The sequence below is a fragment of the Lolium perenne genome, chromosome 4 (assembly GCF_019359855.2).
Source record: "Lolium perenne isolate Kyuss_39 chromosome 4, Kyuss_2.0, whole genome shotgun sequence".
In the NCBI taxonomy this organism is placed as follows: domain Eukaryota; kingdom Viridiplantae; phylum Streptophyta; class Magnoliopsida; order Poales; family Poaceae; genus Lolium; species Lolium perenne.
The window spans coordinates 29,795,563-29,866,500 of NC_067247.2; the positions used below are offsets into that span (position 1 = coordinate 29,795,563).

The following is a 70,938-nucleotide window of genomic DNA, read 5'->3' on the forward strand; positions in this document are numbered from 1 at the left end:
CAATTATATGTTGATGATATTATCTTTGGCTCTACTAACAAAGCTTTCAATGATGAATTCTCAAAGCTTATGACCAATAGGTTCGAGATGTCTATGATGGGAGAGATGAAGTTTTTCCTTGGTTTTGAGATCAAGCAATTGAGAGAAGGAACCTTCATCAACCAAGCAAAATATCTTCAAGACATGCTCAAGAGGTTCAAGATGACCGAGTTGAAGGGTGTGGCCACTCCTATGGTTACCAAATGTCATCTTGCACTTGATCCCAATGGTAAAGAAGTGGATCAAAAGGTATATCGCTCCATGATTGGATCCTTGCTTTACCTTTGCGCATCTAGACCGGACATAGTGTTGAGTGTTGGTGTGTGTGCAAGGTATCAAGCTTCTCCTAAGGAGAGCCACATGATGGCTCTCAAAAGAATCTTTCGATATTTGGTTGATACCCCAAGATATGGTATTTGGTACCCCAAAGGCTCAAGTTTTATTCTCAATGGATATACCGATGCGGATTGGGCGGGTGACAAGGATGATAGGAAATCAACTTCCGGGGCTTGCCAATTCCTTGGTAGATCCTTGGTGTGTTGGTCTTCTAAGAAGCAAAATTGCATATCTCTCTCCACCGCCGAAGCCGAATATGTTGCCGCCGCAAGTGGATGCACTCAATTGTTATGGATGAGGCAAACTTTAAAGGAATACGGTGTCATTTGTGACAAAGTGCCTCTATTATGTGACAATGAAAGTGCTATCAAGATTGCCTATAATCCGGTGCAACATTCAAGAACGAAGCATATTGAGATCCGAATCATTTCATTAGGGATCATGTTGCCCGGGGTGATATTGAGCTTATCTATGTTCCTACCAAGGATCAACTTGCCGATATATTCACAAAGCCTCTTGATGAAGCAAGGTTCACTTATTTGAGGAATGAGCTAAATATCATTGATTCAAGGAGTATAGCTTGACCATCTTGCAAACACACCTTCGTCTCAAAACTTTATTTGGTTTAGATGTGGGCATGGAAATAGGGGGAGTGCGGTTTAAATTATTGAGCTATTCCTCCCCCATAATGCCAACATTAAAGATTTCATTCTCGTTATATCATATTTTGATATGTGAGCTTAAATGATGAGTATTGGTTTGGACCCAAGATATATCTTCGCGGTGCCATACCATAACACTCATATATGGTGGCCTAGGCCACCACACTCTTCTTTGTGAAGAGTTGGAGTTGTTTGGTTTTTCATTGGATTTTATTGACATCTCCATGTTCTTATGGGAAATCACTCTAGTTTGGCCTTATTTGCTCATATCTTGCAAACTTGAGTGACCATGTACCATTAACAGTTTGTATCTTCTAAAACCTAAGCCTACTCTCCCCTATAAGCCATTTCCATCTTGCTCATTTGTCATGTTTGGTAAAAAACTTGGAGTTTGAGGTTTTTCGGTCGGATGATCTAGGGTGCTCCATCTTATTGGTAAATTTGTACCTTATATGTGACGTGATACTTTATTACATCATATATGGGACTTGCAAATAACCAACGAAAGATGGGCTGGATTTCCGTGATTCTGGAATTTTCCAACCCCGGATAATCCGGCCCCAGGCCACCTCGAATATCCGGCCCGGCCGGATTATCCGCCCTAAGCTAGGGCCGGATTATCCGGCCTGGGCAGATCTTGAAAGGGTTGAGTCGAGGGCGCAGGGGGCAAAACGGTTCAGACCTTCCCCCCCACGCGCCTCTCTCCTCTTTCTCCTCTCAAGGCCGCCGGATCTCCTCCTCCTCGCCGGAGACGCTCCATCCGCCCCCTCTCGGAGTTCTTGGGTGGATCGGGTGCACCTCCTCCCTAGCTACCTTCTCCACCAAGCGGTTTCCACAATGGATGTGGGTATGATTCACAATCTCTAACCCTAGATGTTGTGTTTTATATGTGCTATTTTCTTGGTGGAATTGGTGTCTAGTTGTTCCAAATCATGAGTAGTGTACTCCTCTTGCATGCTATGAGGCCGATCTAGTCTTAGACATGTTTTTGATTGGAAATCTGCACATCTCGCAGGGCCGGATTATCCGCCCCCCGAGCAGGCCGGATTATCCGGCCGGGCCGGATTATCCGCCCCCAGGGGCACCGGATTATCCGGCCTGGAGCTTCATCGCCGCTGCAGTTTTGCTTCAATCTATCATGTTTAGACTTGTACCAACTTATAGCATGCTTCTCGAGTATTTTACTATATCTTACATGACTTATGAGCATTACCTTCTCTTTGCTACCCGCCTTTGCTTCTCACAGGTGGTGCTTCTCGGGGTGGTCGGAGACGCCAGAGGCATGATCGATCTAGTGACGAGTTTGCACCCAATGCTCCTCGCAAGTCGGTCACTTCAAGAAGGAAGAACAAGGAAGTGAGGGAGAACTACAAGGCCATGGATCCAGTGTCTTATTCCGCTCTCCGCTTGAAGAACTGGTATGAAGATTTGCCAAGAGATGAAGAGATAGAGGGCAGGAGATATTGGTGCATGGAGCAAATGTACATCTACAAGGACATCTATGAGCCAATGAAGAATCTGAGACCCATGCAAGCCATTGATGTGGACATTCTAGCTGAAAACGATCACTTTGAAGATGCTATCTGGGTTGTTGGAAGAATGGGCTTGAAAGATATCATGAAGATTCAATGTGACTATAGCCCAGAGTTGGTGAAGCAATTCTTTGCCACTTTGGCAATCAAGACTGATGAGGAACGCACTATGGAATGGATGTCTGGCTCCACACACTGCAGTGCCACTCTGCACCGCTTTGCCAGTATTCTTGGAGTCTCTATTGATGAGGGTCGTCGTCTTCATGGACCACAACAGGCAGATAAGAATGCTCTTGCAAATCTCTATACCTCAGAGGGAAGGATTGGTTTTACAAAGGGGCTGCTTCTCATATACAGTCAGTTGCTTCGGTTCTTTCGGGCAACCATTTGCCCAAGTGGTGGTAACAATGATGCTATCCGGGGAGTTCTTGTAGATCTTATGCACCTCAGCTATAAGTGTGCTCGTGATGGTGATGAAGTGAGGGACTACACTCTTGATATCATGGACTTTATCTTCCATGAGATCCGTGATGCCATGGTCTCCCGGACCACCATACCTTATGCACCCTACATCCAGCTTCTCATCAACAACTCTGTGTCTGTGAGTGAAGATTTGAGTGGGTATCCGTTGGTGAAGCACCATGTCAAGAAGGCCTACAAGCTCAAGCCAGTCTCTTCTGCTGTTCCTGCACCTGACTCTTTCATGGGTGATGCTCGTTCTAGTGGTATTGCTCCTGGTCGTCATCCCGATGTCCCGGCTATGAGGAAGCAAGTGACCCGGCTTAGTTGGTTTCAGCGTCACATCCTTTGCATGAACATTGAGATCCATAAGGAGAACTATGCAGCTAGCCGTGAGCGTTCTGAGATTAAGCATACTCAGGCGGTTATTCTACACAAGCTCAGTGGTGATCAAGGTCCCCCACCTCAGCCTCCAGCTCACCCGGGTTACACTAGATGGCACTCTGCACAGGTTCCATGGAGTGATCTTGATGATTGCCTTCAAAGGTCCAACACCTCCCGTCGCTCTCCGGATGCTCCTGACACTGATGAAGAGGAAGAAGAAGAAGAAGAGGTGCAAGAGTCCGATGATGATTATGCCTCCGAGTGATTCCCATGGGACGTGTAGCATCGCGCTTGTCCCCTTTTTGGCGTCTCGATGCCAAGGGGGAGAAGTGTTCTATTAGGATTCTCGGGGATTTGCATGGTTTGGGCACAAGCATAGGCGTTTATCATTCTTATATTGCTTGTGTTCCCGCTTATTTGAACTATTTGGTTTATTTGTGTGCCGTTCAAAACTATGTGCTATGTGGTGTGAGACATTGTTATGGTTTTCGGATTTCTATTTGTTGAGATCAAGGATATTTCATTATGTGTGATGCTATATCTCCGTATTATATATCTACACATGGGTATGACTTCCTTCATCCTATCTCAACTTCATATGTGTCAATGTCTTTTGTTAGAGCTCATGTTGGATATCTCTTGTGTTGAGGCACCATACTTCTATGTGTTGTGTATTTGTATTCAAATGCAAATTACTTATATGCACACATGTAGGGGGAGTGCCTCTATGTTTTGCCATCATGCTTGTCTCTATAATGATTCTTTTGCAAATCCGTATATTGTCATCAAACACCAAAAAGGGGGAGATTGAAAGAACATCTCTCACATTATGTTTTGTGTGTTTGATGTCAATATATATGATACACTAATGTTTGTTTAAGTGGTACAGGGATTACATAGATATTTATTCATGTGTGTTGGATTTGATCGTGTGTCAAAAAGGTTTCAGAAAAAGTTTGGCCAGGCCGGATAATCCGGGCCGGATATTGTCGAAATATCCGGCCCCCCTGTTTTTGGCTAAGTGTTTCAGGAAATGTGGCTCTGGAAGGGGGCCGGACATTTGGCCGGATAATGTCCCGGTATTGTACCAGGGCCGGATTATCCGGGCCGGATATTTTGCAAATATCCGGCCCCCGCTTTTTCGCTAAGGACTGGAAGAAAATCAACTCGAAGGAGGCCGGACATTTGGCCGGACATTGTCACTCTTTTGCCCGAAGACCGGATTATCCGGGGGCGGATTATCCGGCCCTTACTTAGGCCGGATTATCCGGCCCCGGAACTTCAACGGCTCCATTTTGAGTGGGGGTATAAATACCCCCCTTCTTCCTCCTTGCCTCTTTGCTCAATCATTGCACAAGAATTCTGCCAAGCCACCTCCATTAGAGCCAACTCAAAGAAAGTCAAGATTTGCAAGATCTCCTTCCTCCCCCAACCAAATCTCTTGATCTTTGGAGATTCGAAGGAGAAGACACCGATCTACATCCTCACCGAAGCGTTCTTCATTTCCCCCTCTCTTGTTTGAGGGATCTCATGCTAGTGTTCCTATTTGGTTCCCTAGTTGATTCGTGTTGATGTATTGTTGTTGATTGTTGTGTTGTAACAGATTTGGGAGCCTCCAATTTGGTTGTGGATGTGTGCCCCAAGAACCTTGTAAAGGCCCGGTTTCCGCCTCGAGGAAATCCCTTAGTGGAAGTGGGCTAGGCCTTCGTGGCGTTGCTCACCGGAGATCTGAGTGAAGCCTTCGTGGCTGTTGGTTTGGCTTTCGTAGCAACCACACTCCTCCAAACGTAGACGTACCTTCTTGCAAAGGAAGGGAACTACGGGAATCATCTCCGTGTCATCGCGTGCTCCACTCTCGGTTACCTCTATCCTATTCTCTCTCTATTGCTTAGTTATCTTGCTTAGTTGGTAGCCTTGTCATATAGGTAAATTCACTTAGTTGCATATCTAGAGAATTTACCATTTGTGTCAAGCCTAAATTGAAAAAGAACTAAAAATTGGTTAGCACCTATTCACCCCCCCCCCTCTAGGTGCGGCATACGATCCTTTCACATGGGCATCCCCAAGCTTGAGCTTTTGTCCATTCTTCATCTCATTACATCATTTTTCTCTCCCTACACTTGAAAACTTTCTTCATACAAAACTTCACACAATTCTCATTAGCAGCATTAGTGAATTCAAAATAACAAATCCATTTGGGTTCAGTTCTAACATATATCAAACATTCATTAAAATATTATCTACTGTAGCAACTTCTTCAAAAAGCTCTTTCTCTCAAAAGAACTAAAAAAGAAATCTGTCAAAATAGAGCAATAAGAAAAGATCGATTTGTTCAAAAATCCTCCGTTGTTCAGACCGAAAAGTGTAAAACTAACGAAAGTTAGATAATAACTGGGACATATGCTAAAAAAATTGACAGCTCAATATTACGTTCTTGCTGGGAGTACGTTTTTTTGTAACAACACATAATCTGTTTCTAGACAACAACTTTCCCAAATCTTACTTTCTTCCTATTGGAGACTACTCTTGACACAAAAATGAAAAAAAATGATATGGAGAGGTTGTTACAGAGGCAACAACTTTCAAGACTCAACAAAAGAAAAATTACAGAAAATAAACATGGATTATCTTCCAAGAGTGTTTTTCTTTAACGTCTTTCAGCTAGGCGCAGAAAAATAGTTCGCATCAAGTATTGTCAAGTGAAGAAGCATCAAGATCAATGTCGAAAGTCTTTTCAACAAGGAATTGTATTTTATCCATACAAGTTTTAGAAAACTCCCTCTCAACACTTTTGGGTACACTACTTTTATCAAATGGGTTTTCAGGAACAATCCAATCAAAATTCTTTTCCAGAGCTTCGTGCATTCCTACGAGTTTGAAAGGTATTGGTATTTTGATTTCCTCGCTATTTTCCAATTTGGTTTTGTCTATCTTTTAAAGTGTACCAATAACATCTACCCATGAGCCTAGCATCTTAAACCGATCAAAGACTTTCCTAGCTTCTATAACAACATCTCTAAATTCCTTAAGCAAAGTTATCAGAATAAAATCTTTCTTTTCATCATTCTCAATGTCATGAAGTCTAAGAAACATTTGCTGCATTATGGGGTTAAGGTTAACAATCCTAGCCTCCAACTTTTGAACTAAATAAGCTGCAGCAGTTTCATAATTAGGAGCAAGTTCTACTAAGGATATATCCTCAATATGTTTTTGCTTACTAATATGATTAAAGAATTCTTCAATGTTATCTCTCACAATTATAGAAGCACTACATATTGATAGGTCTTTCAGAACGTACTTAAGGATCAACATAACGAGCTAACAAAATAACAACTATAAAAGGAACTAATAAGATTTTTTTGTGTGTTTTGATAAAAAGAAGTAAACAAGATAAAATAAAGTAAACTAAGCAAAACAATAACAATGCAAAGAAATTGGAGATGAGAGACTCCCCTTGCAAAAATTCTCTTTCTCCCCGCCAACGGCGCCAGAAAATCTTTGACGGTGCTCGATACATGCAGTTGGGATACCCCAAGAGGAAGGTATGATGAGCACAGCGGCAAGTTTTTCCCTCAGTAAGAAACCACAGTTTAATCGACCAGTAGGAGAAAGGAGTGACTTCTGAAGGTGTTGCTAGCTGACTTGTGGCAGGGCACACTACCGGCGTCAGCAACAACGTGGAACCTGCACACAACCCAACTACAATACTTCGCCCCAACTCACACTGAGGTTGTCAATCTCACTGGTTTTGCTGAAAACAAAAGATTAACTGTATACTATGGAAAAGAGATGTTTGTTTGCAGTGGAATTAAAGAGAACAGTGCTTACAGTAAGTAAACAGAACATGATGATTTTATCAGTGTAAAGGAAAGGACCAGGATCCACAGTTCACTAGAGGTGTATCTACCTAAAGATAAATAGCATGTTGGGTAAATAAATTACAGCTAGGCAATTGACAGAATAAAGACCATACATGACAAGATGATTACTATGAGATTCGTTTGGGCATTACATCATAATACATACACAGTAATCCAACTGCGTCTATGACTAATAATGCACCTTCCGGTTAGCATCCGCACTACTTTGAGTATTAAGTTGCAAGAAACAGATTATCGCATTAAGCAAAGTGTGTAAAGTAAACAATAGAATTATCCTTAGACAAAACATTTTTATCCCTAGTAGCAACAACACATCTACAACCTTAGAAGTTATTGTCACTCTTCCAGATTACTAGAGGCATGAACCCACTATCGAGCATAAATACTCCCTCTTGGAGTCACAAATAAATACTTGGCCAGAGCATCTACTAGCAATGGAGAGCATGCAAGATCACAAATAACATATGACAAGTATATAATCGATCTCAACATAGTATTAAATATTCATCGAATCCCAGGAAGCACAACATGTATCATTACATAAGGATGATCTTGATCATGATAGGCAGCTCACAAGATCTAAACATGAGGCACAAATTGGAGAAGACAACCATCTAGCTACTTCTATGGACCCATAGTCCAGGGATGAAACTACTCACACATCACTTCGGAGGTGGGCATGGCGATGTAGAGGCTTCCGGTGATGATCTCTCTCCCCGGCAGGGTGCCGGGAAGAGCTTCAGAACCCTTCCGAGCTAGGGTGCGTGATGGCGGCCGCGACGGAACTTTTCGTGGATAAAGGTTCGGGTGTTTAGGGTTTTCCCGAGAAGATGTATAAATAGGCGGAGAGGAGAGGTCGGTGGGGTGCCTCGCCCAGGCCTGGCGTAGCCGCCTCCTGGCGCCCCTCCGTCTCTCCTCTAGACTCTATCTTCGTTTCGGTAAAATAGGAACTTCGGCTTTTGTTTCATCCAATTCCGAGAATATTTCCTGTACAACTTTTCGGAAATACAAAACATCAGAAAATAGTGAAATGACATTGGGGCATCTTGTCAATAGGTTAGTTCCGAAAAATGTATAAAAGTGAAATGAAGTGTAAACAAAACATATATAAATTGGTGTAAAATAAGCATGGAGCATTGATGACCCACAAGTATAGGGGGTGTATCGTAGTATTTTCGATAAGTAAGAATGTCGATCCCAACGAGGAGCAGAAGGTGTTGACAAGCAGTTTCGATGAAGGATTCACTGTAAATGCTCACAGACAAGTATTCAGGGGGGTTTTGATGTAACAGATGAATAAAGTACGAGTAAGTAAAGTGCGAGAGTAACAATTGCAGCGAGTGGCCCAATCCTTTTTAGCACAAAGGACAAGCCGGTTTGTTTACTTATAATGACCAAACGTTCTCGAGGACACATGGGATTTTAGTCTAGTGCTTTCGCTACATACGGCTAAATAATCTTCATTGTTATGATAAGTGTTGTGTGGGTGAACCTATGCTAATGTACCGCCCTTCCTAGGACTAACACATACTTGTGATTATACCCCTTGCAAGCATCCGCAACTACAAGAAAGTAATTAAGAATAAATCTAACCACAGCCTTAAACTCTGAGATCCTGCGATCCCTCCTGCATCGATATACCAACGGGGGTTTAGGTTTCTGTCACTCCGGCAACCCCGCAATTGGCAAACGAATACAAGATGCATTCCCCTAGGCCCATAAATGGTGAAGTGTCATGTAGTCGACGTTCACATGACACCACTAGAAGAATAACACCACAACTTAAATATCATACCATTGAATATTACTCAACCATAGTTCACTACTAGCATTTAGACTTCACCCATGTCCTCAAGAACTAAACGAACTACTCACGAGACATCATATGGAACATGATCAGAGGTGATATGATGATGAATAACAATCTGAACATAAACTTGGTTCAATGGTTTCACTCAATAGCATCAACAACAAGTAGAGATCGATACCGGGAGAGTTTCCCCTATCAAACAATCAAGATCAAACCCAAATTGCTACGGCGGTGACGGTGTCCAGCGGTGGAGACGGCGGTGATGATGGTGGAGATGATGATGATGGTGATGGTGATGATGTCCAGCTCGATGACGGTGACGATGGCGTCGATTTCCCCTCCCGACGGGAATTTCCCCGGCGGATTCCTGCCCGCCGGAGAGCTCTTTTCTCTCTGGTGTTCTCCGCCCCGCAGAGGCGGCTGTAACTCTTCGCGAGGTACCCTCTGTGGCTTAGGTTTTCGGGACGAAGGGTTTCGCGAAGAAAAGGAGGCCAAAGGGGCTGTGGGGCCCCCACACCACATGGTGGCGCGGCCAGGCCATGGGCCGCGCCGCCCTATGGTGTGGGCCCACCCTGGGTCCACCTGGCTCCTCCTTCTGGCTTCCTTCGTCATCTTGAAAAATAGGATTTTTGGTATAATTTCCTTCCACAGTTGATCTTCTGAAATATTGCGTTCTGACGGTGCTTTTTCCAGCAGAATCCTGGCTCCGGTGCTTGATCCTCCAATAATGATGAAACATGCAAAATAGATGAAATAACATAAGTATTGTGTCCCAATATGAAATATATCAATGAATAACAGCAAATTATGATATAAAATAGTGATGCAAATTGGACGTATCAACTCCCCCCAAGCTTAGACTTCGCTTGTCCCCAAGCGAAACTGAGCTCGATAAACAGGACCACATGTTTATGGAGTGAAGAGTCGATAAATAAAATACGGACAAGAAGCATCATATTCATTCGCACAAGACATTATAGTAGTCAACTTCCTCATATAACTCAACTTGAAACAAGTATAAGTGTCGTGGTATCGTCACGGCATATGCCATAGGGTGGCTAATCGAAGTGGTTCCTGAGGGATCTCACGGCGGTATCCGGATGCGGGTATGGGCACGAGCGACACGGCGACGTACCCAGGTTCGAGGCCCTCCGATGGAGGTAAAACCTCTACTCCTGCTATGAGTGTATATGATGATCACACAATACAATGGTGCTCCTAGAGCTGTGTCCGGCTGCTCCTGGGAGGCTAAGGGAGACGATGGTCTCTCTCACAGGGCAGCTCTATGGGTGGAATGAAGTAAGAATGATCGATCCCCTGCACGAGAGGGGGTAGTGCGGCTTATATAGGCGCCGGCACTTTACATATAAGACCCTATAGTTTACTGGCCGGCTTGGCCGCCTCCGGCTTCCGCTCCTTCCCGAGGCGGTGACGTCAGGAGCCGTTGAGTCATCGTGGCCTGTCCCATCCAGCTACCACGGTCAGCGGTATGGAGAGGAGGTGTCCCTGTCGCCGTCAGCCACTGTAGCCAGTACGGATCGTCGTAAGCCCTGACGGCCTGTCCGGCGCGTGGCACTATTGCTCCACAGTGCCCCGCGCTTTACGGAAGATGGAGTCAGCGTGGACTTTAGGAACCCGGATCACCAACCCGGTTCCTTCCGGTGCAAGACTCGCCAGCCTCGAGTCGGTCTGAGGTACAGACCCCAGTCGGATATGGCTTGTAGAAGCCGGCCCAGCTACAGCATTGGTGGCCGTAGCCAGGCCGACTAGGACCTAGAGCCAGCCGGCTTCCGGACCAGCCGGCCACGGCGCCAGCCGGCCGCTCCTCAGCCGGCCTTTGCCACGAGCCGGCCAGTGGCCAGCCGGCTGCTCCACGTCCATTGCCCTATCCGGGGTTTTCCCCCCGACATTAGCCCCCGAAGCTGGCAAGGTCCTGCGTTTAGAAGGACCTAGGCAGGTTTTCCTGGCTTCTCGAATATATTTGACGGCACTTGGAGGGGCCGACTGAGAATTTTCATTCAGCTGGCTGCGCCCTCATCCGGCTCGTTCCCGCCGGCTGCTTCTAGCCGGCCGCTTTTTATGCTTGTACAGTTTTTGCTTTCTCGCAAGATCTGATGGCGTCTCCGCCTTGCTGATGAATTTTGGTTCGAATGGAACTTATTGTCCGGCTCCGGCTTGCGGCGCGCCGGAGTCTCCGCCGCCTCGGGCCCTGCGCCCGACTTGATCGGTTCGACGCCCGGCCCTGCGGTCGGTTCGTCTCGGTCACATCAATGTTCCTCCGGATCCGGTGCGGTAGTGGGCGACGTGGTGTGGCCGTTTCGGTAACCGTCGTGGTCGTGGGAGGAGTTACGGCGCAGTAAATCCCGATCGTGGCCCACGATCGCCACGTGGCCGCGCAACTGGCGCGCCAGGCGGCTATAAATGCCCCCGGTAGCGGTACCGAGGCGCCCTTCTTCTTCCTCGCATTCTTCGCTCTCTCGCTCAAGCTTTCTCCGTCGCACGCCCACGCTTTTCCTCCGGCGGCCTCCTGGCGAACTCCGGCGAGCAGCTGCCCCGACGATCTTCCGCCGGGCCGCCGCCGCCACTCCATCAATCCGGCGCCACGGGGCCGCGCGTTTCGACGGAGCGTCCTCAGCCGCCGCCGTCGCCGCCGCCGTCGCAAGGCTCCTCATCGCCGTTTCGCCTCTCCTGGTTGTCTTCTTCTTCTGCTTCAACAATGGCGTCTCCCAGCGGATCGTGGAGGGGCTCATACATGCGGGAGGACGACATCGAACGACTGGTGCGCCTCCGGCGGATCCCGCGGTCGGTGGTCACGCGGGTGCCCGGCGAGGAGACGGAGCCCGCGCCGGAGCCCGGCGAGCGCGTCGTCTTCGGCGCGCACCTTGATCGCGGGCTGGGCCTGCCGGCTTCGACATTCTTCCGGCAGTTTCTCGACAACTTCGGCCTGCAGCCGCACCACCTGCCGGCCAACGCGTGCGTCCTCCTCAGCTGCTTTGTGGCGTTCATGGAGGCCTACGCCGGCTTGTGGCCCGACATCGACTTTTGGAGCCGGCTGTTCTACTTGAAGGCGCAAACCACCGACGGCCACCTGCGAGCCTGCGGCGCCGCCTCGATCTACACTCGGCCCGGTACGCCTTTCCCCAAAATCCCCACCGTTGACTCGGTGAAGAACTGGCAAATGTCGTTCTTCTATGTGCGCAACGAGGGGCAGCTCGTCGACCGGATCAACTTGCCGGAGTTCAACCCGGCCCCTCCAGTCGGCCGGATCAACTGGAGCTACAACGCCCGCTCGACGGATCCGGACGCTGAGGTGAACCTGCTTTGGGACTTCCTGGCGGCAACTGTTGACAATGGGCTGACTGCCGAAGATCTCCTCTGCACCATCGCCGAGCGCCGGGTGCTGCCGCTCCAGATGCGCACCCACAAAATCGAGCACATGTCCGGCCGGTTCGATCCGAACCGGACGTCCAAGGCACTGCTCACCAAGGCCCAGGTGGCCAGCCGGGTGAATAACATCACCAAGGCAAACCAGCCGGACGACTGGAACTACGGGCTGGCGCCCCGCGACAGGGACCATCCACCGGAGCGGGTAAGCCTCGTGTCTTTGCCAATTTCCGGCTTGCGGCTGCAAGGCCGACTTCCCTTTTTCTTCTGCCGACTTCCGGCTTGTTATTTGCTCATGCTTTTTCTGTCTTTCTAGCTCTTTGAGCGCCAGAACGCCGAGGACGGCGACCTGGCGACGAGGAGGTGGACGCCGGATCACGTCGATCCGGCTGACCAAGCCGGCGACCAGGCCGGCGACGATGACCTGCTGCAGGCGCCTGATCTAGGCGGCCAGGGGGAGCACAATCCGCCCCCTTCACCAGAGCAGCAGGAGGACGAGGAGCCGGCGACGTCCGCCACGGGGCCAATCCCCGCCGTGCCCCTTCGCACGAGGCCGCCCAGCACCACGGCGACTTCGGCGCCCAAGGGCACAAAGCGAGTCGGCTCCACCGCCGCCTGGGAGGCGAAGGCGAAGAAGCAGCGCCGGCAGCAGCCGAAGAAGGTTCCGGAGCAGGCCGGGTGAGTTCTCTTTCTTGTTTGATTCCTTTTCTTTCCTTACTTTTATGCTTATCTTCTCTCTGTTTATCCGGCTAGGGCCCCTATCAAGTTTGCCCAGGGCGGCGGCTCCCGGCAAGCTCCACGCGTTGTGTCGCCGCTTCCGCGCCAGAGGAGGGAGCAGACGCCGCAGCCTTCCTCGCGCGCACCTACGCCGCCGCCGCCGCGGTACTCCGCCTCCCGCAGGGCACCTTCCTTTGCCGTGCCGCTGGCCTCGGCGCGATCGCGGCACGCGGGCCGAGCCGCCGCGGCAGCCGACGCTGGACGATATGTTCCCGCGCCGGACACGTCTTCGACCCAGCCGGCGGGGCCGGGCGGGGTATGCCGCCTTCGACCGGAGCCGGAGCCGGCAGGGCTGCTCCTGGAACCGGAGCTGGCAGGGCTGCGCCGCTGCGGCTGGAGCCGGCACCAGGCCCAGCGTGGTGGAGCTGGATGAGAGCCCGAAGGGGGCACCCCTGTGCGCCGAACACGATCGCGCCGGCTGGGCCATCCGCTGCGCTTGGAGCGACGCCACCGCCGCAGCCGACGACAGAGGAGCCGGCCAGGCAGGAGCCGGCGAGGGACGAGCCGGCGCGCATGGAGGGCGCCGACTCGCGCGCGCTGGTGAGGACGGAGACCCCATCAGCGTCGCAGCAGGGCCTGCATGTGGCCAAGGGCGCACTTCTTCTTCAGGTGTCGTCCGCCTCCGACTCCAGCCTTGGCTCGGCTGCCACCATGGAGCAGGCGTGGCTCCGCGCCGACTCCTACGAGGTGACCAGCCGGGAGGGGAACCCCGGCCAAGCATCGGTGGAGATGTTCTTCTCCAGCCTGCAGGCCAACCTCAAGGCCAGGGCTGCCGAGGCTGCGGCTAACGTTGCCAAGGTGGAGGAAGCCGGCAAGGTAAGCTTCGTCTGTTTTTGACCTGATTATTATCCTGGTAGCCCTCCGAGGCATGGGCCGGCTGCTTGGAGCCGGCACGGGTTTCGCCTGTTCGACTGACTTTCTCTTTTCCTTAGGCTGTGATGGATCGGCGCACCACTCTGTATAATCGCGCCGTCACTCATTACCACAAGGCCAAGCTGGACCGGGCCGACTTGGCCCGCGAGCTGGAAACCGCCAAGGGTAAGCTCTTGCTTCTTTCGACTCGATGTCTTATTTTCTTTTTAGTCTTGGTTGGCTGATGTTTTCTTTCCGGCCGCCTCGCAGTTGAAGCCGCCAAGGTCCCGCAGCTGGAGTCGGACCTCCGGGCTGCTCGTGCCCAGTGCGCCGAGAGCGAGGAAGCGGGCCGATCCGCCGCCGGCAAGCTCAAGCTGGCTGAGCAGGAGTTGACGCGGCTGCGCCTGCTGGAGCAGAACCACCTCACTGAGCTCAACTCCCTCAGGACGGCGGAGAAGGAGAAGGTGGAGGATCTGAGCCGGCGGCTGACGGAGGTGGAGAAGCAGCGGCTTGCGCTGCAGGAGGAGGTCACCGCCAAGTCCACAGAGCTGACGGCTACCGCCAAGCGCTGGACCGACGAGTTTAGCGCGCTTGATCGCGGCTTGGCGGGTGAGTGCATCTCTATGTTCCTTTCCCTTTGCCGGCTTTCGGCTGTCGGCTGCCGGCTTTCGTTGGCAGCCGGCAGCAGAAACTTCTGATTTCTTCGCTATCCTCATCTTCGGGCTGGTGGCAGTCGGTTCTTGCCGGCTGCCGCCAGGCTTTTCCTTTTGGCTTAGGACTTCGAAAATTTGCATTTTTCAGCTTATTTCGGCTTCGATGGTTTCTGACTTGCTTCTTCTTGCAGCGGCCTTCCCGGAGACGCAGGACGCGGCTTTAGCAGCCGTTGGCGTCGCGCGCGACTCCAGGAGGCGGGAGACCGGCGAGGGCAGCTCAGAGTACTTCTCCATGGAGGACCACATGGCGTCCATGGCTGCCCGCATCGAGCCCATCACCAAACTTGGCTGGGAGCTTCGGAAGGCGGCTGAAGAGCTGGTGCCAATGCTGTGGCCTGAAGAGGCGGTGCCGCAAGATATCTCCGGCCTCATCTCCTCGATGGAGCGGGCGCCGGACCGCTTCCTCGACTGGAAGGAGTCGGCCACGCGCGCTGGTGCCGACATGGCGCTGTCCTTCGTCCTCTCTTGGTACAACGAGGTGGACCTGGGGCAGCTCCAGTTCCGGCGAGCCGGCGTGGAGGACAAGCTCCCAGCCGATCTCAAGGCCGCCCGTCTTGCCCGAGCCAGCGCCATCGCCGACTTCGTCGACAAGGGCGCCTTCGTCGCGGACCCGAACCCTCCTCCATCCGATGAAGATTACATGGAAGATGAGGAGGCGGAAGACGCGCCCGAGGACGACCCGGCAGCCGGCTCCGCTGATGCCCCTCCGGCTTAGATTACCTGCTTTTCAGTTGTTCTTTTGCCAAGACAATTTATTAAATCCCCGGGATGCCGGGTGCACATGTATGAATATTATCGCCCTTTAATTATGTCACACTTTAATGTGTTGGTTATTCATTTGTGTGCCGAGTTGCTTTCTTTCGACTCGTTCGCTTTTTCCCATCTGCCCCACTCTTTGGCTGTGCTCTTGCCGGTCGTACGTCCGACTTGCGATCCGTCGCCGGATCAAGAGCGGGCCGCTGGGTGAGGCCGACAGTATTTCGGTCGAACGAGCTAAATTCGGCAATCCGGCACTTATATAAAAAGTTGCAAGTCAACTCGCTCTTACTCTTTCCCTTAGTCGTTTTTCGCGTGCCGGCTCCCTAGGCCTTACTCCCGCCAGCCGGACAGCCGAGTTGCGGTCTGTAGCTGGATCGGAAGCCGGCTGTCGGAAACCGGATCACGTTACTGAGCCGACCGCGTGAGAGGGTTCAAGCCAATTGGCGAAACAAGGTGGAGTACGCGAAAAACTTGTCGGAAACGGCGCTCTTGGCGCGTGCTTTTTCATAACTCGCAAAAGGGATACAAGGGATACATACATTCCTGCTCTCATGTGTAAAATGGGCGGAGTAAACTGACATTCCAGGGACGTTTAGTCTCCTCGTCAGCCTTGTCCGGCTTGTTTTTCTTAGCCTCTTGGGCATCTATGAGATAGTAGGAATCATTGCCTACTGCCTTGCTCACGATGAAGGGACCCTCCCATGGGGATGACAGCTTATGCTGTCCGGCTGTCCGCTGGATCAGCCGGAGCGCTAGGTCTCCTTCTCGGAATGCTAAGGGCTGGACCTTCCGGCTGTGATAGCGTCGGAGGCTTTGCTGGTAGATAGTAGATCTAGACGCAGCCAGCAGTCGGGCCTCTTCGACCAGGTCAACTCCATCTTCGCGAGGTTCTTTGGCTTCGGCTTCTGTGTAGAGCTTGATCCTTGGCGCGTCATGCTCGATATCAGTCGGCAAGACGGCTTCGGCCCCGTATACAAGGAAAAATGGTGTGAAGCCGACCGAGCGGTTTGTCGTCGTGCGCAGGCTCCACAGCACATTGGGCAGTTCTTCAATCCAGCAGCCGGCTGCTCGCTCGAGCGGCTCCACCAGCCGGGGCCGGATGCCGGCTAGGACTAAGCCGTTAGCCTTTTCCACTTGTCCGTTGGACTCTGGGTGTGCCACAGAAGATAGGGCCATCCGGATCCCCATTTCCCCGCAATAGCGAGAGAAGATGCCTTGGGAGAAATTGCTGCCGTTGTCGGTGATAATGCTGTGGGGGTAGCCGAATCTCACAATGATTTCCTTGAGGAATGTGACGGCTGTAGACCCGTCCAGTTTCTTGATTGGCTTGGCTTCGATCCACTTGGTGAATTTGTCAATCATCACCAAGAGATGTGTCATGCCGCCTCGCGCCGTTCTGAATGGGCCTACCATATCCAAGCCCCATACGGCAAATGGCCATGTGATGGGGATGGTTTTCAAGGCGGAAGCCGGCTGGTGTCTCTTCTTTGCGAAGCGCTGACAGTCGTTGCACTTCTTCACCAACTCTTCTGCGTCTCGAGCGCAATCGGCCGATAAAAACCGTGCCGGAAGGCTTTGGCCACTATGGCTCTGGATGAGGCGTGGTGTCCGCACTCTCCTTGATGGATTTCCCGTAGGAGTTCAATCCCTTCAGCCGGCTCGACGCACCGCTGGAACACCCCACTTACGCTGCGTTTGTACAGCTGGTGGTTGATGATGGTATAGGCCTTGGCCCTTCTCTCAATCTGCCTGGCCTGGACTCTATCATCAGGCAGCACACCGTCGGTGAGGTAGGAGAGGAATTCTTGTGCCCATGAAGGTACGCATCTTATCTCGAATACGCTGACCAACAGGGCCTCCTGCGTGGGAGCTTCCGGATTCGACTGCATGGTCGCCGGGTTCGGCTTGCTAGCCGGCGGGTTCGGCTTGCTAGCCCCCGAGTTTGGCGATGAAGCCCCCGGGTTGGACTGAGAAGTCCCCGGGTTCGGCATGGTAGCCGGCGGGTTCGGCTTGTTAGCCCCCGACTTGGGCGATGAAGCCCCCGGGTTTGGCTGAGCAGCCCCCGGGTCAGCCGGCACGAATATTGAATCCGAGTCCGGTGACGGTATGATGGACGGCTTCTTGAGAACCGCCAAGGCGATGCCCGGCGGAATGGCTTGCCGGGTTGAGCCAATCTTGGACAAGGCGTCAGCCGCCTCGTTGTTTGCCCGTGGCACATGGTGGAATTCGCAGCCGTCGAAGAAGCCGGATAGCTGCTGGACATGGAAGCGGTATGAGGCCATGTTGGCGTCCTTCGCGTCCCAGTCGCCAGATGCTTGTTGTATGACCAAGTCAGAGTCGCCGAAGCAGAGTATGCGACGCACGCCAATCTCCTTGGCCAGCTTCAGCCCATGAATGAGCGCTTCATACTCCGCCACATTGTTGGATGCGGCGAAGTGGATCTGCAGGACGTAGTCCAGCCGGTCTCCCTTGGGAGAGGTGATGACGATGCCGGCTCCCAAGCCGTTGCGCATCTTCGAGCCGTCGAAGTGCATCTTCCAGTGTGTGGAATCCGGCACAGGCGGCAGGTACTGCATCTCAGCCCAGTCGACGAAGAAGTCCGCGAGGATCTGCGACTTGATGGCTGTGCGTGGCTCGTAGAGGATGGTGTGGGCGGCTAGCTCCAGGGCCCACTTGGCAACCCGGCCGTTGGCATCCTTGCTGCCGATGATTTCTGCCAAGGGCGCTGTGGCAACCACCTTGATGGGGTGCTCTTGGAAGTAGTGCTTCAGTTTCTTGGCCGCCATGTAGACGCCGTAGGTGACCTTTTGGTAGTGGGGGTAGTTTTGCTTCGACTGGGAGAGCACTTCGCTAAGGTAGTAGACTGGGCGCTGAACCAGCTGCTCTCTGTCGGCTTCTTTGCGCTCCACCACCAGGACAACGCTAACCACTCGGTTGGTGGCTGCGATGTACAACAGCATCGGCTTCATTGAAGCCGGCGTTGCAAGGATTGGCGCGGTTGAGAGCACGCGCTTCAAGTCACGGAAAGCCTCATCCGCCTGCGGTGACCAGACGAATTTGTCCGCCTTCTTCATTAATTGATACAGGGGCAGTGCCTTCTCCCCTAGCCGGCTGACGAAGCGGCTCAAGGAAGCCAGGCAGCCAGCAAACTTCTGGACGTCCTTGAGGCACTGCGGCAGTTCCATCTTCTCCAGGGCACTGATCTTGTCCGGGTTGGCTTCGATCCCTCGCTGAGAGACGAGGTAGCCAAGGAGCTGGCCAGACGGCACGCCGAATGTGCACTTGGCCGGGTTGAGCTTCATCCGGAATCTTCTCAGATTGGTGAAGGTTTCTCTCAGGTCATCAAGGAGGGTAGTCGTCTCCTTGGTCTTTACAACGACATCGTCCACATATGCGTGAACGTTTCTGCCGATTTGATCCTGCAAGCATTTTTGCATGCACCTTTGGTAGGTGGCGCCTGCATTTTTCAAGCCGAACGGCATAGTCGTGTAGCAGTAAGCCCCATACGGGGTAATGAACGAAGTCTTTATTTGATCAGCCGGATTCAAAGGAATCTGGTGGTAGCCTGAGTAGGCATCTAGGAAAGACAACAGTTCACAGCCGGCAGTCGAATCTATAACTTGATCTATGCGCGGCAGGGGGAAGGGGTCCTTCGGGCACGCCTTGTTCAGGCTGGTGTAGTCGATACACATGCGCCAGGAGCCGTTCTTCTTCAAAACCAGGACCGGGTTCTCCAACCAGTCCGGGTGCAGTACTTCCATGATGAAGCCGGCAGCTAGGAGCCGGGCGATTTCTTCACCGATGGCCTTCCTTCGTTCTTCGGCGAAGCGCCTAAGAGGCTGCTTCACCGGCTTGGCTTCGGGCCGGACGTGGAGGTGGTGCTCAGCCAACTCCCTCGGCACACCCGGCATGTCTCTTGGAGTCCATGCGAAGATGTCCCGATTCTCACGGAGGAAGCTGGTGAGCTCGCTTTCCTATTTCTTGCTCAAGCCGGCACCGATGGTGACGAACTTGTCCGGCTGCGCCGGGTCCAGCAGGATCTTCTTGGTGTTGTCGGCCGGCTGGAAGTGAGTCATCCCAGCCGGGTTGCCCGCAGCCGGCATGTCTGTCTGCGCGGCCTTGGCGAGGGCGACGGCGTCGTGGATGAGCTGCTTCTCGGTGGCGATGACCAGCGTCTGGGCCATCTTGGAGCTCTGCGTGGCGCAGTCCATGGAGCGGCGATAGTCGCCGGCTACGGTGATGACCCCCTTGGGGCCAGGCAGCTTCATCTTCAGGTATCCATAGTGGGGCACCGCCATGAACTTGGTCAGGGCCGGCCTGCCTAGGAGCGCGTGGTAGGGACTCACGAGGTCCACCACCTCGAACTCGATTCTCTCGGTGCGGAAGTGGTCCGGCTTCCCGAACATCACCTCCAGCGTGATCCGGCCGATCGGCTTGCAGCAATGGCCTGGCACGATGCCATGGAAGACGGTGGGGGTGGGGCGCAACTCGGCCTCCTGGATGCCCAGCTTGCGGGCGGTGTCGCGGTAGAGGATGTTGATGCTGCTGCCGCCGTCGATGAGGACGCGCGCAAATCGCACGCTGCGCCGGGTTGTGCCGATGGTGGGGTCGAGGACCATGGCGTAGCTGCCCGGCTTCGGCAGGACAGCCGGTGTGTCGCGGCGATCAAAAGTGATGGCCTGCTCTGACCAGTTTAGGTACTGGGGGACCGGCGGTATGACCGCGTTGACCTCGAGGGAACGGCTCTGCTGGCTCGTCCTGTCCTCGGGCTCGGAGGTGAAGATAATGTAGGTGGCGTCTTCGGCCAGATATCGGCCGCCATGGTGCACTTGGTTAGCCTCGTGGTGCTCGAGGTTGACATTCTCTGCGCCGGCTTGGCCACCCGGCCCGCCAGCTGGTGGGGGCGGGGGTGGAGGCGGTAGAGGTTCACCGCTGGTCAGCCGCTTCATGAAGTGGCAGTCGCGGGTGGTGTGGTTGGAGGGGTTCTTGCCGCTGTGGTACTTGCACGGCGAGTCGAGCATCTGCTCAAAGGTGTACTTCGGCTTCCACTGCCGGTCTTGCTTCTGGCGGCGGCTGCCGCCTGCCGCGTTGTCTGCCACGGCGGCTACGTGGGCGGAGCCGTACCGGCGGTCCGGCTGGTCGCTGTGACGCTTGCTGCGGTAGTTATCCCGCCGGCTGCCATGAGAGGCGCCGTCTGCCGGCTTGTGCTCAGCCGACTTGTGATGGTCCCGCTTGGAGGGAGCCGGTGCTGGGTCAGCCGGCGCCTTGCCGGCTTCTTCAGCCAGCGCGTATTTGTCCGCGATGGCCATCAAGGCGGCCATCGACTTGGGGTCACTGCGGCGCAGCTTGTGCCACAGCATGGTGTTTGGCCGGCAGCCTCCCATGAAGAAGCTGATGGCCTGGATCTCGTGCACGCCCTCGCAGGAGTTGCGCATCTCGCACCAGCGCGTCAGCACGCGCGCGATCCGTCTCGTCCGGGCCCTGCTTGCACATCTCAAGCTGCCGAGGCGACCCGGCCGGCGGTAGGTGCCGGTGAAGTTGCTGACGAAAGCCTCTTCGAAGTCCAGCCAGCCGTTAATGCCGCCGGCTGGCAGGTTGTTGAGCTGTGCGGGCGGAGCCGACCAGCATCGTGGGGAGTAGCGCACCGCCCCCCCCTGGGTGCCCCGCGAGCTGCCGACTGCGGTGGAGTAGTCCAGCAGCCAGTCCTCCGGCTTGGCGGTGCCGTCGTACTTGGGCGTGTCGCGGGGGAGCTGGAAGCCGTCGAGCACGGGCTCGTTGGCGATGCGGGGCCCGAAGCACTTGGGGCAAGCCGGCGCCTCCTCTTCCGCGATGCGGGATTCGACCAGCCGGTCGAGGCGGTCTCTGGCGTCGGTGGGCTCGATGCGGGGGCCCAGCCGGAACGTGCCGGCTGGCGTGTGCCGGCTGCTTCGGAGCCGGCCGGTGCCGACGGCGGGGCTCGGAGTCTTGCTCCTGGTTTCGGCTTGGGGAGGCCGGCTGCGGCTGCCGCCGCTCGGCTGGTGGCTCGGCCGGCCCGAACTTGCGTGCGTGGCCCGGGAATCATGGCGCCGGCTTGGTGCCGGGGAGGCGGACTCGGCCGTGTCCCTGGCGCCTTCCCTGTCGTTGCCTGCAGCGCCACGAGCATGAGAAGCTCTGGGGGCATTGACATACCTGGGGTCGGCGATCTGCCTGTTGGCTGCGTTGAGCAGCTCAGTCACCCGCTTGGTCTGGCGGCATAACTCTTCGCCTTCAAGGCGGTTCAGCTCTTCTGCGGCGGCTTCTGCCGCGCGCATGTTCTTGTCGGGGTGTTGTAGACGGGCAGCTCGCGGACGGAGCCGGCGAAGGAGCGCCGTCGCGGCGATCTCGGCGCCAAGGTCGCGGCCCCTGCGGCGGACGTGACCGGCTCGGCTTGGCTCGTCGCCGCCCGGAGTGAGGCCGTGGGCGCGGTTGTACTCGCGCTGGGTGATCTCCATCCGGCGCTTAGCAGCAGCCGCTCTTCGGTTTGCTTGAGGAGGAGCTGGCGGTGCGCCTCCAAATCCGCCTCGATGGCGGTGGGGTCTCCGCCAGCGTGAGCGGCGTGCTCGGTTCGCCGGACTTCGTCCAGCCGGGACGGTGGCGGTGGCGGCCTGGCGCCTGAGCCGGAGGCGTTGGGGTCGATGTTGCGCTCCAGGCCGGGGCCACGGGTGCGCGGGTTCTTGACGGGGGGCTCCTCACCAGCCATCATGACTTGCACGACGGCGGGGCTGGCGGGAGCGCTGCTGCCGGCTCGCGGAGGAGGGCTAGCGCAGCGCAGCACCTGCCGCGGGTAGCGCGGCGGTGCGACGGTGGCGACGTAGACGTCGTGGCCGCCGAAGGAGATGACGCTGCCGCCGGCTGGGAAGGGCCGGTCGGCGAAGCAGCCAGCGTTGTCGCTGACGCAGTCGAGGGAGCCGAATCTCCAGATCAAGCCTGAAGCGACTCGCTCGCCGGTGGTGATGGTGAGGCCCGTCCGGATGAAGACACCGGCCGAGGACGCTGAAGGCCCCACGGTGGGCGCCAAATGTCGTGGTATCGTCACGGCATATGCCATAGGGTGGCTAATCGAAGTGGTTCCTGAGGGATCTCACGGCGGTATCCGGATGCGGGTATGGGCACGAGCGACACGGCGACGTACCCAGGTTCGAGGCCCTCCGATGGAGGTAAAACCTCTACTCCTGCTATGAGTGTATATGATGATCACACAATACAATGGTGCTCCTAGAGCTGTGTCCGGCTGCTCCTGGGAGGCTAAGGGAGACGATGGTCTCTCTCACAGGGCAGCTCTATGGGTGGAATGAAGTAAGAATGATCGATCCCCTGCACGAGAGGGGGTAGTGCGGCTTATATAGGCGCCGGCACTTTACATATAAGACCCTATAGTTTACTGGCCGGCTTGGCCGGCTCCGGCTTCCGCTCCTTCCCGAGGCGGTGACGTCAGGAGCCGTTGAGGCATCGTGGCCTGTCCCATCCAGCTACCACGGTCAGCGGTATGGAGAGGAGGTGTCCCTGTCGCCGTCAGCCACTGTAGCCAGTACGGATCGTCGTAAGCCCTGACGGCCTGTCCGGCGCGTGGCACTATTGCTCCACAGTGCCCCGCGCTTTACGGAAGATGGAGTCAGTGTGGACTTTAGGAACCCGGATCACCAACCCGGTTCCTTCCGGTGCAAGACTCGCCAGCCTCGAGTCGGTCTGAGGTACAGACCCCAGTCGGATATGGCTTGTAGAAGCCGGCCCAGCTACAGCATTGGTGGCCGTAGCCAGGCCGACTAGGACCTAGAGCCAGCCGGCTTCCGGACCAGCCGGCCACGGCGCCAGCCGGCTGCTCCTCAGCCGGCCTTTGCCGCGAGCCGGCCAGTGGCCAGCCGGCTGCTCCGCGTCCATTGCCCTATCCGGGGTTTTCCCCCCGACAATAAGGTAATCACAAATAAAGGTGCATAAGAAATCATAATTGGTGATGGCAAACTTCGTTCTTGGTCAGAGAACAATTAACAGATTATACTTATCTCATTGAGCAGCGCTCTCATGTTAAAGTTTATAAGGCACAACTTGCATACTCAATCATAATGGTCTCTTCATGATCATTGATAACTTGCAAAGCTATATTCATTCAGATAAAACTTGTACTAAACAAGGAAGAATAAAAGACATGACGAAGCAAATCACAATATAATGGTTTGATCACAACTACTCAAATGCTTGCTTGAGATGGAGGGAAATAGGTTTACTGACTCAACATAAAGTAAAAGACAGGCCCTTCGCAGAGGGAAGCAGGGATTAAATCATGTGCTAGAGCTTTTTCAGTTTTGAAATCATATAAAGAGGGTAAAAGTAACATTTTGAGAGGTGTTTGTTGTTGTCAACGACTGGTAGCGGGTACTCTAACCCCCTTGCCAGACAAACCTTCAAAGAGCGGCTCCCATATTATTTTCATTTTATGTAGCACTCCCTCCAACCTTTCTTTCACAAACCATGCCTAACCGAATCCTCGGGTGCCTGCCAACAATCTCATACCATGAAGGAGTGCTTTTTTTTTAATTTTAGTTTTATTATGATGATGACACTCCCCCCAACCTTTGCTTACACAAGCCATGGCTAACCGAATCCTTCGGGTGCCGTCCATCAATCACATACCATGGAGGAGTGTCTATTTAGTTTAATTAATTTGGGACTGGGAATCCCATTGCCAGCTCTTTTTGCAAAATTATTGGATAAGCGGATGAAGCCACTAGTCCATTGGTGAAAGTTGCCCAACAAGATTGAAAGATAAACACCACATACTTCCTCATGAGCTATGAAACATTGACACAAATAAGAGATACTAAGTTTTGAATTGTTTAAAGGTAGCACATGAAGTATTTACTTGGAATGGCGGAAAATACCATGTAGTAGGTAGGTATGGTGGACACAAATGACATAGGTTTGGGCTAAGGTTTGGATGCACGAGAAGTATTCCCTCTCGGTACAGGTCTTTGGCTAGCAAGGTTAATTAGCAAGCATAAGAGTCGAGGGAAACAAACAAATGTACATGTGATAGAAACAATCATGCATCTTCCTTGTAAGCACAAACAATTTTAACTTCAGAATAATAAGCTATGAGCTAACAAGAAAGAAAGACAATGAAACATCTACATGTATTTCTCTTTTCTACTTAACCCTCAAAGTGTTGTTGCTATTGACCAATGCTAAGTTTGCCAAAACCAAATAGATTTATTCAATGCTCCCAAAGTGATACCAATACTAACAACAAGGTAAATTATATGATAGAGATTGCAAACTAGAATAAGATGTGCAATATGTAAATGATAAGACTTCTCATTAATATTCCATAACGATAACTCACACCAAGGGATACATAGATAACCAACTAAAAGAGAGATACTTCCAAAGTGCAACCCATCTTATATGATAACTTCCCTACTCATGATATGACACTACTTGACAATAAAAAGTAAAAGGTAGTGATAATGTGATACCGCGGCACTCCCCCAAGCTTGGAACAAACCAAGGGGATGCCAATACCGATGACGAATTACTCCTGCGGCGATGGTGGTGATGAACTCCCGTCATCAAACTTCCAAGGAAGAGGCTCTCCATCAAGAAACGACATCTTGATCTCGGGAATCCTGAAACTAGCAGCACGGCTTATGTATTTAAACCTGTTTTCATACTCACAGTTCTGATTCTGAACATCATAGAGTTGTGCTTGGAGCTTGTTGGTGGTGTCGTGAAGTGAGAGGATGTCGCTCCAAAGCTTTGCAGTTTCCTTCTCATGTTCAGCAATGAGTTCAGACACAATCCTGTGGAAGATATCCACCTCACGCTCGGCCATCTTCTTGTATTTGAAAACCTCTTGTTCTAGCTTCTCCATCCTGTCTTCCAAGCTTCCTTCTCCTTTAGGACCCTGGACATCCTTGACCTGCAGTTCCCCTTCAACGAGCAGCAACTCCTTGGGGTGCATCCTCAGCTCCTCCATGTACAAGTTGCCAACATCCTTGCAGGAGCTGTCCTTCGGAGTTTCTGACGAAGACATGATGGCTCTAGATCCGAAACAAATCCTGGCAGAAACAGCTCGAAACAAAACACGTCGAGAAAACGATATACGGACCTCCAGGGGTCCGGGGGATTATATAGCAAAAATTTTCTCGACAAAAGGAAAGTACCAGATCGAACCAGAGTCGGAAAGGGGCGACGGGGCGGCCAGACCATAGGTCGGCGCGGGCCCAGGTCAGGCCGCGCCGCCCTATGGTGGCACCCCCTCGTGCGTCCTTTCCACTCCGTTTCGAACTCGTAATTTTTCATATTTTCCAAAAACAGCAAAAATATTGTTCGGAAAGTAAATTGCATACTTTTCATTACCGATCTTTGTTACCTATTCAAAGTCGAAGTTCGCGGATCGTCAATTTGTCCTTTAATGAAAGCCTCTGGTGTTTCCACTTGAATAATATCAACATCAACATTATAAGAATCACCTGAGATATAATGCTTGAGTCTTTGTCCATTCACCACTTGCGTAGCATTGCCTTGGAGAGAGCTAATTTTGATTGCTCCTGAACGATACACCTCCTCGACAACATATGGTCCTTCCCATTTCGAGAGTAATTTCCCTGCAAAGAGTCTGAGACGAGACCGATACAATAGGACTTTATCCCCAATATTAAATTCTCTTTTGATAATCCTTCTATCATGCCATTTTTTAACTTTCTCTTTAAAGAGTTTAGCATTTTCATAAGCTTCACTTCTCCATTCATCTAGAGAACTTAATTGCAACAACCTCTTATCACCGGCAAGTTTAGGATCTTTATTTAATTCTCTAACAGCCCAATAAGCTTTGTGCTCTAGTTCTAAGGGTAAATGACAAGCTTTCCCATAAACCATTTTATAAGGTGACATTCCCATGGGATTTTTATAAGCAGTTCTATAAGCCCATAGTGCATCCTTCAATTTACTAGCCCAATTCTTTCTAGTTTTATTAACGGTCTTTCCCAAAATAGATTTAATCTCTCTATTTGATAATTCTACTTGACCACTAGTTTGAGGATGATAAGCAGAAGCAATTCTATGATTAATACCATACTTAGCAAGAGTTTTTCTAAAACCTCCATGAATAAAATGAGAACCTCCATCAGTCATAATATATCTAGGCACTCCAAATCTAGGAAAAATAATGTCTAAAAGCATTCTTAAAGAGGTCTCACCATCAGCACTTTTTGTAGGTATTGCTTCCACCCATTTAGTAACATAATCAACAGCAACAAGTATGTGAGTGTTACCTTCTGAAGAGGGAAAAGGTCCCATGAAGTCAAATCCCCAACAATCAAACGGTTCAATAACAAGAGTATAATTCATAGGCATTTCATTACGTCTGGAGATATTACCAACCCTTTGGCATTCATCACAAGATAAAATAAACTTTCGCGCATCCTTGAATAGAGTTGGCCAATAAAAACCTGATTGTAGAACCTTTTGCGCGGTTCTTTCTCCGGCGTGATGTCCTCCATAAGCACTACCATGACATTTACTCAATATCTCTTGTTGTTCATATTCGGGAACACATCTTCGCATAATACCATCCACTCCTTCTTTATATAAGTGTGGGTCATCCCCAAATAATGCCTCAAGTCATAAAAGAATTTCCTCCTTTGCTGAGCTGAAAAGGTTGGAGGCAAGTACTTGGAAACAATAAAGTTAGCATAATCAAGCATACCAAGGACTGTCTCGCGAGCTCACCTTTATTACAGCCAATTGTTCATTTGGAAAACTATCATTAACGAGAACAGGATCATAAGCAATATTTTCCAATCTAGACAAATTATCAAAGAACAGGATTATCAGCACCTTTCCTATCTACAATATGTAAATCAAATTCTTGCAAAAGGAGTACCCATCTAATAAGCCTCGGCTTAGCATCTTTCTTTGTCATAAGGTATCTAATTGCAGCATGATCAGTATGAATAGTAACTTTTGAATCAACAATATAAGATCTAAATTTATCGCAAGCAAATACTATAGCTAATAATTCTTTTTCAGTTGTAGCATAATTTCTTTGAGCAGCATCAAGAGTTTTACTAGCATAATGAATAACATTCAGTTTTTTATCTACTCGCTGTCCAAGAACAGCGCCTACAAAGAAATCACTAGCATCACACATAATTTCAAATGGTAAGTTCCAATCAGGAGGTTCAACTATAGGAGCAGTTGTTAAGGCTTTCTTTAGAGTTTCAAAAGCTTCCTTACAATCGTCATCAAAAACAAAAGGTACGTCTTTTTGAAGAAGATTAGTAAGAGGTTTTGAAATCTTGGAGAAATCTTTAATAAATCTCCTATAAAACCCAGCATGACCAAGAACACTACGAATACCTTTAACATCCCTAGGATAGGGCATCTTCTCAATTGCTTCAACTTTAGCTCTATCAACTTCAATACCTCTCTCAGAAATTTTATGTCCCAATACAATTCCTTCATTGACCATAAAGTGGCATTTCTCCCAATTAAGAACAAGGTTAGTTTCTTCACATCTCTGCAAAACTTTATCAAGGTTTCGCAAGCAACTATCAAAAGAATTCCCATAGACGGAAAAATCATCCATGAATACCTCTACAATACTCTCACAAAAACCATGAAAGATAGCAGACATGCATCTTTGAAAAGTAGCAGGAGCATTACATAAACCAAAAGGCATACGTCTATAAGCATAAGTTCCATAGGGACAAGTGAAAGTGGTTTTCTCTTGATCTTTAGCTTTAACAGCAATTTGTGAAAACCCAGAATAACCATCAAGAAAACAAAAATGAGTATTTTTAGACAATCTTTCTAGCATTTGATCAATAAATGGTAAAGGGTAATGATCTTTCTTAGTAACTTTATTAACTTTTCGAAAATCAATGCACATTCTATACCCTACAACTACTCTTTGAGGGATGAGCTCATCATTATCATTAGGCACAACAGTCATTCCTCCTTTCTTGGGAACGCAATGCACAGGACTAACCCATCTCGTATCCGCAATAGGATATATAATACCAGCTTCAAGAAGTCTTAATACCTCATTCCTTACCACTTCCTTCATCTTCGGAATTAGACGACGCTGATGTTCAACAACAGGCTTTGCATCATCTTCCATATTAATAGCATGTTGGAAAATAGAAGGAGAAATCCCTTTCAAATCATCAAGAGTGTAGCCAATAGCTCCTCGGTGCTTCTTCAATATTTCCAATAACCTTTCTTCCTCAATCTCTGAAAGCTTAGAACTAATAATAACAGGATATATTTTCTTATCATCAATATGAGCATATTTAAGATTATCAGCAAAGGCTTTAAATCAAAAACAGGATCTTCCTTTGGTGGCGGTGTTGTACCCAAATCTTCCACCGGTAAATCATGCTTGAGAATAGGTTGGCGAAGAAAAATTTCCTCAAGCTCATCTCTTTCTTTCCTAAAAACTTCACTCTCGCTATCCTCCAAATGTTGCTGCAAAGGATTATTAGGAACAAGAACAATAGATGCACACTGCTCCATTTTAAAATCATCACTAGGCAAATCAGCTTTATAAGGAGTTTTGGTAAATTTAGAGAAGTTAAACTCATAAGATTCACCAGCAAATTTAGTCAAAATTTTCTCTTTCTTGCAATCTATAATAGCTCCACAAGTATTTAGAAAAGGTCTACCAAAAATAATAGGACAATAATCACTAGCAGCAGAACCAAGTACCAAAAAGTCAGCAGGATATTTAATCTTACCGCATAAAACTTCCACATCTCGAACAATACCAATTGGAGAAATAGTTTCTCTATTAGCCAGCTGAATAACCACATCAATATCTTCAAGTTCACAAGAATCAATTTCGTGCATAATCTCCGTGTAAAGCTCATAAGGAATAGCACTAACACTTGCACCAATATCACATAATCCATAATAGCAATGATCACCAATTCTAACAGATAGCATAGGAACACTAGCTTGTTTGGGTTTATTAGGATGTGAAACAATATTAGAAGCATCTTCACAGAAAATAATATGACCATCCTCCACATTTTCAGTCATAAGATCTTTAACTATTGCAACAGCAGGTTCAACTTTTATTTGTTTTTCAGGTTCTACAGGTTTCTTTTCACTTTTATGAACCGCACTATTTATAACAGAGTACTCCTTCATTTTAGCAGGGAAAGGAGTTTTTTCAATATAAGCTTCAGGAATAACATGATCGAGTTTCAACTACAACGCATTTATTAATAGATGAATCAATTTTATCTTTATACGGTTCATGATACTTATCAAAATTCTTCTTTGGCAATTCATAATGAGAGGCAAAAGCTTTATAAAGATTTACAGCAACTTGAGAATCAAGACCATATGTAGCACTCATATTACGAAATTTATCAGTATCCATAAAAGCTTCAATGCATTTATAATCATAAATTATACCTGATTCTCTGTCCTTGTCGTTCTCCCAACCTTCAGTATTTTCTTGGATCCGATCAAGAAGGTCCCTTTTAAACTCTTCTTTGTTGCGTGTAAATGATCCAGAACAAGAAGTATCCAAAGAAGGTCTTGTCTTGAAAAGAAAGTCTTGCATAGAAATTATCAATAATAACATTACCAGGAAGCTCATGAATGGGGCATTTGAGCATTAAAGACTTCAATCTCCCCCAAGCTTGGGCAATACTCTCTCCATCATGAGGCCAAAAATTATATATGCGATTCCGATCCTTGTGAATTTCACTTGGAGGATAGAACTTTGAATAAAACCGGGGCACAATATCATTCCATTCAAGAGAATCCCCATTATCCAGTAATTTATACCAATGCGCCGCCTTACCAGACAGCGATATAGAGAATAGTTTCTTCCTCACTTCATCCATAGCAATACCTGCACACTTGAATAAACCGCATAATTCATGTAAGAACAGTAAATGATCTCCAGGGTGGACAGTTCCATCCCCTTCATAGCGGTTATCCATAACACGTTCAATAATTTTCATAGGTATTTTATATGGTATCACTTCCTCACCTGGCGCCTCATCCACTACCGTTGCAGTACTAGTAGATTTCCCAAATAAAAATTGAAGAGAAGATCTCTCCATAATGACTTATAGCAAAGAAAGTGTAAATAAAATCAGCACAAACAAGAAAGGTTTTCCTTACCAATTCCACTTACCAATAGCGCTTCACTCCCTGCAACGGCGCCTTTAAAATAGTCTTGATGACCCAAAAGTATAGGGGGTGTATCGTAGTATTTTCGATAAGTAAGAATGTCGATCCCAACGAGGAGCAAAAGGTGTTGACAAGCAGTTTCGATGAAGGATTCACTGTAAATGCTCACAGACAAGTATTCAGGGGGGTTTTGATGTAACAGATGAATAAAGTACGAGTAAGTAAAGTGCGAGAGTAACAATTGCAGCGAGTGGCCCAATCCTTTTTAGCACAAAGGACAAGCCGGTTTGTTTACTTATAATGACCAAACGTTCTCGAGGACACATGGGATTTTAGTCTAGTGTTTTCGCTACATACGGCTAAATAATCTTCATTGTTATGATAAGTGTTGTGTGGGTGAACCTATGCTAATGTACCGCCCTTCCTAGGACTAACACATACTTGTGATTATACCCCTTGCAAGCATCCGCAACTACAAGAAAGTAATTAAGAATAAATCTAACCACAGCCTTAAACTCTGAGATCCTGCGATCCCTCCTGCATCGATATACCAACGGGGGTTTAGGTTTCTGTCACTCCGGCAACCCCGCAATTGGCAAACGAATACAAGATGCATTCCCCTAGGCCCATAAATGGTGAAGTGTCATGTAGTCGACGTTCACATGACACCACTAGAAGAATAACACCACAACTTAAATATCATACCATTGAATATTACTCAACCATAGTTCACTACTAGCATTTAGACTTCACCCATGTCCTCAAGAACTAAACGAACTACTCACGAGACATCATATGGAACATGATCAGAGGTGATATGATGATGAATAACAATCTGAACATAAACTTGGTTCAATGGTTTCACTCAATAGCATCAACAACAAGTAGAGATCGATACCGGGAGAGTTTCCCCTATCAAACAATCAAGATCAAACCCAAATTGCTACGGCGGTGACGGTGTCCAGCGGTGGAGACGGCGGTGATGATGGTGGAGATGATGATGATGGTGATGGTGATGATGTCCAGCTCGATGACGGTGACGATGGCGTCGATTTCCCCCTTGATGACGCGTAAAGCACACGCTCGTTGGGAACCCCAAGTGGAAGGTGTGATGCATACAGCAGCAAGTTTCCCTCAGTAAGAAACCAAGGTTTATTGAACCAGTAGGAGTCAAGAAGCACGTCGAAGGTTGATGACGGCGGGATGTAGTGCGGCGCAACACCAGGGATTCCGGCGCCAACGTGGAACCTGCACAACACAACCAAAGTACTTTGCCCCAACGAAACAGTGAGGTTGTCAATCTCACCGGCTTGCTGTAACAAAGGATTAACCGTATTGTGTGGAAGATGATTGTTTGCAGAAAACAGTAGAACAAGTATTGCAGTAGATTGTATTTCAGTAAAGAGAATTGGACCGGGGTCCACAGTTCACTAGAGGTGTCTCTCCCATAAGACAAACAGCATGTTGGGTGAACAAATTACAGTTGGGCAATTGACAAATAAAGAGAGCACTAAGTACATAGACCGCCATCCAACTGCATCTATGCCTAAAAAGTCCACCTTCAGGTTATCATCCGAACCCCCTCCAGTATTAAGTTGCAAAGCAACAGACAATTGCATTAAGTATGGTGCGTAATGTAATCAACAACTACATCCTTAGACATAGCATCAATGTTTTATCCCTAGTGGCAACAGCACAACACAACCTTAGAACTTTCTCACACCGTCCTGTGTCAATGCGGCATGAACCCACTATCGAGCATAAGTACTCCCTCTTGGAGTTACAAGCATCTACTTGGCCAGAGCATCTACTAGTAACGGAAAGCATGCAAGATCATAAACAACACGTAGATATAACTTTGATAATCAACATAACAAGTATTCTCTATTCATCGGATCCCAACAAACGCAACATATAGAATTACAGATAGATGATCTTGATCATGTTAGGCAGCTCACAAGATCCGACAATGATGGCACAATGGGGAGAAGACAACCATCTAGCTACTGCTATGGACCCATAGTCCAGGGGTAGACTACTCACACATCACACCGGAGGCGACCATGGCGGCGTAGAGTCCTCCGGGAGATGATTCCCCTCTCCGGCAGGGTGCCGGAGGCGATCTCCTGGATCCCCCGAGATGGGATCGGCGTTGGCGGCGTCTCTGGAAGGTTTTCCGTATCGTGGCTCTCGGTACTGGGGGTTTCGTCACGGAGGCTTTAAGTAGGCGGAAGGGCAAGTCAGGAGGCCACACGAGGGCCCCAGATGACAGGGCGGCGCGGCCAAGGAGGGGCCGCGCCGCCCTAGGGTTTGGGCTCCCTGTGGCCCCACTTCGTTTCGTCTTCGGACTTCTGGAAGCTTCGTGGAAAAATAGGCCCCTGGGCGTTGATTTCGTCCAATTCCGAGAATATTTCCTTACTAGGATTTCTGAAACCAAAAACAGCAGAAAACAAAGAATCGGCACTTCGGCATCTTGTTAATAGGTTAGTTCCAGAAAATGCACGAATATGACATAAAGTGTGCATAAAACATGTAGATAACATCAATAATGTGGCATGGAACATAAGAAATTATCGTTACGTTGGAGACGTATCAGCAGCCCCACGCTTAGTTCGCTCGTCCCGAAGCGGTAAAACGATAACACAGATAATTTCTGGAGTGACATGCCATCATAATCTTGATCATACTATTTGTAAAGCATATGTAGTGAATGCAGCGATCAAAACAATGTATATGACATGAGTAAATAAGTGAATCATAAAGCAAAGACTTTTCATGAATAGCACTTCAAGACAAGCATCAATTAAGTCTTGCATAAGAGTTAACTCATAAAGCAATAATTTAAAGTAAAAGCATTGAAGCAACACAAAAGAAGATTAAGTTTCAGCGGTTGCTTTCAACTTGTAACATGTATATCTCATGGATATTGTCAACATAGAGTAATATAATAGGTGCAATAAGCAAGTATGTAGGAATCAATGCATAGTTCACACAAGTGTTTGCTTCTTGAGGTGGAGAGAAATAGGTGAACTAACTCAACATTGAAAGTAAAAGAATGGTCCTCCATAGAGGAAAAGCATCGATTGCTATATTTGTGCTAGAGCTTTGATTTTGAAAACATGAAACAATTTTGTCAACGGTAGTAATAAAGCATATGCATCATGTAAATTATATCTTATAAGTTGCAAGCCTCATGCATAGTGTACTAATAGTGCCCGCACCTTGTCCTAATTAGCTTGGACTACCGGATCATCACAATGCACTGTTTTAACCAAGTGTCACAAAGGGGTACCTCTATGCCGTCTGTACAAAGGTCTAAGGAGAAAGCTCGCATTGGATTTCTCGCTATTGATTATTCTTCACTTAGACATCCATACCGGGACAACATAGACAACAGATAATGGACTCCTCTTTTATGCATAAGCATGTAACGACAATTAATAATTTTCTCATTTGAGATTGAGGATATATGTCCAAAACTGAAACTTCCACCATGGATCATGGCTTTAGTTAGCGGCCCAATGTTCTTCTCTAACAATATGCATGCTTAACCATAAGGTGGTAGATCTCTCTTACTTCAGACAAGACGGACATGCATAGCAACTCACATGAAATTCAACAAAGATTAGTTGATGGCGTCCCCAGTGAACATGGTTATCGCACAACAAGCAACTTAATAAGAGATAAAGTGCATAATTACATATTCAATACCACAATAGTTTTTAAGCTATTTGTCCCATGAGCTATATATTGCAAAGGTGAATGATGGAATTTTAAAGGTAGCACTCAAGCAATTTACTTTAGAATGGCGGAAAATACCATGTAGTAGGTAGGTATGGTGGACACAAATGGCATAGTGGTTGGCTCAAGTATTTTGGATGCATGAGAAGTATTCCCTCTCGATACAAGGTTTAGGCTAGCAAGGCTTATTTGAAACAAACACAAGGATGAACCGCTGCAGCAAAACTCACATAAAAGACATATTGAAAACATTATAAGACTCTACACCGTCTTCCTTGTTGTTCAAACTCAATACTAGAAATTATCTAGACCTTAGAGAAACCAAATATGCAAACCAAATTTAGCATGCTCTATGTATTTCTTCATTAATGGGTGCAAAGCATATGATGCAAGAGCTTAATCATGAGCACAACAATTGCCAAGTATCACATTACCCAAGACATTTATAGCAATTACTACATGTATCATTTTCCAATTCCAACCATATAACAATTTAACGAAGGAGAAACTTCGCCATGAATACTATGAGTAGAAACCAAGGACATACTTGTCCATATGCTACAGCGGAGCGTGTCTCTCTCCCATAAAGTGAATGCTAGGATCCATTTTATTCAAACAAAACAAAAACAAAAACAAACCGACGCTCCAAGAAAAAGCACATAAGATGTGATGGAATAAAAATATAGTTTCAGGAGGAACCTGATAATGTTGTCGATGAAGAAGGGGATGCCTTGGGCATCCCCAAGCTTAGACGCTTGAGTCTTCTTGATATATGCAGGGGTGAACCTCCGGATCATCCCCAAGCTTAGAGCTTTCACTCTCCTTGATCATGTTGCATCATACTCCTCTCTTGATCCTTGAAAACTTCCTCCACACCAAACTCGAAACAACTCATTAGAGGGTTAGTGCACAATATAAATTAACATATTCAGAGGTGACACAATCATTCTTAACACTTCTGGACATTGCATAATGCTACTGGACATTAGTGGATCAAAGAAATTCATCCAACATAGCAAAAGAGGCAATGCGAAATAAAGGGCAGAATCTGTCAAAACAGAACAGTTCGTATTGACGAATTTTAAAATGGCACCAGACTTGCTCAAATGAAAATGCTCAAATTGAATGAAAGTTGCGTACATATCTGAGGATCATGCAAGTAAATTGGCTTAATTTTCTGAGCTACCTACAGGGAGGTGGACCCAGATTCGTGACAGCAAAGAAATCTGGAACTGCGCAGTAATCCAAATCTAGTACTTACTTTTCTATCAACGGCTTAACTTGGCACAACAAAACACAAAACTAAGATAAGGAGAGGTTGCTACAGTAGTAAACAACTTCCAAGACACAAAATAAAAACAAAGTACTGTAGGTAAAACATGGGTTGTCTCCCATAAGCGCTTTTCTTTAACGCCTTTCAGCTAGGCGCAGAAAGTGTGTATCAAGTATTATCAAGAGACGAAGTGTCAACATCATAATTTGTTCTCATAATAGAATCAAAAGGTACCTTCATTCTATTTCTAGGGAAGTGTTCCATACCTTTCTTGAGAGGAAATTGATATTTTATATTACCTTCCTTCATATCAATGATAGCACCAACAGTCAAGAAAAGGTCTTCCCAATATAATGGGACAAGATGCATTGCATTCAATATCCAAGACAACAAAATCAACGGGAACAAGGTTATTGTTAACGGTAATGCGAACATTATCAACTTTACCCAAAGGTTTCTTTGTAGAATGATCAGCAAGATTAACATCCAAATAACAATTTTTCAGCGGTGGCAAGTCAAGCATATTATAAATTTTCTTAGACATAACAGAAATACTTGCACCAAGATCACATAAAGCATTACAATCAAAATCTTTAACCTTCATCTTAATGATGGGCTCCCAACCATCCTCTAGCTTTTTAGGAATAGAGGCTTCACGCTCTAGTTTCTCTTCTCTAGCTTTAATGAGAGCATTTGTAATATGATGCGTAAAGGCCAAATTTATAGCACTAGCATTAGGACTTTTAGCAAGTTTTTGCAAGAACTTTATAACTTCAGAGATGTGGCAATCATCAAAATTCAAACCATTATAATCTAAAGCAATGGGATCATCATCCCCAATGTTGGAAAAAATTTCAGCAGCTTTAGCAAAGTGCTTAGCTTTTAGCAAGCTTTCAGTGCAGTTTTCGCTTTGCATTATAAGTGGAAACATTGCTAACACCAATTCTTTTATTATTAGTAGTAGGAGGTGCAGCAACATGTGTAGCATTAGCATTACTAGTGGTGGTAATAGTCCAAACTTTAGCTACATTCTTCTCTTTAGCTAGTTTTTCATTTTCTTCTCTATCCCACCTAGCACGCAGTTCAGCCATTAATCTTATATTCTCATTAATTCTAACTTGAATGGCATTTGCTGTAGTAACAATTTTATTATGATGATTCTCATTAGGCAAAACTTTTGATTTCAAAAGATCAACATCAACAGCAAGACTATCGACTTTAGAAGCAAGTATATCAATTTTCCCAAGCTTTTCTTCAACAGATTTGTTAAAAGCAGTTTGCGTACTAATAAATTCTTTAAGCATGGCTTCAAGTCCAGGGGGTGAACTCCTATTATTGTTGTAAGAATTCCCATAAGAATTACCATAGCCGTTGCCATTATTATAAGGATATGGCCTATAGTTGTTACTAGAATTGTTCCGGTAAGCATTGTTGTTGAAATTATTATTTTTAATGAAGTTCACATCAACATGTTCTTCTTGTGCAACCAATGAAGCTAATGGAACATTATTAGGATCAATATTAGTCCTATCATTCACAAGCATAGACATAATAGCATCAATCTTATCACTCAAGGAAGAGGTTTCTTCGACAGAATTTACCTTCTTACCTTGTGGAGCTCTTTCCGTGTGCCATTCAGAGTAGTTGATCATCATATTATCAAGAAGCTTTGTTGCTTCACCAAGAGTGATGGACATAAAGGTACCTCCAGCAGCTGAATCCAATAAATTCCGTGAAGAAAAATTTAGTCCTGCATAGAAGGTTTGGATGATCATCCAAGTAGTCAGTCCATGGGTTGGGCAATTTTAAACCAGAGATTTCATTCTTTCCCAAGCTTGAGCAACATGTTCAGTATCTAATTGTTTAAAATTCATTATGCTACTCCTCAAAGATATAATTTTAGCAGGGGGATAATATCTACCAATAAAAGCATCCTTGCATTTAGTCCATGAATCAATACTATTCTTAGGCAGAGATAGCAACCAATCTTTAGCTCTTCCTCTTAATGAGAAAGGGAACAATTTTAGTTTAATAATATCACCATCTACATCTTTATATTTTTGTATTTCACATAGTTCAACAAAATTATTAAGATGGGCAGCAAGATCATTTAACTAACACCAGAAAATTGCTCTCGCATAACAAGATTCAGTAAAGCAGGTTTAATTTCAAAGAATTATGCTGTAGTAGCAGGTGGAGCAATAGGTGTGCATAAGAAATCATTATTATTTGTGGTTGTGAAGTCACACAACTTAGTATTTTCAGCGTTGGCCATTTTAGCAACAGTAAATAAAGCAAACTAGATAAAGTAAATGCAAGTAAACTAATTTTTTTGTGTTTTTGATATAGCAAACAAGATAGCAAATAAAGTAAAACTAGCAACTAATTTTTTTGTATTTTGATTTAGTGCAGCAAACAAAGTAGTAAATAAAACTAAGCAAGACAAAAACAAAGTAAAGAGATTGAGAAGTGGAGACTCCCCTTGCAGCGTGTCTTGATCTCCCGGCAACGGCGCCAGAAATTTAGCTTGATGACGCGTAAAGCACACGCTCGTTGGGAACCCCAAGTGGAAGGTGTGATGCGTACAGCAGCAAGTTTCCCTCAGTAAGAAACCAAGGTTTATCGAACCAGTAGGAGTCAAGAAGCACGTCGAAGGTTGATGACGGCGGGATGTAGTGCGGCGCAACACCAGGGATTCTGGCGCCAACGTGGAACCTGCACAACACAACCAAAGTACTTTGCCCCAACGAAATGCTGAGTTTGTCAATCTCAACGGCTTGCTGTAACAAATGATTAACCGTATTGTGTGGAAGATGATTGTTTGCAGAAAACAAGAGAACAAGTATTGCAAGAGATTGTATTTCAAGAAAGAGAATTGGACCGGGGTCCACAGTTCACTAGAGGTGTCTCTCCCATAAGACAAACAGCATGTTGGGTGAACAAATTACAGTTGGGCAATTGACAAATAAAGAGAGCATGACCATGCACATACATATCATGATGAGTATAGTGAGATTTAATTGGGCATTACGACAAAGTACATAGACCGCCATCCAACTGCATCTATGCCTAAAAAGTCCACATGTTATCATCCGAACCCCCTCCAGTATTAAGTTGCAAAGCAACAGACAATTGCATTAAGTATGGTGCGTAATGTAATCAACAACTACATCCTTAGACATAGCATCAATGTTTTATCCCTAGTGGCAACAAGACAACACAACCTTAGAACTTTCACACTTTGTCCCAGGTGTCAATGCAGGCATGAACCCACTATCGAGCATAAGTACTCCCTCTTGGAGTTACAAGCATCTACTTGGCCAGAGCATCTACTAGTAACGGAAAGCATGCAAGATCATAAACAACACTTAGATATAACTTTGATAATCAACATAACAAGTATTCTCTATTCATCGGATCCCAACAAACGCAACATATAGAATTACAGATAGATGATCTTGATCATGTTAGGCAGCTCACAAGATCCGACAATGATGGCACAATGGGGAGAAGACAACCATCTAGCTACTGCTATGGACCCATAGTCCAGGGGTAGACTACTCACACATCACACCGGAGGCGACCATGGCGGCGTAGAGTCCTCCGGGAGATGATTCCCCTCTCCGGCAGGGTGCCGGAGGCGATCTCCTGGATCCCCCGAGATGGGATCGGCGTTGGCGGCGTCTCTGGAAGGTTTTCCGTATCGTGGCTCTCGGTACTGGGGGTTTCGTCACAGAGGCTTTAAGTAGGCGGAAGGGCAAGTCAGGAGGCCACACGAGGGCCCCAGATGACAGGGCGGCGCGGCCAAGGGGGGGGCCGCGCCGCCCTAGGGTTTGGGCTCCCTGTGGCCCCACTTCGTTTCGTCTTCGGACTTCTGGAAGCTTCGTGGAAAAATAGGCCCCTGGGCGTTGATTTCGTCCAATTCCGAGAATATTTCCTTACTAGGATTTCTGAAACCAAAAACAGCAGACAAAGAATCGGCACTTCGGCATCTTGTTAATAGGTTAGTTCCAGAAAATGCACGAATATGACATAAAGTGTGCATAAAACATGTAGATAACATCAATAATGTGGCATGGAACATAAGAAATTATCGATACGTTGGAGACGTATCACCCCTCCCGGAGGGAATTTCCCCGGCGGATTCCTGCCCGCCGGAGAGCTCTTTTCTCTCTGGTGTTCTCCGCCCCGCAGAGGCGGCTGTAACTCTTCGCGAGGTACCCTCTGTGGCTTAGGTTTTCGGGACGAAGGGTTTCGCGAAGAAAAGGAGGCCAAAGGGGCTGTGGGGCCCCCACACCACATGGTGGCGCGGCCAGGCCATGGGCCGCGCCGCCCTATCGTGTGGGCCCACCCTGGGTCCACCTGGCTCCTCCTTCTGGCTTCCTTCGTCATCTTGAAAAATAGGATTTTTGGTATAATTTCCTTCCACAGTTGATCTTCCGAAATATTGCGTTCTGACGGTGCTTTTTCCAGCAGAATCCTGGCTCCGGTGCTTGATCCTCCAATAATGATGAAACATGCAAAATAGATGAAATAACATAAGTATTGTGTCCCAATATGAAATATATCAATGAATAATAGCAAATTATGATATAAAATAGTGATGCAAATTGGACGTATCAAGCATCAAAAAATGATAGATACGTTTGAGACGTATGATGCGCGTATAATTGACACGTTCGTTGGGAACCCCAAGAGGAAGGTGCGATGCGCACAGCAGTAAGTTTTCCCTCAGTAAGAAACCAAGGTTTAATTGAACCAGTAGGAGTCAAGAAGCACGTTGAAGGTTGATGGTGGCGGAATGTAATGCGGCGCAACACCAGGGATTCCGGCGCCAACGTGGAACGTGCACAACACAACCAAAGTACTTTGCCCCAACAAAACAGTGAGGTTGTCAATCTCACCGGCTTGCTGTAACAAAGGATTAACCGTATTGTGTGGAAGATGATTGTTTGCAGAAAACAGTAAAGAACAATTATTGCAGTAGATTGTATGCGATGTAAAAGAATAGGACCGGGGTCCACAGTTCACTAGAGGTGTCTCTCCCATAAGATAAAAGCATGTTGGGTGAGCAAATTACAGTCGGGCAATTGACAAATAGAGAGGGCATAACAATGCACATACATGACATGATAAATATAGTGAGATTTAATTGGGCATTACGACAAAGTACATAGGCCGCTATCCAGCATGCATCTATGCCTAAAAAGTCCACCTTCAGGTTATCATCCAAACCCCTTCCAGTATTAAGTTGCAAAACAACAGACAATTGCATTAAGTATGGTGCGTAATGTAATCAATAACTACATCCTTAGACATAGCATCAATGTTTTATCCCTAGTGGCAACAGCACATCCACAACCTTAGAACTTTCTCACATCGTCCTGCATTTAATGGAGGCATGAACCCACTATCGAGCATAAATACTTCCTCTTGGAGTTAAGAGCAAAAACTTGGCCAGAGCCTCTACTAATAACGGAGAGCATGCAAGATCATAAACAACACATAGGTAATAACTTGATAATTAACATAACATAGTATTCTCTATCCATCGGATCCCGACAAACACAACATATAGAATTACAGATAGATGATCTTGATCATGTTAGGCAGCTCACAAGATCCAACAATGAAGCACAATGAGGAGAAGACAACCATCTAGCTACTGCTATGGACCCATAGTCCAGGGGTGAACTACTCACTCATCACTCCGGAGGCGACCATGGCGGTGAAGAGTCCTCCGGGAGATGATTCCCCTCTCCGGCAGGGTGCCGGAGGAGATCTCCAGAATCCCCCGAGATGGGATTGGCGGCGGCGGCGTCTCAGTAAGGTTTTCCGTATCGTGGCTCTCGGTACTGGGGGTTTCGCGACGAAGGCTATTTGTAGGCGGAAGGGCAACGCTGGGGGCCACACGAGGGCCCCACACGCCAGGATGGCGCGGCCAAGACCTAGGCCGCGCCGCCCTAGTGTGGCGGCGCCTCGTGGCCCCACTTCCTTTCCCCCTCGGTCTTCTGGAAGCTTCGTGGCAAAATAGGACCCTGGGCATTGATTTCGTCCAATTCCGAGAATATTTCTTTACTAGGAGTAGTACAAATGCCCATGCGTTGCCACGGGCCCTCAAATTTCATTTGTCAATACACATATATAATTCTCAACTCATTATGAAAATTTAAAACTATCATAATATACTACATCATGATAATATCCAATGCAATAACAAGACATCATTATTATGCATCTGCGTGGTTTCAAGTTGTAAGTCTTCTTGTTACTCCGCGGTAAGTCCCACACCCGTGTTCTGGATCATCATAACTTTCATTAGAAGATTTTACCTTTTCCCTGGTTGAGTCTAGATTTACTGAGAATGACCCTAAATAAGCTTGGATTTAACGAGGATGGCCCTAAATACAGGTTCAGCTGAAGGCTTTACGGAGGATGACCATGGTACGTAAAGCTAACATTCCTCCGAAGGTATAGAATGTAATATATGCAAGACAGTATTTCATTTTTAGGAAATATTACAGTGGTACCAAAATCACTGAACAAATGAATCAACAATTCCAACCGTTGGTAGTGCAGTCTTATTTTCTTGAGAAGACAATTTTTTAGCAGTTAGTTGTTGCCTGCTTTTTATACCCCTCTAATAGTATCTTATCTAGAAATCTACTGCTCATAATATGTGTTCAGGGTTAAGGTCAAATTTATGGATCAGAGGAGTTGGGTACTCTCATAATATGTGTTCAGGGTTAAGGTCAAATTTATGGATCAGAGGAGTTGGGTACTAATCGTTTCTCCTATAGTTATTGTATATCAAAGAAGAACTATGCTAGACTACTACCTTGGGTTGGGTTTAATCCACGTGGAGTGTAGCATGATTAAACATGGATCTAGGCAATATATTGCGTCAATTAATCAAGATCGGAGGGAGTAGTCCGTATTGGGTATCTTCTTCCTATGTTTCTTGTCCTAGCATTTTGTTCTGTTTCTAAATCCTGCAGTCCCGAGAGGCCTGAAACTCTAAGGCTGAACAGTGAGACATGTCTACGTACCGAGTCCACAACAATGAAACAAGACAATGGTACATACAGGGTGCCAGCACCAACCCAGCGAACCAACCACAACAATAACATAAGTCATCAACACCAGGCTGCAGCACATGCATGAGATGCATCTGGCAGATCCTTCAGGGACATCCAATAAAATTTGAACGACACAAAGATGCATTCAACACATAAATGAATGAATACTGCGAAAACCAATTCACTTACGAATACGTTCTAGGTTTCAACCAACTCATGAAACACGGCAGGAGTACCGGAAATCCGAAATGAACCGTATGAGCAAAAGCTTCAAAGTCGCATCAGACTCACACACACGAATTAACGGTGTGAACACACAGAAGTTACTGCACCAGCTTTTTTACGTAGCAGTGGTGGTACCAGTAGCGATGGTGGTAGTAGCAGTAGTATCTACTATGTGCAGAGGAAATGTTCAAGACCTCCTACTCCTCATACAGAAGTTACTGCACAAGCCTTCTTACGTAACAGTGGTGGTACCAGTAGCAATGGTGGTAGTAGCATTAGTATCTACTATGTGCAAAGGAAATGTTCAAGACCTCCTCCTCCTCCTCCCCTTCTTTTGACTTGTCACATGCGTTCTTGAGCAGCAATGGAAACCAGCAACATCAGCACAATAGATCAGATCATCCCACATCAACATGGACCATATATTGTGGTAACCAGTGGATGGAGAATGAATATGCTACGAATGTGGTTTGGGTGCTCACAATGATGATGAGGATCCTGACAAGGATGGTGATGAAGTCAGTGAGGAGGGTGAGTGCATGCTTGATGTAGTCCATGTCGCCGTGGTGTGCCCTCTCAATGATCTCTTGCGGGTCGTATACCATGTACCCCGGGAAGATCAACATGCCGAAGTAAACCTGCAGGGCACATAAGAAGCTTTGTCTCATTTTTCATTCAGCTAGAACCAAAGAGATTAATAGTGGTTTAGGTCACAACAATAACAATTTCGTGCTATGTATCTCACCTCAAACATGAAGCTGTTGGTGGAGTGGCCAAAGATGGATGTGGCGAACTGCAGCCAGTGCAGGATTGACAGGCCAGAAGAGAGCAAACCATGAAGATACATGTACTCCCGGCGCTTGGCGATGATGGCGACGCAAGAGAAGCACCCGAACGCAATGGCAGTTCCAACAAACCCTGTCACAAGAATGCTGGTGACACAGAAAAAACAGAATGTCAGTTGAAGCTTGAAGGTGAACACTGAATATCAATGAACTAAAAATAATGCTATGCAAACATTAGGAATCGATTACTACAAGTAACAAACAAACAAATAAACATCACTTTATCGCCATACCTAAAAATAGTATAGCGCTATCATATTTCTAGCAACTCCAACTTCAATGTCATTAAAAAATCGAAGGCCCAAAGGGCCCATATGCCCAGTGGGTACTAATAGGTTAAACATCATGAACGCAAACAGACGTGTCCATCTCCACAAGGAAGGGGCGAAGCCCTAACTGTAAATAGCATCCACAGACACTAACAATAGTTGCCACATCCTAGGCAGACTGATCAAGGATAAACATATCACATAGCAAAAAAGAAAAATATGCAATAACAACATCCTCGCCAGAAAGCAACGAGTCATCTACATGTCATCCATGCTAAGTCACGTGTTTCTCACGCAATATGCAAGAAAACATATAGATGACAGGGGAGGATGGGCTAGGCATAATACAACAGGGTATCTTAAACAACCAAATGTTGCAGAATTCAGACGAATTACTATTGATACCGTGATGGGAGGAGGGTGCATGCATGATTAACAAGCAACTCTGTTCTTAGCACGGAGGTATATAGACTTATTTTAGTTATAGATACATCCATATTTACGAAAAGTTGGGAAGTTTTTTTTTTTTTTTGAGACGAGGAGAGTATAAGAACCATAGCTCCAAAATTTCCCCGCTGAAATGAACATGAAAATTTGAGACCGAACAAAATAAAACCAATACAAAGGAACGTTTTCATAATGCAGGGAGATAGCTAACAATAATAATAGTTCAGCAAGCAAATCAATATATGTGAATACAGAGAAAAGATGTAAACCTTTCACCAAGCGGGCCAAAATCCCAGCAATGTTATTAGCCACTTCTTGTTCTTCTTAATGAATCGACAATGCCCCTGCCAGGTTACTAAAATATTCAGATGCGGCCAAAAATTATCATCGAATGAAAAATCAAATATTCATCTGGTAGTAATAGTGCAAAAAGAAAATCACTATATGTGAATACAGAGAAAAACGTAAACCTTTCACCAAGCGGGCCAAAATCCCAGCAATGTTATTAGCCACTTCTTGTTCTTATTAATAAATCGACAATGCCCTTGAAAGGTTACTAAAATATTCAGATGCGGCCAAAAGTTATCATCGAATGAAAAATCAAATATTCATCTGGTAGTAATAGTGCAAAAAGAAAATCACTATATGTGAATACAGAGAAAAACGTAAAACTTTCACCAAGCGGGCCAAAATACCAGCAATGTTATTAGCCACTTCTTGTTCTTATTTATGAATCGACAATTCCCTTGACAGGTTACTAAAATATTCAGATGCGGCCAAAAATTATCATCGAATGAAAGTTGGACGAAGGGCGACGACAAAAGTTGGAACCCTTAGACTGAATCACTGAAGCACATATATAGCATAAATGATTCTCGCCCTCAGCCTGCTTTGACATTCACTGGGTAAATTATGATTGAGGGGATCATTAACTGAGTAAATTATCGCCCTCAGAAAATCTTCAACATGGCAAAGAAATATCTAGAAGAGACCATTAACCTGCAAAAGCGACATGAGAGAATGATATAGATTTTAGTGAAAATTAAGGATCATCAGATGCAAGATAGATATATATTGAGAGCTGAACAATACAACACTAACATATGTGAGACGCATAGTTCTTGTTCTCCTACGGATTGATAAAACATGCCTACAGATAGTTCTTGTTCTCCTACGGGCGGGACAATTTTACATCACATCGAGTAGCCAATAATTTGAGTAATACACATGTAAAGTCAGGAGAGATAAGATGTACACACAGGTACCTGCAGTTAATGACTATTATTTAGTTCATAGATGATTTTACTTCTTGAAACAAGGCTCTCTTGCATCTCCCTCCATCTGAAAATAATCACCATAAACATGCAACATTCAGTAGCAAATAGTCAACACAAACACACAACAGTGAGTAACAAATATGTTAACAACAATTATCCCTATGCCTCTTATTTTGTCACGTCAGTACACCTCTACTACTTTGGAATGCTACGGTAAATACATGATATGCAAAGATCAGTAAGATTCCGAAACTTGTGGAGCTCTTCTAAAGCATGAGACACCTTGTTATGGCATACGTTATATACCTAGAAGCAATGATCTAAAATCATACCAAGTTCTTTTAAGACCTGTTTACAAGGCAGCGACACCGAGAATGTAATATATTGTGATGGACATGAAAAATGATTATGCAGTGCCTACTAAAGAGCATATTTGTGAGGCCATCCTAGTATTTCCCAACAAGCAAATGCCACATGCCTAGGGAATCATGCAAAGAACCAATATTACAATTCACGAGAACTTACAGCCAAGAGGTAACTAAACGTGAACCTTACTGATATTTCTGTCGTCCTGGTCGTACTCACGTTCTGCACCTGGGCCGCTTCTGCCCAATGACGTACCTGGGCCGCCCACAACGAGGTTCTGTCGTCACGTGGTACCTCTTCTCTCTCGAGCGAGTCCCCAAACCTAGGGCTCCACCACCCCGACACCGTCCCTCCGGCCCCAAGCCGCCGTTATACCGCCTATGTCAGTCCATCGACTGGGGCCTCTGTTACGGCCATGCATCGTGTCTAGATGATGAAGCTATCGATGCGGAGGCGGACACCGACGCGATGCCAAACCCGATGCCGGTTAAGGCAGACAAGGCTTCGACTCTAGTGAAGGACACCGGGTTCCGGTGTATGGCTCACGATATGGGCTCTGAGATGATCCGCTCCGACCTCTACACGAGATCAAACAAAAGCACGAAGGTTATTCTCATACGGGCTTTATCTGTTGCTAAAATAGTCAAAGAGGAGGGACAAATTAATCCATCATTAAATAGTAAAAACAATGGTGAATAAGGAGCTAAAGACTATGAACCATCAAATTGATTCAGGCGCATTAGCAAGTAGGGAGGTGGATGGGGAATTACGCAGGAGTCAGGATAGATGGAGATGGGAGGCTGTCCTCGACCAATGAAGTTGAACTGGAGGCGGCGAAATTTTAGATTTGATGGTACAGCCACACGAGGAACTCCTCTTATTTTACATGGCTAGTTGTAAGAAAATGGAAAGGGCACCAAGAGTTCTCAAGTCATCGGAGGTAAACAACATACGGCTATGGAACTGTTTTGGATTGTTAGTTGAGTTTGAGTAGTTACATCTGCATTAACAGAGTTGAGCATTTCAGCAAACGGGGATGGACTTTTTGTTCATGTTTAAGCATGATTCCAATTCAAATAGCTTGAGATCATGTCTACAAGTTCAGTAGATCCCTAACTCTTTTTACTGCATGGATATTTCATTATGCTAAAGAATGGGCTTGTGACGCTAAGAGCAACAGACACCATTCTCATACTTATAGAGGAACATGAGGAAGTTAGTTGTTCCAGAAATCCAATGCAGACTGGCCAATCATAAATTCAGCATTGCAATGCTTGATTCCACTCCCAATGTTCACTGGGAGATTTTCACGAACACATGCGCGGGCCGTTAATCTCAACCCCGTTCTCTCACGTTACGCCCTCTGCAATTCGGCCAGGCATTCTCACAAACACCAAGCACGCAACGCGATCCGTATCCCAGGTTCCCAACCCGCGCGATAAGGATGTAGCATCATAATGAAATAGAGGTTGTGGGTGTGAGGGGGAAAGACAAGCGGGAGTTGCGGACCTCGAGGTTGCGGAGGAAGTAGTCGCGGACGAGCGTGGCGAGGCCGCGGGCATAGAGGTCCGCCACGACGGTCGCCAGGCACGAGCAAACGGAGAGATCGCCGGCACCGCCGACGAGCTCGCCGGTCAGCGCGTAGAACCCAGCCCAGCAATCGAGGGCACCGTCTGAGTCATCCAGCTGCATTGCCTCGTACCTGAGACTGAGCGCTATCTCGTCATCGGGGCGAGCTCGATGGCTGGCAGAGGAGACCCAGCGGCCAGGGAGAAGGTCCGATGGGAACGACGGCGCCGCCATCTACGCCATCCTATTTACTCCTGGGTTGTGTGGCGACGGCCACGTCGGCGCCGCTGGGCACCCCGCTCCTCTATCGAGTAGATGTGAGGCGGAGGGGAGGAGGATTGACGAGCTCAGGGCGAGGGTTTCGTTGTTGGGTCATGTTCCATCAGCATGAGGTATCTGGGCTTCGGCCCAGTTGAGCCCATGCGGAACGAAATGCTCGACGAAGCGATCAAGTTGACGACGAAAAGATTGGACGTATTGAGGCTGGGCAGAATAAGGAACTTGTTCCTCCTTTTTAAGTAGTGTAGATTTCTGAAACCAAAAACAGCAGAAAACAACAACTGGCTCTTCGGCATCTCGTTAATAGGTTAGTTCCAGAAAATGCACGAATATGACATAAAGTGTGCATAAAACATGTAGATATCATCAATAATGTGGCATGGAACATAAGAAATTATCGATACGTCGGAGACGTATCAGCATCCCCAAGCTTAGTTCTGCTCGTCCCGAGCAGGTAAACGATAACAAAGATAATTTCTGGAGTGACATGCCATCATAACCTTGATCATACTATTGTAAACATATATAATGAATGCAGCGATCAAAACAATGGTAATGACATGAGTAAACAACTGAATCATAAAGCAAAGACTTTTCATGAATAGTACTTCAAGACAAGCATCAATAAGTCTTGCATAAGAGTTAACTCATAAAGCAATAAATCAAAGTAAAGGTATTGAAGCAACACAAAGGAAGATTAAGTTTCAGCGGTTGCTTTCAACTTATAACATGTATATCTCATGGATAATTGTCAACATAGAGTAATATAACAAGTGCAATATGCAAGCATGTAGGAATCAATGCACAGTTCACACAAGTGTTTGCTTCTTGAGGTGGAGAGAAATAGGTGAACTGACTCAACATTAAAAGTAAAAGAAAGGTCCTTCAACGAGGAAAGCATCGATTGCTATATTTGTGCTAGAGCTTTTATTTTGAAAACATGAAACAATTTTGTCAACGGTAGTAATAAAGCATATGAGTTATGTAAATTATATCTTACAAGTTGCAAGCCTCATGCATAGTATACTAATAGTGCCCGCACCTTGTCCTAATTAGCTTGGACTACCGGATCATCGCAATACACATGTTTTAACCAAGTGTCACAATGGGGTACCTCCATGCCGCCTGTACAAAGGTCTAAGGAGAAAGCTCGCATTTTGGATTTCTCGCTTTTGATTATTCTCAACTTAGACATCCATACCGGGACAACATGGACAACAGATAATGGACTCCTCTTTAATGCATAAGCATGTGGCAGCAATTAGTGTTCTCATATGAGATTGAGGATATATGTCCAAAACTGGAACTTCCACCATGATTCATGGCTTTAGTTAGCGGCCCAATGTTCTTCTCTAACAATATGTATGCTCCAACCATTAAGGTGGTAGATCTCTCTTACTTCAGACAAGACGGACATGCATAGCAACTCACATGATATTCAACAAAGAGTAGTTGATGGCGTCCCCAGAAACATGGTTATCGCACAACAAGCAACTTAATAAGAGATAAAGTGCATAAGTACATATTCAATACCACAATAGTTTTTAAGCTATTTGTCCCATGAGCTATATATTGCAAAGGTGAATGATGGAAATTTTAAAGGTAGCACTCAAGCAATTTACTTTGGAATGGCAGAGAAATACCATGTAGTAGGTAGGTATGATGGACACAAATGGCATAGTGGTTGGCTCAAGGATTTTAGATGCATGAGAAGTATTCCCTCTCGATACAAGGTTTAGGCTAGCAAGGTTATTTGAAACAAACACAAGGATGAACCGGTGCAGCAAAACTCACATAAAAGACATATTGTAAATATTATAAGACTCTACACCGTCTTCCTTGTTGTTCAAAACTCAATACTAGATATTATCTAGACTTTAGAGAGACCAAATATGCAAACCAAATTAGCAAGCTCTAAGTGTTTCTTCATTAATGGGTGCAAAGTATATGATGCAAGAGCTTAAACATGAGCACAACAATTGCCAAGTATCAAATTATCCAAGACATTTTAGAATTACTACATGTAGCATTTCCCGATTCCAACCATATAACAATTTAATGAAGAAGATTCAACCTTCGCCATGAATACTATGAGTAAAGCCTAAGGACATATTTGTCCATATGCAACAGCGGAGCGTGTCTCTCTCCCACACAATGAATGCTAGGATCCATTTATTCAAACAAAAACAAAAACAAAAACAAATCGACGCTCCAAGCAAAGCACATAAGATGTGACGGAATAAAAATATAGTTTCAGGGGAGGAACCTGATAATGTTGTCGATGAAGAAGGGGATGCCTTGGGCATCCCCAAGCTTAGACGCTTGAGTCTTCTTAGAATATGCAGGGGTGAACCACCGGGGCATCCCCAAGCTTAGAGCTTTCACTCTCCTTGATCATATTGCATCATACTCCTCTCTTGATCCTTGAAAACTTCCTCCACACCAAACTCGAAACAACTCATTAGAGGGTTAGTGGACAATAAAAATTAACATGTTCAGAGGTGACACAATCATTCTTAACACTTCTGGACATTGCATAAAGCTACTGGACATTAATGGATCAAAGAAATTCATCCAACATAGCAAAAGAGGCAATGCGAAATAAAAGGCAGAATCTGTCAAAACAGAATAGTCCGTAAAGATGGATTTTATTGAGGTACCAGACTTGCTCAAATGAAAATGCCCAAATTTAATGAAAGTTGCGTACATATCTGAGGATCACGCACGTAAATTGGCTTAATTTTCTGAGCTACCTACAGGGAGGCAGGTCGAAATTCGTGACAGAAAAGAAATCTGAAACTGTGCAGTAATCCAAATCTAGTATGAACTTTACTATCAAAGACTTTACTTGGCACAACAAAACACAAAACTAAGATAAGGAGAGGTTGCTACAGTAGTAAACAACTTCCAAGACTCAAATATAAAACAAAAATACTGTAGTAAAAAAAACATGGGTTGTCTCCCATAAGCGCTTTTCTTTAACGCCTTTCAGCTAGGCGCAGAAAGTGTATATCAAGTATTATCGAGAGACGAAGCATCAACATCCTTACCAGGGGTGTTGGGAGTTACCTCAACAATGCATGTTATCTTATCTATGTAAGTTTCAGAGGCTTCCTTTTCATTACTCTTAGGCTTGCTATTCTCATTAAACAAATTTTCAGGAACAATCCAATCATAATTCTTTTCTAGTGCCTCGAACATTCCTGCGAGCTTGCAAGGTATTGATGTCTTAATATCCCCTACATCATTAATATTATTAGTGTACTTTATTCTATCAATGTCCATCTTTTCAAGGGTACTAGCAAAGTTGGTGCAAGAACCAAGCATCTTATATTTGATAAAGACTTATCTAGCCTCTCTTGCTACACCACCAAATTCTTTAAGAAGGGTTTCTAAAATAAAATCTTTCTTTTCCCCTTCTTCCATATCACCAAGTGTGAGAAACATGTGTTGGATTATAGGATTAAGATTAACAAATTTAGTTTCCAACATGTGAACTAAAGAAGCAGCAGCAATTTCATAAGTAGGAGCAAGTTCTACCAAGTGTCTATCTTCAAAATCTTCAGTAGTACTAACATGAGTGAAAAAATCTTCTATATTATCTCTTCCAATGATAGACCCACGTCCTACTGGTATGTCTTTTAGAGTGTATTTAGGGGGAAACATGATGAAATAAACAAAAGGTAAATAAAGTAAATGCAAGTAACTAATTTTTTGTGTGTTTTTGATATAGAGAGCAAGACAACAAATAAAGTAAAGCTAGCAACTATTTTTTTTGTGTTTTGATATAAGTGCAGCAAACAAGTAAGTAAATAAAATAAAGCAAGACAAAAACAAAGTAAAGAGATTGGGAAGTGGAGACTCCCCTTGCAGAGTGTCTTGATCTCCCCGGCAACGGCGCCAGAAAACAGTCTTGATGCGCGTATAATTGACACGTTCGTTGGGAACCCCAAGAGGAAGGTGCGATGCGCACAGCATTAAGTTTTCCCTCAGTAAGAAACCAAGGTTTAATCGAACCAGTAGGAGTCAAGAAGCACGTTGAAGGTTGATGGTGGCGGAATGTAATGCGGCGCAACACCAGGGATTCCGGCGCCAACGTGGAACCTGCACAACACAACCAAAGTACTTTGCCCCAACGAAACAGTGAGGTTGTCAATCTCACCGGCTTGCTGTAACAAAGGATTAACCGTATTGTGTGGAAGATGATTGTTTGCAGAAAACAGTAAAGAACAATTATTGCAGTAGATTGTATGCGATGTAAAAGAATAGGACCGGGGTCCACAGTTCACTAGAGGTGTCTCTCCCATAAGATAAAAGCATGTTGGGTGAACAAATTACAGTCGGGCAATTGACAAATAGAGAGGGCATAACAATGCACATACATGACATGATAAATATAGTGAGATTTAATTGGGCATTACGACAAAGTACATAGACCGCTATCCAGCATGCATCTATGCCTAAAAAGTCCACCTTCAGGTTATCATCCGAACCCCTTCCAGTATTAAGTTGCAAAACAACAGACAATTGCATTAAGTATGGTGCGTAATATAATCAATAACTACATCCTTAGACATAGCATCAATGTTTTATCCCTAGTGGCAACAGCACATCCACAACCTTAGAACTTTCTGTCACTGTCCCAGATTTAATGGAGGCATGAACCCACTATCGAGCATAAATACTCCCTCTTGGAGTTAAGAGCAAAAACTTGGCCAGAGCCTCTACTAATAACGGAGAGCATGCAAGATCATAAACAACACATAGGTAATAACTTGATAATTAGCATAACATAGTATTCTCTATCCATCGGATCCCGACAAACACAACATATAGAATTACAGATAGATGATCTTGATCATGTTAGGCAGCTCACAAGATCCAACAATGAAGCACAATGAGGAGAAGACAACCATCTAGCTACTGCTATGGACCCATAGTCCAGGGGTGAACTACTCACTCATCACTCCGGAGGCGACCATGGCGGTGAAGAGTCCTCCGGGAGATGATTCCCCTCTCCGGCAGGGTGCCGGAGGAGATCTCCAGAATCCCCCGAGATGGGATTGGCGGCGGCGTCTCAGTAAGTTTTTCCGTATCGTGGCTCTCGGTACTGGGGGTTTCGCGACGAAGGCTATTTGTAGGCGGAAGGGCAACGCGGGGGGCCACACGAGGGCCCCACACGCCAGGCTGGCGCGGCCAAGACCTAGGCCGCGCCGCCCTAGTGTGGCGGCGCCTCGTGGCCCCACTTCCTTTCCCCCTCGGTCTTCTGGAAGCTTCGTGGCAAAATAGGACCCTGGGCGTTGATTTCGTCCAATTCCGAGAATATTTCTTTACTAGGATTTCTGAAACCAAAAATAGCAGAAAACAGCAACTGGCTCTTCGGCATCTCGTTAATAGGTTAGTTCCAGAAAATGCACGAATATGACATAAAGTGTGCATAAAATATGTAGATATCATCAATAATGTGGCATGGAACATAAGAAATTATCGTCACTACCCAAATTGAATCATAATTAACTAAACGTAGTTTTGGATAATCATGTAATGAAATCCATGTCTATATTTCCCTACTTCCACTTGGGTAACCGGAGAGGTTGTAGCAATCATGTTGGCTTCTAATGTTCAGCTCTAACCCTGCTGCACACATCACATAGAGCGAAATACTCAGTGATCTCCCTCTTCATATTGATCCACCAAAACATTTCCTTCAAATCCATATGCATCTTAGTGTTTCCTGGATGAATAGAATACAACGAACCGTGTGCCTCTTCAAAAATCAATTCCCTAAGATCAATATCCTTTGGCACACGTACTCACTTCTCAAATGAAAGTGTCCCTTGTTCATCCTCACAGAGTCCTTGGTCGTCTCCTTCCTTCATATTCCTTCCAATTCTTCATCTCCTTTATGAGCTTTCGTGATTATGTCTATCAAGGTTGGCTCCAATTCCAAGGATGCTAAGCATCCTTTTGGAACAAGATGTGAAAGTCTCTATTGAGGCAAATGCACACTTTGTTTTGGATATGTATTAATATTTCCCTACTATTCATCTAGGCATGAAAAATTTAAGCGCAATTATAAAACTAGATCAAACAATCAAAAAAAGGACAAGTAGAAATAACGGGAAGAAAGGAAGACAAAGATCCAAAACATGGAGCAAAGTTCAAGTGGACCTACAATTTGTGATGGGTTGGAAACTTTGAAGCCCTAAAAATAAGAAAATGTACATATTTTGTTTAGCTATTGGTTTGTTTGCTGCCAAATGATATATGCCAACAAGGTCGGTGGTTACCAACCACCGCATCCCCCGGTGTGGGGTGGGTGTGGCCGAGGTAGCGTGTTTCCTTTTTTTCTATTTTTCTTGATTGTTTATTTTCAAAAAAAATCTGATTTTCAAAGTGTTCGGACCCTTTGAAGAAAAATAGATTAGAGAAATTTTCCAAATTTGGAAAATATTCATATTTAAAAATTGTTAAGATTTCGAAAAAATGTTGAAATTTCAAAATCGCTCAAATTAAAAAAATTAAGATTTTAAAAATGTTCAAAATTCAAAAACATCCTGACCCTAAATTACGTTTGTTTTGAGCTAAAAAAAATGTCCATCCAACCTAGCCCTAAAGGTGGCACAAAACCCTCCATGATAGTTGGGCCTCACCCAAAAGAGAAATGAGAGGCTACATCGGATTGTATTAATCATCTCCTTGGTTTGCTTAAACGTTGGTCCGCGCACTGTTGACGTATTGGCACCTGTCGGCGGGAGCTGATATATGCCGACCTGGTTGGCTGCTCCCGGTCACCACACTCCCCACTAATGTCTACGGGTGCTTCTATTCTTGTAGACAGTGTTGGGCCTCCAAGATCAGAGGTTTGTAGAACAGCAGCAAGTTTCCCTTAACTGGATCACCCAAGGTTTATCGAACTCAGGGAGGAAGAGGTCAAAGATATCCCTCTCATGCAACCCTGCAACCACAAAGCAAGAAGTCTCTTGTGTCCCCAACACACCTAATAGGTGCACTAGTTCGGCGAAGAGATAGTGAAATACAGGTGGTATGAATGAATATGAGCAGTAGTAACGGCGTCAGAAAAGTGCTTGCTGGCGTACAGTTGATGGTAGTAATATTGCAGCAAGAAAGATGCAAAAAACAAGAAACAAGCGACGATAGCGATATTTAGGAACAAGGCCTAGGGATCATACTTTCACTAGTGGACACTCTCAACATTGATCACATAACAGAATAAATAGATAGATGCTAGACTCTACACCCTCTTGTTGGATGATGAACACCACTAACTGTGTAGGATTACACGAACCCTCAATGCCGGAGTTAACAAGCTCCACAATATTCAATGTTCATATTTAAATAACCTTAGAGTACATGACAGATCAACATAACCAAACCAAGTACTAACATAGCATGCACACTGTCACCTTCACACTACGAAAGGAGGAATAGATCACATCAATACTATCATAGTAATAGTTAACTTCATAATCTACAAGAGATCACAATCATAGCCTACGCCAAGTACTACACGATGCACACACTGTCACCATTACACTGTGCAGGAGGAATAAACTACTTTAATAACATCACTAGAGTAGCACACAAATAAATTGTGATACAAAACACATTACAATCATAAAGAGATATAAATAAACACTTCACTATGCTACTCTGAATTACTCTCTGGCAAGATAACGAACACTAATTCATCATGTAGGCAAACCTTAAAGATGCATTCCCAAGTACTAATGAACACCCCACGCTGTCACTTTGAGCATTCACAGGAGGTACTAACACACCACAATTTCATAGAGACATCCAACTCAAATCATAACTCAGTGAATAAGTATTCTGTGAAATATAGCCTAAGAGACCCACACGGTGCACACACTGTCACCTTTACACACGTGGGACAAGGAGTCTCCGGAGATCACATAAGTAAAATCCACTTGACTAGCATAATGACATCTAGATTACAAGCATCATCATATGAATCTCAATCATGTAAGGCAGCTCATGAGATTATTGTATTGAAGTACATAGGAGAGAGATGAACCACATAGCTACCGGTACAGCCCCGAGCTTTGATGGAGAACTACTCCCTCCTCATGGGAGACAGCAGCGTTGATGAAGATGGCGGTGATGTCGATGGAGAAGCCTTCCGGGGGCACTTCCCCGTCCCGGCGGCGTGCCGGAACAGAGACTCCTGTCCCCCAGATCTTGGCTTCGCGATGGCGGCGGCTCTGAAAGGTTTTCTCTGGTTTCGTCGAATGTGGTAGGGTTTTTGCGACGGAGACCTTAAGTAGGCGGAAGGGCAGCCTCGGAGGGGGCCTGGTGGGCCCACACACTAGGGCGGCGCGGCCCCCCTCTAGCCGCGCCAGGGTGTTGTGTGGGGCCCCCAGGGCTCCCCTCTGACGGCTCTCGGGTGTTCTGGAAGCTTCGTCCAATTATAAGACTCTGGGCGTTGATTTCGTCCAATTCCGAGAATATTTCCTTAATAGGATTTCTGAAACCAAAAACAACAGAAAACAGGAACTGGCACTTCGGCATCTCGTCAATAGGTTAGTTCCGGAAAACGCATAAATATGACATATAATGTGTATAAAACATGTAGATATCATCAATAATGTGACATGGAACATAAGCAATTATCGATACGTCCGAGACGTATCACCCACCAAGGGCCAGTTTTGTTTTTTCGTCTATTTTGGTTTTCTTTTTTTCCTTTTCTTTTTTGTTGTTTCATTTTCGTTTTGTCTTTGAGTTTTTCTGAAATTCGAACATTTCCAAATTAGATATTTTTCTAAAAAATTAGAACATTTTTCAAATTTGGATATTTTCCGTTATGAACATATTACAAATTTAAACAGTTTTTAAATCTAAACATTTTTTGAATGTGAACTATTTTTGAGTTTGAATAATTCTTGAATATAAAAATGAAATAAGTTTTAAATTTGAACATTTTAAAATTATATTAAATATTTTTCAAATTCGCAGTTTTTCCAAATTTGAACATTTTTTGAACTTGAACATTTTTTAAAACTTGTATTTTTCCTATATTTGAATATTTTCCTAAATTTGAATATTTTTCAAATCTGAATATTTTATGTGATTGAACATTTTATATATTTAAAAAATAATTATTACATTTACTTTTAAAATGCACAATTTTCAAAAATAAAAAAGAAATCGAAAACAGGAAAAAAATAAAAAAAAACCACGTGGCGCGCGGTAACCGTGGACCTGGTTCGTGGGCTGAGAAGTTTCATTGGGCCGTTTTTACATACCTAGTCCCCATGCAACGCTCGTCAGTTGTGTCACCACAACGATCGACTCTCGCATCGCGATGGCCCGTTCACCGTTGCCGTCGGTTGATTTGTTGATCCGAGAAGTTGTATTGGAGCTTTGTCACGTCTTGGAATCGGATCCAATATTTGCCCCTGCATCGAGAGTTAGGTCGACACCATCCCAATATGTGGGAGGTGCTTTCTGCCGACCAGGTCAGCGGAAACAAGCCACCGCACCCCCACGGGCAGGCAGCAGTTTCATGGGCCGCGGACCATCAGGTAATCTTTTCTTTCCTTTGTTTTGTTTTTGCATTTTTAAATCTCAACGTTTTTTGGAAAACCAAAATAATTTTTGAGGTTTCTTAAAAAATATTTGAACGTTTTTCAAATCTGAACAAATTCAAAATTTAAACATTTTTCAAAATATAGATAATTTTAAATCCCGAACATTTTTAAAAATTTGAACAAATTTGAAAAGTGAACAAATTTCAGATTTTGAACAGATTTCAAAATTTAAACGAATTTCTAAATTTGAAGGAATATCGATTTTTCCCAAAATTTGAACATTTTTCGAAAATGAACATATTTTAAATTTGAACATTTTTCAATTATGAACATTTTTCGGATACGATTTTTTTTTAGCTTTGAACATTTTTTGTTTTGATCACTTTTCAAATTTGAACGTTTTCGAATTTGAACTATTTTTAAATTTGAACTTTTCGATTTTGAACAAAAAGAAAAATAAACATAAAAGAAAAGGAAACAAAAAAGAAAAAAGAAAAAAGAAAAAACAGGAAAAACAGAAAACAGAAAACGAAAAAAAAGAAAAAAAAGAAAAAAAAAAGGTGAAAATGGACCTGGCCCAATACCCGACCAGTGTGTGCGGTGCCTGGTAGACACCGACCTGGTCGGTGTACATGATCTCCCCAATTTGTACCGCGTGCCGTCCGTCCAAGCGTGTCCGCCGCCGCCGCCCCGTGACATGGCGCGATGTGCCACTACCCACCAGGAGCAGGAGGAGCAACTCGCCGGAGCTATGGTTCAGTGCAGCGTCGAGAACAAGGCGGTAGACGCCGTCGTGGAGTGCTCGAGGGCTCCGGTGGTGGCTTGCTGCATCTGCATGGAGGCTTGGACATCCGACGGCGAGCACCGCGCCTGCTGCCTCGTCTTCTGCGGGCATGTGGAGACGATGCTGCGCCGCTGCGGCGGACCCCTCCGCAGGCCTAAGGTACGCGCGATTGGGAACTCATGGATTATTATTTGTTGTGAAGTGTATATGTGGATTGCCTAGCCCTTTCCATCAGTTCGGACTTTTGGTTCAAGCGGCTAGTGCATGAAGCTTAACATTATTAAGCAATCTTTGGGATGTGATGATTCTAAGAATTCTCCGACCTGCTCAGTGCCCGCAGTGCGGCAACTACTTTGAACGCAAGGAAATCCTTGATCTCTACATGACCGAATATCAATGGGACGACTATTGCCATAACAAGGTTTGGTTTCTTTTCACCTTCAAAATTAACGTCATATATAGTTTCCAGTCTGATAGGAGCAAGTGTTGATGTGCACAACAAGCCTGTAGAGTCAGGAGATAAATAGAATACAGAATCTAGTGCCCTCTCCCCACTACGGGGAAGCTTCAAGGTGCCGACGGCAATTTATCGGGGCCGTCGGCACAGAGGTTGTTTCCACCAGCCCAAGAAGATGGCTGTCAGCACAGGTCAGCCACCGGCACACGGCCTTCTACGGTAGCCGTCGGCATAGTTCTCCCCGTCGGCATAGCCTCTTTCTATGTCGGCCGTGGCCGTTGGTCCAACATTCCCCCTCGGCACCTTCCCTGACGCATGGGCCCAGTGGTCGTACCGTGACGGCGGGCGGGAGGGGGGGTGTCATCTGGCGGCCTGGCCGTCGACCCATCTTACCATGTCTGTGCTAACAGCACTGCCGTCGGCATAGTTATTTCTTTCTGCCCCTTCTTTCCCAGTATTTCTCTCCCGTCCTTTTTTCCCGTCCTTTCTCTCCTGCCATTTTTCTCCCGCCGATTTAGCCCTCACCTCTCTACATATAGCTATGTCTTGGGCAGTTCTCTTCCAACACCACCAGCAACAGTTCTTCTCCCCGACCGTTTGCTGTAGTGCCCTTCCATAATACTCCAACTCGAAAGGAAAGATTAGCCAGATTTGTTTTTAGAACGAAGGCATTACACCTAGCTTGGACTGGAGGGCATTATTTTAGCCAACTTTATAAGGGAATATGCTGATTTGTTGCACCTAATATGTTGATTTATGTTCTTGGTTATACACTTGTGCTACTATTTGTTGGAAGTGCTAATGTTCTTTTAATTGTGGTTAATTTGATTGTGCAATGTATATATTCAGATCTTTGTCCAGATCCACAAGGGAAAGACCGTCACCCTAGAGGTCAGGATTTCAGACACAGTTGACAGCGTGAAAGCCAAGATTCGTGACATGGAGGGAATCCCTCCAAACGAACAACACCTCATCTATGCTGGTTATAGGATGGAGGAAGGACACACCTTGGGTGAATACAGCATCCGAAAGGAGTCTACTATTCTTCTCGAGTTTGATCTCCAGATTTTTGTGAAGACCCTTGCTGACAAACCAATCCCTCTCAAGGTTAGGTCATTAAATACCATCTGCGCTGTCAACTGGGAGCTTCAGGATCAGTACCGCGGGCTTCAGCATAAGCACCGTGGGCTTGAGGATCGGCCCGGCAGACTCATCTTCAACGGAGAGGAGCTACTATACAGCTTTACATTGGCTGACTATGGCATCCAGAATGGATCCACTCTCGAACATGATCTCGGTGTTGAAGAAAAGATGGAAATATCTGTCATCGAGACACTAACGGGCATGATATTTCCTCTCGAAGTTACAGCTATAGATACCATCGACAATGTTAAGGCAAACATTCAAGATAATCATGGGTTTCCCATGGGCCAACAACGCATCATCTTTGCCAACCGGCAGCTTGAGGACGGCCTCGCCCTGGCGGACCACAACATCCAGAATAAATCAACCCTTCTCCTTGTCCTATGCAACCCATGTCCGAGAGGTAAGATGCACATCTATGTGAAGACATTAATAAACAAGGTTTACACTCTTGAGGTTGAGAGCTCAGATACCGTCTACGATGTGATGGCGATGATCCAGCGTAAGAGTGACATCCCCACTAACGTTCAACGCCTAATCTTTGGTGGCAAGCAACTTGAAGTCAATCAGACCCTGACACACTACAACATAGAGATGTATTCCGTCCTCTATCTGGTGCTGAGGATTGGTTGAAATGTATGCCATGGTCACTTAACGAGCTAATAGTACTGTCGCAATCTTCCTTTTAAATCTGATTGCTAGTGTCATTCTCCGCGTCTCCGAGACCATCTAGTCTTTCATTACATACTACAACCAATAGCAAAAACTGCCACTAGAGTACTTTGAATCTATTGTTTCTTCGCACAATGTACACCTTTGCGGTACTTTTTATAAAGCTTGTGTTAGTTTATTAGTAGATAACAGACTTTCACGGATTTCAGCGCCCACATGGATAGCTCTAGGCAGTAGTGTTTACAGGAACGCCGCCGCGGCTCACCGGAGATGCTTCACTGATGCCGATCAACCGGGGAAGATACCTCAATGGGGGCATGGAGCTTTCTCGTTTGGGCGGTGAGCGAGGAGGGCAGAAAGTGGTGGGTTTCGGTGAGAGGTGACGGAATTTATCTGGCTCCTTTTTTTGTTGCATAACGATTTCCCGCCTGGCGCCTTCATGCGTGGAGCTCTGCTTTTTTACATCAGGTGAGCACACGAACAACCCGACTTTGTCGCACATGGGGCTTGACGGAACTTCAATACATGCCACCAAACACATTATTAGAGCGCGGTTGGTAGCTTGGCTTGGCTCGCATGTGACCCGTAGTTTTTGTGCCGTTTGGATGCCCGGTCGTCTCCAAGTTGTTGCAACATGGGTCTTAAAACACCTTCGGAATAGGCCAGGGAGGAACCCCTAGTATGACCGCTTTTTCCAGGACAGGCTCGGGCGCGATGAAAATCGACAACGTCGTTCGTGCACGCACTCGGCCGCGGCATCGCGTGGGAAGGAGAAATCCGAGTGGCGTTGCGCGGCAAAGTTAGGGGTAACCTCCCTCTTCCGTTACCCTCTCCATTAGCCCCTCCTAAAAATTTTCTTTCCCCAATTTTCGCACCGGCAGCGGCTGCGACTTCTCAGATCTAGCCTCACGCATCTGACCCTGGCCGTGGTCTAGATGAGGAGCGCATCCCTTCGGTCTCCAACGCCGGACTAGGGTCGTTGTTTTCGGCCGCGGACGAGCCTGCGCACATCTTCTCCGACTTCCGTCCGTCTCCACCGTCTTCCATGATATAGGTAAGGAGAAATTCCGCTGCTATACTATAGTGTTAGATTCATGTTGGTAGAACTAGTTGGGTTCGATAAGACCGTTCGTAATGCTTAGATCTTATTTGAGTAGACCGACCAGCTTCAGCTTGTGCATCATATTGCAACACTTATCATTTGCATACAAGTTTGGATCCTGATGGTGCACAAGAGATCAATTAGGCATGCTGCTTGATGGCTGTGAAATTCGCCCAATTTTCTCGCATTTAAACCCTTAGCTAAGTCAAGAAACTAACTAAGTTTACCTCTCAACTTGCCACTAATGCCTAATCAATGCAAATATGTGCAATCTCTTCTATCTTTGAATGATGTGTAGAAAATCATGTCATAATGATAATTGGACCTGCAATTACTGAAGAAAATCGCGTCAGGAGCATGGCAAAGTTGACTACGCTCGGAAAGGTGGTTCCAGGAGCTTTAACGGGCATCGGTACGGGAGAACCCGCCCGTACCGTCCGCCCGTACCACCTGCGGCTGCGTTCCCCAGGTCAAACACTATAAAAGCATGTAGGGACCGACGCTGAAAGGAGGGCCATTCATCGCCAAACAGAGCCTCCATCCACCAGATCCATCTACACCACACCGAAGGAGATCCATCACCATAGTTCATTCATCTCATGTCCCATATCCTCCATAACCATAACCACCACTATTGTAATAGAGATCTCCTTGAGAATTGACGACTATTTTAAAAATACTGTGATTTCAATCTAAGAATTTTGCATAATGATTTCTATCTTTGTATTTGATCTTGATATTATGTGTGAGTAGTCCTCACGGCCTGCGGATTGGGGTGAATCCTTGCAGCGTTCATGTGCATCTAATCTTCTGATATGTGTACGAATTGAATAGGAGTTTTGCAATCTTGTATCCTTATCTCTTTGCCCCGTCTTGATGATCTGCAGGTACACATATCATTTGAGTCGATTAAGGGAAGAGGTGGGATGAGTGAAGAATGGTGTGCTACCGCGAAACCTCAGTGACAGGAAGGGGAAGTAACGTACATGTTTAGTGATTCATTCGGGATCATATCACAATCATCTAGCTTAAGGCTTTTGTGTGTATTTACTTAAAAACTGTTGTTGCTTGCAGGTGTGAGGACAATGGTTGGAATATTAGGCTCTTGTCACCTCTGGCTTTAGATGCAAGAGTATTTACGGGTGTTCTACTCATAAATCTCTTATCACTATTTTATTTGTTACACATATGAGCTTCATTTATATATGTATGCATAGGTGCAGGTGAAACCTTAACCCTGACCTATTTCCATCATTGAAGACAACTCCCTTAAAAGAAAACTAGATAAGTCCGCTAAACTGAACATAAAATACACTAGCAAGTCTTGTAGACGTTTTCTTCACACCATTTAGCTATGCTTCCAAAGGTTCGATTAAATCTAGCTCTTCTAGGGAAAAAGCTTACCATACTACAATCCGTAATCCGGATCGAAGGTATCAATCCTTTTTCTGGCGCCGTTGTCGGGGAAGCGATTTCGTTATTCCGGAAGGTTAATAGAGACCTCGTTAGTTATCTTATTTTTAGTTTTAAGTTTTATTTAGTGTTATTAGTTTACTATTTTATTCTATATTTGAAAACCCAAAAAAATAGTTACTTATTCTTTTACAATCATAGAACAAAATACCAAAAAGATAATCACTATAGCAAAAAAAGAAGCTTGGGGAATATGCTATCCCCAATGATGATTTTATTCGTGCACCCATAACTCAGCCCGCTGTTGAAGCGGAGAACTATGAAATTAAGCCTAACCTTTTAAGCTTGGTTCAGCAGAATTTATTTGGAGGCTTAGTCGCTGAGGATTCAGGTATGCACTTAAACACATTTACTGAAACATGTGATATGATGCGCATTAAAGATGTTGATCCAAAAGCTATTAATTACACTTGTTTCCTTTTTCATTAAGAGGGAAAACAAAGAACTGGTTGCTAGCTTTGCCTAAGGGCAATATAACTTCGTGGGATGAATGCACTAATATATGTATGACTAAGTTTTTCCCACCAGCAAAGACTATGCAACATCGTTCTAACACTACATGCTTTAGACAAGAAGACCGCGAGCCACTAGAGCTTGCATGGGAAATGATGAAGGAAACCACCATGAACTGTCCAAGTCATGGAATGGAGGATTGGTTAACCCTACATTTATTTTATAATGCAATTAACCCAATGTCAATATCTATGCTTGATACTGCAACAGTAGGAACATTCATGAGCAAGCCAGTTGAACTGGCAAGGAGGTTCCTAAATGATATGAAAAACAACCATGTCCAATGGCATGTAGATAGATCCTCCTCAAAAAAGGTGAATGCAATCACCGAAGGTAACAACGAAGAACTTACTTCAAAGGTAAATGAGCTATTACATATTCTCAAGGGTAAGGAAACTACCCAAGTTAATGCCATCACCAATACTAAAGTTGAGTAAATAGACTTCATAACAAGAAATCCTTAAAACCCTGCACGGAAGAGTCAAAACTATGGCTCTAATTTTCCTAGACAATATAGTAATAATGCAGGAGTTCCAAATAATAACTTTACCAACGGAAATGGAGCAAAAAATTGTAATACTTCAATTGAAAGTACCTTCAAGAATTTTATGCATGCTCAAGCTGAACAAAATAGTACCCTTACAAAGCTCACTGAAAATCAAAGAACTATGTTAGGGAATTTATCTAACCAAACCGCTTCTCTTAAGAATGATGTTCAAGTTGTACAGGAAAGGACGAAGACCGTGAAGACACAACTGGGGAAGATAGTTGAAAGCCAAACTATTATATTTGCAAGATTTGCAGATAAACCAGAACCAAACCCCGTTGAAGAACTCAAGATGATGAGGATTGAAAAGAGTGGACAAACACCTGAAGAACTGGACTATAGCAATGCTCCAACACCTGAGTACTTCGTAGAAGACCTCATAAAGACAGTCAAGGTAAGACACCCCAGAATCGATGAAAGTAATGGTGAAAGGTACCATCAATTTATTCATGAAGTAGCATGCAAATTTTGTTATTTAGAACAAAAAATATAAGAAGCTAGCTGAGAAACATCCAGCTAAGTTTGATATATTTGAGCCCACTATTAAATTCCATTTTTGGAACGAATGAGGTGGCTGCACTTTGTGCTCTTGGTGAAAGCGTCTCCACAATTCCAAAGATCTTATTTGATAAGTTAGGAATGCGTCCATCTAGAACAACTGAGCTAAGACTGCACTTAGCTGATTCAACATATAGACAAGCTGTAGGCATAAAAGATAATATTGTAGTAGGGATTAAAGGATGTACTACTCTTATCGATCTTATTATTGTGGACATGCCTTAAGATCCTATAGCTCCTATAATAATCCTTGGATGGCCATTTCTTAGAACTATTAAAGATTTAATCAATTTGCATGAGGGAAATGTGAGAATTGGACTATTAAAGATCTATTTGTAGTACACTTCCCTAGAAAGAACAAGGCCAAAAATTGTGATGATGGGATCATTACTTTGAAAGCTAATTATTTTGGAGTGGGTCTTCCACTTCCAACTCTTAAGTGATCACCATCTTGGTCAAGCTAATTGACCTTAACTAGATGCGCTTCATGGGAGGCAACCCATGTTCAATAAAGTTTCCTTCTAAGTTCTTGTTTAGTTTAAAGTTTATTTTTATTTGTTTGTTTGTTTCGTTTTTAATAAAGAGTGTTCATGAGATCCTTTGAAAAAGAGGGGAATTAGATAAAACAACAATGCATTTCTGATTTTATATGCTAACGGTTCTGCAGTCTTGATATAAATTGTTGTTTTGCCTTAGCCATTTTCGAGGTAATGTTGATGCACAAGGGCACATGAAGGTTGCACATAAATTTTTGATGTTCGCATGTCACTGGAAGTTTAACGACCATCGGTACGGGCGGATGAGACCGTACTGTGCGTCCATACAACTTCGATGATGGAACTTCAAAGTTTCGGTAAACCATTCGAAAGTTTACCGGCCATCGGTACGGTCGGACCAGACCATACCATGCGCCTGTACCGCATTCACGACTTCGAGAATGAAAAGTTGAAGATTTCGTCGAAACCATCTGAAAGTTTACCGAGCATCGGTACGGGCGGACCAGACCGTACCACGCGCCCGTACCACTTCGACGACGAAAGCATCAATTCTACAAAAACATACTGTAAGTTTAACTACCATCAGTACGGGGGATATGGCCGTACCGTTCGACCATACCGCGTCCACCGCCTTAGTTATAAGGTGGCTGCACCTAGTACGGGCGGGATGCGCCCGTACCGTGCGGCCGTACCACGCGTCGGGAGCCTTAAACACGCAGGGAAGGGGTAAGCAACCCAAAATTTTCATATTCTCTCTCTTCCTCCTCCAAACTCAAAACCTGCTACTCCATTGGATCTTCAATTTCGTTCGTTTTCAATTCGATTCATCACACTCATCCGAAGTATGGTACGGTGCTCCTCCGATCCCCAACTTTTTATCCGCGAATGCATGCTCTAGCTTTTGCCATTATCAATCTAGATGTAGGTCATATTATAAACTTCATCATCATAATGAGCATGCTAGATTGCAATTTTAGAGGATATTCTTTTATAAGATGTGTAGAGGATAACCATATGTCTATTTCTATCGGATCAGATTTTTTATTCTCGTCAAAAAAATTAAGATGTGCTTAAGGTACTAAACCACTAATTAATCTTTTTAGATGAACACAAGGAGCTGCTCGCGCGCTGTGGCTGCACAGCTTGCACTACCGTTGAAGACACACCCGCTTCACTCGGCATCGAGTTCGAAGACCGCCGTCATCTCAACCATTTCAACCATCTCAAGGACCGTGAGATCAAGTCAAAAAAATGGGCATGACCTCATATTCTGAACCAACTAGGCCTACGCAATGATTTTAACACTCTTTGCAAAAATGTTGCTTTGCTTGACTTTTCTTGTCAGGAGGCTATCACCTATCGCCGCTTGACACTCCAGTTCCTCAACACCTTGAAGCATACTGTGAACCAGTACTACAACTCTGAGAAGAATATACCTAGAATCGACCGGATATCCTTCCGTTTGATGAACCGTGAGTATAATTTGACTTTAGATGAGTGGTACAACCACTTTGTCTTTGAAAACAGTGCCACCGCAAACCGCTATGCATCCTTTACTTTGAACCCCTCACCTAGTATGTATTTTTCTAGGATGGGAATACCTAGCACACTCCCTTGGGGAAATAATATTGAGTGTCCTGGTTTCGCTATTTGTACTATGTTATTGCTAACACCTTGCAGGCACGAGGTGATTTCACGAAATTCCATGAAGAGGATATGATGATCCTCACAAAGGCCACATTCCCAGAAAGCAACATCCGCCCAAACTTAGGCGTCATTCTCGTTCTCTACTTGAACCACCAAGCACTTGAATCTCGGGGCCCCATATGCGGAGGTGGAGTCATTACCGTCTTGGCAAGAAGACTTAATATCAATGTAAGTAATTTACGAGCATTGGAAGGCCCTCGCCACCTTGGTTTTACTACTCTGAATGCATGTGGTATGGTTAGAAAAATAGAAGGTAGATATTACTTGAATATACTGGGAGCTGATCACTTGATCGATGCCCCTCTACCTAATGGTATATTCTCTCTCGAGAAAATCCGTTTGCATTACGATGCACGGGTTGAGGCAAATCTACGCCCACAACAATATGAACCCAAAGAAGAAGAGGAGGTTGAACAAGAACCTCAAGGATCGGAACAGGGGCAGCAGCCACTCCATGACTTCACCACCTACCAGGACATGTACGCGCTCGAAGGAAGCATTGAGAACCTGAGAAACCTCGCCATCAACCTTCGAGATCACACCACCGAACTTAATTTCCAGTTCACTCATTGGAACAATGATAATTATCCTCCACCACAATGAGCTCACCAAGAGGGCTTGCAAAAGCCTAAGGTTTGGGATGTGTTCCTCAAGCATTTATATTTGTGTTGAATAATTTGTACTCCAGCTCTTTGAGAGAGCTTTGAAACACTCGTGTTGGTTTGTTCCAACACTTTGCTTCTTATTTGCTTTTTTGTTTTAGTTTGTTTCCTTTTAAATTTTTTTTTAATTCCTTACTTTGTCATCATTCTCGTTTCTTTTTCCCTCTCTATCCCATTTCATGAAAATAAAAAAAATTCCTTTTGTCCTTGGTTTTGAAAGAGCTGAATTTTCGGATGCCTCTTTGTTTGATAATATTTATGAGAGAGATCTACCAAGAGTTTTGAAGGAACACATCACAAGGAAGATAAATATGAAGCTACCTACAAGAGGTATGTCTTATGTATCCCACTTTTAAAGTTTGAATTGTTTATGCTAGTCAGTAGACTTGTTAAAATATTATATTAGTGGAAGTGATTTGAAACAATTGGAGTAGAGCTTTATTTGTATAGTTAGTTAATTGTGGAAGTTTCTACTCTAGTTCATTTAGTTAACCGAGTCTTGCCTTGGAAATAATATTGTCAAACAAATACAACAAGAAGATGTCCTAAAATTATGACTTGTGTGATGATCAATTGTCTTAAGGTTTAACTTTGAAGATACTTAACTCCATAGATATTGTGATAGACTTGATAGCACTCTTGATAGGAGTTGTTCCTCAATATGGGGTTCAAGGTCCTTGATCAGAAACCGTTTCACACTTTTAACACTCAAGTGAGGCTGGTACTTGCTTTCTGCATTCTTGACAACTATATTCTAGGTTGGGGGTGAGAATGATTTCTTCCAATAAGTTGTCATTTTGATGGAAGCTTGTGGGGGCCACGCAGTTAAGCAGGTTGCCGCGCTCGGCACTGTCGGTCTGTACGTACAGCGGATCAGCTGATGTCCAAGTTTTGACCTGCTCTAAAACTTAGCTTAGGCTTTTCTTTCTTCGGTCCTCTTCTCTTTGGTTTTTTTCTTATCATGTTTTGATTTCGGTTTGGCCCTTGGCATTTGTGTAGTTTGCGGCTTCCCTGCATATTCTTCTTCGTACACAACGACCATTATTCAGAATTTTAGACGCTTGTTTTGCGGAAAAAGTTTGTTATTAGCCTAAAGTCCTTAATCCTTGTTTCAGCGACCACATATCGTTGTACAAGACGGGGTGTTAATAGGACAAAGTTCAACATCATATATTAATATCCATAAACTGGTCATTAACTCACAACTGTTTTCTTTCCCAACTAGACACGCTAGATTAGTAGCGCGCGGTATGACCGAGTAGGCCAATGTTCACCATCACATATCCACATTCATAGTACGGAGTATATTCAAATCGCAGTTGAAACTTGGTGCTATGCGGTAGAATGTGCGGTGAAATACTATTGATTTTTCACTTGGCTCTGTACGTAAACATTCGATGGTCAGCAACCATAGAAAAAAGAGTATATTCCACCTCGCAACAGCATGATAATATTTCTCCGGAAGCAAAATTTTACTGTTCCACAGGTCAAACAAATCAGCAACTAGTGCAGAAAATAGGCAGAAGCAGACGGGAGCCAGCAGGCACGTTGACCCGGCGCAATTGACCACCATCAAATCATTGCTCCCAAATCTCCCTACCAGTCTGTCAATCTCTTCTCCATGTGACCATCCATGAAACAACATCCGCAGCAACGACCGTATCAAAATCCTCCTCCCATGGAATCGTCTGCGTCGAGGAGGCAGAGGCGAGCGAGCACCAGCAGCATGAGCAGCGGCCAGCAAGTCTCAGGCATCAGCGACTTCAGCAGGGCGGCTTCCGACGGGTACCCGTACCCTTCCTTCACCTCCTCCGACGCCGCCGCCTCCTACCGGCGGCAGCCCTCGTCGTACAGCGCGCCGTTTTCCCAGGTGAGCCGGAGCTCCACCCGCAGCAGCAGCAGCTCGTTCAGCGCGGCGGCGCGGGGCGTCGCGGGGGTGTTCGGCACCTGCTTCGTGCCCCGGGTCAGGAAGGATGCGACGGAGGAAGAACGGGAGGCTTCTCGGGGGAGCCGGAGTGCCGGGTTTTCTCAGGGCAGCAGAAGTGGAGGTTTTTCTCAGGGGAGCAGGGGCGCAGGTGTACATGCCTCCACAGATTCAGGTACAGTTCACCCTCTCCGGTCTTGAATAATTAATATGGTCAACTTTGTCAGTTACATTCTTGTTAAGCATGCTCCTCCTTTGCTCTAAGCATCAGATTATTCTGCTTAACAAGTAGTACTACTTACTTGACATTGGACTGTGGTACATGGAGAGGGGATTGACAAATTTGATTACAGCAGGGCCGGGCAAAGAAAGTTCAGGGCTCACAGTTGCAGATATATCCAGGGCAACATCAAACTTCAGTGAGAAGAACATGGTGAAGCAGGGAGCTTCTTCCAGCATCTACAAAGGGAAGCTCAAGGATGGGTCCGAGGTTGCCGTTAAACGCGCTAGAAAGGTTGCCAAAAGAAACATCATGACTAAATATCTAGCACTTGTTCATAATAGAGCCTTTAGGTTGAGTAGTACTAACTAACTAATTGTCTATTTTGTTTCGGCAGTTAAACGGTCAGTATCTGTCTACTGAGCTTAGCAGGGAGCTCGAAACGCTTCAGAAGATCGAGCATCAGAATCTGGTCAGGTTCCTTGGGTTCCTGGAGCAGAGAGAAGAAACACTGATCGTCGTCGAGTACGTCGACAATGGCTCCTTAAGGGAACACTTGGATGGTATGAAATTCTAGTTTTTCAGCTGACACTGCTGAATTTTGCATCCACGTTTCTAATTTCAGATAGCTCCATTGCCAGAAGAAGAAAATAAAAATCTATCTATGCAATTTTATTAGAAATGATTCGCACCTGTATGAAAGTAATTGCGATACTAGAAAGAAAATGTACTGACCAGGATTTCTGCAATGCACAACAAAATGCAGAATCGCGCGGAACCGGGTTAGAACTCGCGCAGCGGCTCAACATCGCGATCGATGTTGCTCATGCCATCACCTACCTGCACGGATACGCAGGTACTCCCATCAAATTCATGAAATGGCATCGCTCATGACAGGAAATACTACTCCCTCTAGATGCATCTATATTAGCATCAGTTAATATGGATCGAAGGGGGGAGTAGAAGAAGTGGGAACTTGCC

At 45.6% G+C, this 70,938-nt stretch overlaps 4 protein-coding genes and 1 long non-coding RNA gene across 8 annotated transcripts in view; 3 read left to right on the forward strand and 2 right to left on the reverse strand.

The window, feature by feature from the left end:
* Nucleotides 1–1,627: 1,627 nt before the first annotated feature.
* LOC127346659 (uncharacterized) lies at nucleotides 1,628–42,780 on the forward strand. The gene is made up of 5 exons (XM_071828902.1): nucleotides 1,628–1,884; nucleotides 2,284–3,539; nucleotides 14,533–14,725; nucleotides 14,961–15,511; nucleotides 42,766–42,780. Exons 1-5 carry the CDS (start codon nucleotides 1,875–1,877, stop codon nucleotides 42,778–42,780), a joined length of 2,025 nt encoding a protein of 674 aa, XP_071685003.1. The 5' UTR covers nucleotides 1,628–1,874.
* Nucleotides 42,781–43,018: 238 nt separating this feature from the next.
* LOC127346660 (bax inhibitor 1) lies at nucleotides 43,019–48,196 on the reverse strand. Of its 3 annotated transcripts, XM_071818522.1 has the most exons (6): nucleotides 47,785–48,171; nucleotides 45,898–45,973; nucleotides 44,902–45,631; nucleotides 43,817–43,989; nucleotides 43,554–43,709; nucleotides 43,019–43,424 (listed from the first exon to the last, which is right to left on the reverse strand). In XM_071818522.1, exons 4-6 carry the CDS (start codon nucleotides 43,916–43,918, stop codon nucleotides 43,347–43,349), a joined length of 336 nt encoding a protein of 111 aa, XP_071674623.1. In that variant the 5' UTR covers nucleotides 43,919–43,989; nucleotides 44,902–45,631; nucleotides 45,898–45,973; nucleotides 47,785–48,171; the 3' UTR covers nucleotides 43,019–43,346. The 3 variants fall into 3 exon arrangements, with proteins under 3 accessions (XP_071674623.1, XP_071674625.1, XP_071674624.1); XM_071818524.1 differs by lacking the exons at nucleotides 43,019–43,424; nucleotides 43,554–43,709 and adding an exon at nucleotides 46,460–46,853 and having other exon boundaries at nucleotides 43,943–43,989; nucleotides 47,785–48,196; XM_071818523.1 differs by lacking the exons at nucleotides 43,019–43,424; nucleotides 43,554–43,709 and adding an exon at nucleotides 45,734–45,803 and having other exon boundaries at nucleotides 43,943–43,989; nucleotides 47,785–48,185.
* Nucleotides 48,197–58,395: 10,199 nt separating this feature from the next.
* On the forward strand, nucleotides 58,396–60,715 carry LOC127292043 (polyubiquitin-like). Its single transcript, XM_051321392.2, has 3 exons — nucleotides 58,396–58,641; nucleotides 58,814–58,903; nucleotides 59,789–60,715. Exons 1-3 carry the CDS (start codon nucleotides 58,396–58,398, stop codon nucleotides 60,713–60,715), a joined length of 1,263 nt encoding a protein of 420 aa, XP_051177352.2.
* An 8,433-nt stretch (nucleotides 60,716–69,148) lies between these two features.
* LOC139830454 (uncharacterized) overlaps nucleotides 69,149–70,938 on the reverse strand; it is a 2,334-nt gene continuing 544 nt past the window's right edge. The window contains exons 2-4 of the long non-coding RNA XR_011742419.1: nucleotide 70,938; nucleotides 70,040–70,797; nucleotides 69,149–69,933 (exon numbers count right to left, since the gene is read on the reverse strand). The exon at nucleotide 70,938 is cut by the window's right edge and continues 313 nt beyond it. This is a non-coding gene — a long non-coding RNA (uncharacterized lncRNA). The remainder of the gene's footprint in view (nucleotides 69,934–70,039; nucleotides 70,798–70,937) is intronic.
* LOC127292044 (calmodulin-binding receptor-like cytoplasmic kinase 2) overlaps nucleotides 69,447–70,938 on the forward strand; it is a 2,370-nt gene continuing 878 nt past the window's right edge. The window contains exons 1-4 of one of the 2 annotated variants that reach the window (XM_051321393.2): nucleotides 69,447–69,912; nucleotides 70,091–70,251; nucleotides 70,355–70,520; nucleotides 70,724–70,813. In XM_051321393.2, coding sequence (XP_051177353.1) covers nucleotides 69,447–69,912; nucleotides 70,091–70,251; nucleotides 70,355–70,520; nucleotides 70,724–70,813 — 883 coding nt within the window. The remainder of the gene's footprint in view (nucleotides 69,913–70,090; nucleotides 70,252–70,354; nucleotides 70,521–70,723; nucleotides 70,814–70,938) is intronic. The other variant, XM_051321394.2, reaches the window with a different exon arrangement.

Excerpts from the sequence above, each read along its gene's own strand:
- LOC127346659 (XM_071828902.1), top strand. Across the intron at positions 3,540-14,532 it reads CTAGATGGCACTCTGCACAG|AACCACCTCACTGAGCTCAA; the intron begins GTTCCATGGAGT and ends CTGCTGGAGCAG. Across the intron at positions 14,726-14,960 it reads GCTTGATCGCGGCTTGGCGG|CGGCCTTCCCGGAGACGCAG; the intron begins GTGAGTGCATCT and ends TTCTTCTTGCAG.
- LOC127346660 (XM_071818522.1), bottom strand. The coding sequence starts at position 43,918 with ATGTATCTTCATGGTTTGCTCTCTTCTGGCCTGTCAATCCTGCACTGG. Across the intron at positions 43,710-43,816 it reads CCAACAGCTTCATGTTTGAG|GTTTACTTCGGCATGTTGAT; the intron begins GTGAGATACATA and ends TGTGCCCTGCAG. Across the intron at positions 43,425-43,553 it reads TCAGGATCCTCATCATCATT|AACGCATGTGACAAGTCAAA; the intron begins GTGAGCACCCAA and ends TTGCTGCTCAAG.
- LOC127292043 (XM_051321392.2), top strand. The coding sequence starts at position 58,396 with ATGGCGCGATGTGCCACTACCCACCAGGAGCAGGAGGAGCAACTCGCC. Across the intron at positions 58,642-58,813 it reads GACCCCTCCGCAGGCCTAAG|TGCCCGCAGTGCGGCAACTA; the intron begins GTACGCGCGATT and ends CGACCTGCTCAG. Across the intron at positions 58,904-59,788 it reads ACGACTATTGCCATAACAAG|ATCTTTGTCCAGATCCACAA; the intron begins GTTTGGTTTCTT and ends GTATATATTCAG.